General features: G+C 37.1%; 4 protein-coding genes across 9 annotated transcripts; 2 read left to right on the top strand and 2 right to left on the bottom strand.

Moving 5' to 3' along the window:
- Nucleotides 1-4,297: 4,297 nt before the first annotated feature.
- LOC130961458 (metallothionein-like protein 2) lies at nt 4,298-6,329 on the bottom strand. Of its 3 annotated transcripts, none has more exons than XM_057887361.1 (2): nt 6,167-6,329; nt 4,298-4,708 (listed from the first exon to the last, which is right to left on the bottom strand). In XM_057887361.1, exons 1-2 carry the CDS (start codon nt 6,229-6,231, stop codon nt 4,534-4,536), a joined length of 240 nt encoding a protein of 79 aa, XP_057743344.1. In that variant the 5' UTR covers nt 6,232-6,329; the 3' UTR covers nt 4,298-4,533. The 3 variants fall into 3 exon arrangements, with proteins under 3 accessions (XP_057743344.1, XP_057743343.1, XP_057743342.1); XM_057887360.1 differs by having other exon boundaries at nt 4,298-4,711; nt 6,167-6,328; XM_057887359.1 differs by having other exon boundaries at nt 4,298-4,717; nt 6,167-6,325.
- A 2,354-nt stretch (nt 6,330-8,683) lies between these two features.
- LOC130963157 (uncharacterized) lies at nt 8,684-9,642 on the top strand. Its single transcript, XM_057889307.1, has 3 exons — nt 8,684-8,885; nt 9,202-9,286; nt 9,468-9,642. Exons 1-3 carry the CDS (start codon nt 8,684-8,686, stop codon nt 9,640-9,642), a joined length of 462 nt encoding a protein of 153 aa, XP_057745290.1.
- A 27,533-nt stretch (nt 9,643-37,175) lies between these two features.
- Nucleotides 37,176-39,704, top strand: LOC130960245 (mitochondrial import inner membrane translocase subunit TIM14-3-like). Of its 3 annotated transcripts, none has more exons than XM_057885596.1 (5): nt 37,176-37,435; nt 37,517-37,588; nt 37,839-37,915; nt 38,434-38,606; nt 39,250-39,704. In XM_057885596.1, exons 3-5 carry the CDS (start codon nt 37,913-37,915, stop codon nt 39,404-39,406), a joined length of 333 nt encoding a protein of 110 aa, XP_057741579.1. In that variant the 5' UTR covers nt 37,176-37,435; nt 37,517-37,588; nt 37,839-37,912; the 3' UTR covers nt 39,407-39,704. The 3 variants fall into 3 exon arrangements, with proteins under 3 accessions (XP_057741579.1, XP_057741578.1, XP_057741580.1); XM_057885595.1 differs by having other exon boundaries at nt 37,510-37,588; XM_057885597.1 differs by lacking the exon at nt 37,517-37,588.
- A 679-nt stretch (nt 39,705-40,383) lies between these two features.
- On the bottom strand, nt 40,384-45,657 carry LOC130960375 (dol-P-Glc:Glc(2)Man(9)GlcNAc(2)-PP-Dol alpha-1,2-glucosyltransferase). 2 transcript variants are annotated; one of them, XM_057885754.1, is made up of 9 exons: nt 45,450-45,657; nt 45,154-45,249; nt 44,954-45,042; nt 43,529-43,859; nt 42,463-42,733; nt 42,192-42,329; nt 41,903-42,110; nt 41,191-41,333; nt 40,387-41,079 (listed from the first exon to the last, which is right to left on the bottom strand). In XM_057885754.1, exons 2-9 carry the CDS (start codon nt 45,241-45,243, stop codon nt 40,820-40,822), a joined length of 1,530 nt encoding a protein of 509 aa, XP_057741737.1. In that variant the 5' UTR covers nt 45,244-45,249; nt 45,450-45,657; the 3' UTR covers nt 40,387-40,819. The 2 variants fall into 2 exon arrangements, with proteins under 2 accessions (XP_057741738.1, XP_057741737.1); XM_057885755.1 differs by lacking the exon at nt 45,450-45,657 and having other exon boundaries at nt 40,384-41,079; nt 44,322-45,042.
- Between the last annotated feature and the right edge of the window lie 26,432 nt (nt 45,658-72,089).

Raw genomic sequence — 72,089 nt, 5'->3', positions numbered from 1 at the left:
TGTTGAAACTGTAACCGTTCTGGGTACCTCTTCTTCGACTGTCCTTCTGTTGAATGTCGCACATGCCACAAGAAAGGTCATATTAGCTACCATTGTTCATAGTTGTTCTGCCGTTACTGCAAGCTCTCAGGACATTTAATTACTGCCTGCCCTACTCGCCCATCACGTCCTGATCCACTCAACCCGTCTCCTGTCTCTCTATCAGATATTGCATCTCTTCTTCAGCGTCTTCTCTCTATTTCTGGTAATACCCCTGTTGCTTTTTCGACCCCTCCAGGTAACTCTAAATGGTACTTTGACTCAGGTTGCTTTAATCACATGTCTCCGTTGCGTAATATTTTCTCGTCCCTGTCGACCACTACAAATGGACCTTCTATCAATACTGCAAATGGCTCCCTCTTACACGCAACACACAAGGGTTCTATATCGCAGTCAACTCTTAATCTTCCTGATACTTATTATATTCCCAAATTAAACTTTAATCTTATTTCTGTTGGTCAACTTATTGATCTGGGTTTTGAAGTCACTTTTTTCGTTTCTGGTTGTCGTGTACAGGATCCTCGGACGGGACAAACCATCGAGACTAGACGTAAGGTCGGAAGGTTGTTTGAACTCGAGAATCTTCATATTCCTCATGTACCAAATCTCTATGCTGCTTCTTCTCCCTCTACCCTTCACTTATGGCATCAACGTCTTGCCCACACCTACTTAGGAAAACTGCGTCCTCTTGTGTCTCAGGGTGTTTTAGGTCAGGTTCTAAATGAATCTTTTGATTGTATTTCTTGCCAAACTGTCAAACAACCTGTTTTATCTTTTCACAATAATTCATCTCTTGCTTGCTCTCCTTTTGATCTCATTCACTCTGATGTTTGGGGCCCCGCTCCCACTGCCTCTATGGGCGAAGCTCGATACTTTGTCATTTTCATTGATGATTATTCCCGTTTTACTTGGGTTTATTTGATGACTGATCGCCATGAGTTATCTCAGATCTATATCAACTTTGCTACTATGGTTAAAACTCAGTTTTCCAAGGTCATTAAGATTTTCTGACGTGATAATGCTATGGAATACCGTGATTCCAAACTCTTAACTTTTCTTGCAGAACATGGTACTTTGTCTGAGTTTTCTTGTCCTGGTACGTCTCAACAAAATGGTAGAGCTGAACGCAAACACCGTCACATTCTTGACTCCGTCCGTGCAATGCTTCTTTTTTCTTTATTTCCTGAGTGTACTTGGGGTGAAGCTGTTCTTACTGCTGTTCATGTTATCAATAGACTCCCTTCTTCTGTTCTTGGTAATGTTACTCCCTTTGAGCGTCTTTATCATACCCCCCCAGATTATAGTTCTCTTCGAATTTTCGGTTGTGTATGTTTTGTTCTTCTTCAGCCTCATGAACATAGTAAACTTGAACCTCGGGCTCGTATGTGTTGTTTCCTTGGTTATGGCACTGAACACAAGGGTTATCGTTGTTGGGATCCTCTCTCTAAAAGTATTCGTATATCTTGTCATGTTGTCTTCTGGAAGCATCACATATTTTCTCGGTTCTCATCCTTTGAGTCCATTCCTACTACTCAGTCACCTTTGTTTACTAACCCCAATGTTGATCTTTTTCCTAGTGATGATTCTACAGATTCTATCTCGAGTGACCCTCCACAGCCTTCTGTTCTTCCGCCTTCTCCATCTCCCGATGATCCTGCTCCTACCGCCATGCCTCCTCATCCCGCTCATTCTTCTAGGGTAAGGAATCCACCTCCTCATCTTCTTGATTATCATTGTTTTCTACTATCCTTCATCAACATGAACCTAAGTCATTCAGAGAAGTCTCCACAAATCCAAATTGGCAACAAGCAATGTAGGAAGAAATACAGGCACTTGAAGAAACACACACTTGGAATTTGGTTGATCCTCCTTCTGATCAGGAAGTTGTGGGCAGTAGATGGATATACAAGATCAAGACTCGCTCTGATGGCTCTATTGACCGTTATAAGGCCTTCTTGGTTGCTCAAGGTTGTACGCAAGAGTATGGTATTGATTATGAAGAGACTTTTGCTTCTATCGCTCGTCTTACGTCTGTTAGAGCTCTTCTTGCCATTGCCACGATTAAAAAATGGTCTCTCAGTCAGATGGATGTGAAGAATGCATTTATTAATGGGAATTTGAAAAAGAAAGTCTGTATGAAACCCCCTCTGGGATCTCCTTGTCCTTCTAGTAAGGTTTGTCTCCTTCGCAAGGCACTTTATAGACTTAAGCAAGCTCCTCGTGAATGGTTTGACAAATTCAGCACTACCATATGCAGTTTTGGTTTTACTTCTAGCCCTCATGAGAATGCCCTCTTCATTCGTAAAAGAGAACGTGGAGTTGTTCTTCTACTTTTGTATGTTGATGACATGATCATTACTGTAGATGATGTTGATGGTATCTCTGATCTCAAGGCCTCACTTCACCATACCTTTGAGATGAAAGATCTTGGTTCTCTCAGCTATTTTCTTGGTCTCGAGGTCATCTCCACTGATGATGGCATCTATCTCTCTCAAGCTAAGTATGCTTCAGATCTTCTTGCTCGCGCTGGGATTACAGATAGTCACACTGAGTCTACTCCTCTTGAGCCTAATGTTCGATTTACCCCTATGGATGGCACTGTTTTGGATAATCCGACTCTCTATCGACAGTTAGTTGGAGGTCTCGTCTACTTGATTGTCACCCGACCAGACATCGCCTATCCGGTTCATGTACTTAGCCAGTTTTTATCAGCTCCTCGTACTACTCACTATGCGACAGTTCTTTGCTTTCTTCGCTACATCAAAAGCACTCTATTGCATGGCCTTTATTTTTCTGCCCATTCTTCTTTGTCTCTTCAGGCTTACTCCGATGCTGATTGGGCTGGTGATCCCACTGATCGTCGTTCTACTAATGGTTACTGTTTGTTTCTTGGCGACGCTCTTATTTCTTGGCATGCTAAGAAGCAAACGTTCACTGCTCGCTCAAGCACAGAAGTTGAATACCGTGTCCTCGCTGACACTACTGCTGAGATTATCTCGGTTCGTTGGCTTCTCGAAGATCTAGGTGCGCCTCAGTCGTCTCCTACTGATGTTTTTTGTGATAACCACAGTGCTATTCAGATTGCACATAATGATGTGTTTCATGAACACACCAAACATATTGAAATTGATTGTCACTTTGTTCACCAACGTATCCTTATTGATGTTGTTCGTCTCATTACTGTTGGAACACTGGATCAGACTGCTGATATCTTCACGAAAGCTCATCAACTGACTCGTTTCTAGACTTTGTTATCCAAACTCAAGCTGGTATCCTTAGCTCCCACTTGAGTTTGAGGGGGGATGTTAGAGAATCATTAGAATCAATTTAGATCAATTAGTATAATTTATATTTATATAGCATATCTGTTTATTAATTGTAGGATTCTATGTCTTTAGTACTTTAATTCATTTAGCACCTATAAATACCTTTTATATATTGTACGTTTTATCAGATTGAATATATACAAAAGACTTTCTTTAGTTTGTTCTCTTTTTTCTAACAAGAAGCATACTAATAACACAACGAACTACTCTCAACCAAATTATTTCCACAGTCCAACCCCCTACAACTCAAACACCTTGTTTATACCGTTACTTTTACAAGTTGGCTCAATGAACATTAGCCGACTCAGCCAAAACTTTCTCTTCCTCTACTCCCACAGGCAACTCATAACTCCGAGACAGTCAGAGACACATGTCTTCAGTGCACGCTTCTGCACATAATCTCACACTTCTATATCAATTTACTTTTGTACACTGTAATTATCCTATTTTGATTCATTGAAAGATTATAGTATAAAATTTTAAAATCTTAAGAGACTGATTTGTTACATGCAACTTTTAGTTAAAAATATAAAATAAAATAAACCACAGGAGTTTATGATGTGTATATGTATTAGAATCCTAAAATAAAATTCTATAATTTGTGCTTGAAAAAATAAGTCATAGCATTATGACAAAGATTGGTCTTAACTTCATTATTTAAGAGTTATTGTCGCGTTAAACTGTTGTTTTATATAACAATTGAAATTTAAATTCTTAATATTTATTTAAATGGACGAATAAAATGATTTTACCACGATTTCAGATTAGTTATTCTGCAAATGTCTCGATCTCAATAAAATCAAGTATGTTTGTGTTGTATTGCATGGTCGTTATGTATTTGACTATTTTCAACCTAATTTATTTACTTTTCTTTTAATTGCAACACTGTATGCCCGAAATTATGAAGTTAAACAGCGAAACTCTTATTCTCATACCATAAAACAGTGTTTCCATTAATAAGCAGAGATTTATGATACAAATATATAAGCGAAGTACAAGATCAAACAAACACACAACAAAGCATTTATTTTAAAACGATTTTGAACCAAACACAAAAACAAAAACAAGCAAACATTTATTATGTATGTATTTATGACGTTATCTCTGCTTAGAATTTCCAACAGGTGAAGGTAGCAAGATAGGAAAGCTCGTCATCATTCATTCATTATTACTTGCAGCTGCATGGGTCGCAGGTGCAGGAGGACCCACACTTGCAGCCACCGTTCTCGGCGGCCATTTCAGTAGCGCCACCTTCAAATTGAGGCTTGGCCGGTGCAACGCCCATAACAAGGGTTGCTGCGGTAGTTGTGTTCTCTGCGTAGCTCAAGTCTGGGTACATTTTGCTGCTGCAGCTTCAATTATTCACGTATAAAAACCCCACGGTTAAAGACCAAAAGATACTTTTTAATATATATTATGAAAAAGTATACAAACCAATACTTATATTAAAATTTAGTCGGTATTTAATTAATAAAAAAAATAAATAAATTTTACATGCTAATATAAGTCAATTTTTTATTTAAGATTTATTATTTAAAATTAAAAATTTAAAAATTTATAATTTAAAATTTAAAATTTAATATAAATTAAATAATTAAAAATAAAAAAATAACTTTTGAATGTTATTCTAAATAAGAAAATAATTAATAATATGTCTAAAAAATATTATTAGAGAATCAATATTTTTAGTGAAGAAAATAAGGAATTAGTTAGTGTTGTTTCAAATAAGAAAAATATTAATTAATTAATATTTCTCAACATGTATAGAAAATATTAAGATTCAAATTTTGTTAATGTAAAATATCATATATATTTTTAGTTTTGATGATTCTATTTTTTTATCACGGAATAAACTAACGACAAATGTAAACTAGAAATGCTAAAACAAAACTAAAAATTGAAAACAAGAAAACTTTTATATATAATTTTTATGAAACTGATCTTGAGTCGCCATCTATGCATGAATATCTTTGTGTAAAAAATATTCTTTGTGAATTAATAATTATTAATTTTATATTTTTTAAAAAATAAAATTTAAATAATTATTAATTAATAATAATTAATTAGTATAAAATATAATTTAAAAATTTTTGTTAATTTATTATTGGTTAGACTTATTGATTATCTAATAAAATTGTTATAAAAATAATAAAAAGGACAAAATAATTCTTTAATAACAGAAAATATCATATATAATGAATTCTATATTGTTGAAACTCTGAAAATGTAAGGAAAAAATTAAATAATGAAACTTTAATTACATGAATGAATTTGTGGATAAAGAATTTGAAAAAAATTATAATAAAAAATTTTTAATTAATATACTATTAGTATATATACATATATATATTCGATTACGTATTGTCAAAAAAAATAATTATTTTTATATTAATTAATAAATAATTATCTAAAATTAACTAAATATAATTAAACAGTCACATAAAAATATATTTTGTACTACTAATACATTAATTTATAATAAATTTATTGAACAAATGACCATTTGTATCTATAAAATATAAAAACACTGACATATGTACCCATACTAAATTGAAACTAAACTTGTATCCATGCAAGATGTTCTTTATGTGACAAAAATACCTTACGTGACACTCCAATCCTCCAAAAACAGGGTACTTTTGTCACACGGAAGACATCTTACATGAATACAAATTTAGTTTCGATCTAATGTGAATACATATATCAGCGTTTTCATCTTTTATGGGTACAAATGGTCATTTATTCTAAATTTATTTAAACTCATCATTAAAGATTTAAACATGAAAGATTTTTTCATGTACCTGCAGCCGCTGCCGCACTTGCAGCTGCTGCCGCAGCTACAGCTTCCACTGCCACAGCCAGACATATTTCTCACAAACAAAGAAATGAGTGAATTAAAGAAACAACAATGGCTTCACACACACACACAAATAGAACGTTAATCTGATGATTCTCCATGGAGATTCATGGCCCTCTATTTATAGTGGACGAGGTGAGTGTGTATGTGTGTTATCCACCGTACACGTGGCAACATCTTGTTCACTATAAGAAAATGACGTGTTCTAGAACAACTTCCTCGTCCACGTCGTTTTTCTTACTCGTCTTTGTATGCTGCACGCTATTTCTCGTGTAATTTATAGTAGATAAATAAAAGAGAAGGAAGAAAAAAATTTAAAATTTTGAAGTGTAATTTATAAAAAAAAATTAATTTTTCTCTTTTTTTATTTACCCCTTACTTCACTTTAAACAAATAAAGTCTTACATGCATTTCAGATTTTTTTTCTTTTCATTTTTTTATTTCTACTTATTTCTCAAATAACTATGTAATTAAAAATAAAAAATATTATGTGCATATTAAAGTTAATAACTAAAATTATTCATTATATATTATTATATAAATATATACATCATTTAAATTATTTTTTATATATATTTTATATGTTAATATATATTCTATATATATAATTTAATTTTTTGAGAAAATAAAATTTTTGATTTTTTAGTCTATAAATATTTAAGTCTTTGATTTTTTTTAAAATATAAATACATCGATCTATTATGTTTATTTAAGTCTGTTAAAATAAAAAAAATTAAATATGATTCTTATTATATTAATTTGATTGATATAGATGTATACGTAAATTTTTTTTTAAAATAAGATAAAATGTCAGAAATTAATTTGTTTTTTTTTTCTAATTTTTTTTAGTATACAACTAGTATGATTATTATAATTACTCACATGAATTAAAAATCAATTTGAAACCATTTGTTTTATGTAATGCTCTTTCAAACTTTTATCTATGATCTATGAAGTTTTGTCTTGGAATAAACGGTATCTAGAGGAAGATAACTACTTATTTTGTTCTAATGCAAAATCCAAAATTTGATAAATTAAAATAGAAACCTCTATATAGTTCTATATCAATATATCATCGTTATTATCGATGCGAAATAAACAAAATTATCCTCATCGTTTTTTATGATATGTTTTCATAGATGAACGCCGTCCTTGCAATTTTAATCTTTCTTTAATTGCAATAATTAATTAAACATTCATGGATGCTTCATGCATGTTTTTTTTTTTTTTTTTCGGAAGGGGACGCTAAAAATGAATGATATATATAATTTATTATTATGGAACTATCTTTAGACGCACGACATTCACTATTATCTTTTCCTGTAAAATATCAACCAAAAATAAAACCAATTTTAGCATTTTATTATAGCTAGGTTAGGAAAATTTCTCAAATACAATATTCATCTTAAGCAATTATTCCGGTACATTTCGAAAATTACGTAGTAAATTATTATATTCTTTCTTATACAAGTTTAATAATATGTGCCATATACGGGACAAAATTAAAAATATATATCTTTTTTAATTTGTTAAATTAAATATGTTATTAATTAGGGGTAAGTACGATTTTGGTCCCTTAAGTTTAGTGGCAGAATCGAATTCGTCCCTCTTGTTATTTTGCCATTAAAGTCGTCCTTAATGTTTTTTTTCGTATTAAAATCGTCCTTTTCAATATAATTTTTTGTTTTATTCCTAAACTACCCCTATCCTATTTTAATAATAAAAATTATAAAATAAAAAAAAAAAAAGAAAACGCGTAAAAACGCGTTGGGGGTGGGGAAAGAAAAGGGTATACGAAGGGGGAGGGGAGGAGAGGGGAGGGGAAGGGAAGAGGGGGAGGGGGAGGGGGAAGGGGGAAGGGGGGGAGGGGGACGGCGCCAGGGAGCCTCCGTCGTCGCCGCCGTGACCTCATCGTCGCTGCCTCCTCCTCCAGAACTCTGATGATGATGACGATGAAGGGAGAAGAGAAGCCGTCGTCCCGCCGCCGCAGTCTCGCCGTCCCGCCGCTGCAGCCGCTGCCTCTCTTCGAACCAGATCTCTTCTTTGTGCTTTGAATTTCTGTTTCTCTGTGTTTGTCTGTTTCTGTTTCTCTGGCTTTGTGTTTCTCTGTTTCTGTTTGGGGGGGGGGGGAAGGGGAGACGGGGAGGGAGAGGGGACGCGGGGTGGGGGGAAGGGAAGACGCGCGGGGTGGGGTGGGGGGAAGGGGAGGCGGGGAGGGGGAGGGACGCGGGGTGGGGTGGGGGAAGGGGAGGCGGGGAGGGGGAGGGGACGTCGGGTGGGGGAAGGGGAAAGGGAAGGGGAGGCGAGGAGGGGGAAGGGGAAAGGGGGGAGGGGGATGACGGCGGCGTTGGTGGTGGTGTTGGGGAGGGGGAGGGGACGTCGGGGGGGGGGAAGGGGAAGGGGAAGGGGAGGCGGGGAAGGGGAAGGGGAAGGGGAAAGGGGAAAGGGGAAGGGGAGGGGGATGGCGGCGGCGTTGGTGGTGGTGTTGCGGAGGGGGAGGGGATGTCGGGGTGGGGGGAAGGGGAAAGGGAGGCGGGGGCGGGGATGGGGAGGTTGTGGTGGTGCCGTTGGTGGTGCCGTTGGTGGTGGTCATGGTGCTGGTGGTGGTGTTGGTGGTGCTGTTGGTGGAGGTGTTAGTGTTGGTGGTGGTGGTGGTAGAGGAGGTAATTGTGTTGGTAGTGGTGAGGGTATTTTTGTCCAAAAAAAGTAAAAAGGACGATTTTAATACGAAAAAAAACATTAAGGACGATTTTAATGGCAAAATAACAAGAGGGACGAATTCGATTCTGGCACTAAACTTAAGGGACCAAAATCGTACTTACCCCTATTAATTATATGAATTATAACTTTTTAAATATAAAAATAAATATATAAATACTGATATATATATATATATATATATATGATTGTTGGAATATAATATTTGTCCTAATAATCTATTATTAAAATTATTAAGTTATATATGATTATGTGTACAAGATGTCATTGGTACGAATTATAGGACGGATCAAGGATCCGTCGGTCAAGGTAGTGACGTTGTTGGATCCTGGAATGGCGAGAGGTGGTACCTATAAAAATATTCTGATGTTCAAGTTAACATAGATCTAAGAGATATATATGAGAGTAGGAATGTGTAATATACCTGATGAGGGAGTCTTTAGCCCTTTTATATAGTTAGAATTTGTTATGTTATCTTATCTTATTAGTTAAGATAAGAGGGATATTTGATTTTGAATGTTGGTTAGGGATTACAGGATCGGTTTTGGCCATGATGGAGGCCCAGACCCAGGTAACCCGGTTGGAGGCTGCTCCGATGAGGGACCTCGGGATCGGATCCAGAATAGTTACTCCCAGAATGAGAGAGTGATTGGGCTCGATCTCATCGCTGAAGGAGCTTTTGATCTTGCCATGCGGCCATGAGCCTGGCAGGGAGAGCATTGTCTGGGTTCTCTGGTCGAGGTTGGAAATCCGAAAAATGCTTGGCCATCCCGTCACTTGTCCGCTACTTTTCTCGAAAGGGGATTTTCTAATTGCAGTTCCTTAAGCGTCATAATGGCGTTTTAATATGAAAAGAAGTTTTGGGTTTTCTTTCCAATTTCGCCCTTCGCCCCTTCCTGTTTTCTTTGAAACGTTAGGATTTTACTTTTGTAACCGCTTCTCTCTCTTTTTATATATCTCTGATTTATAACTTCTTTTTCTTCTGTCACTTCTCCTATTTCTCTATTTCTCCATTCACTGCTTGCTTTCCTGCCTAGTCCTTTGTTGATTGCGCATTCATTCGTCCTTTGTTTCACACTGCGTCATTTTCTCTACTCGCTTCGAGAATTAGGTTGGTGTTTACTTAATTTCTGCTTTATTTATGCCGTGTTTTTCTTTCGATTTGTCTGCTTCTACATTTGTCTACCCAGGGGCCATTTTTCTAGGTAAAAGTGGTAGGAATTAGGAGGTGTCACTAGTTTTGTGATTGTGGTAATGATAGAGAAACGGAGAAGATGCCGCTGTTTTTTGGGATTTCTTTAGGTGTGCTTAGTGAAAGTCTTTTGCATGGTTCTCCTTTTTCGGAGAGTGGGCTGACGGTGGTGCCCCCTTTCTTAGGTATGGTCCGGTGGAGGAATGAGGGTGCTAGGGCTCCCGTTGTTCCGACCGGTAGCATCCCCAATGCTTACTATTGAATGACTTCTTATGTGTGAGAGATGCCGTCCCAGGTTACGGAGGAGGTCTTCCAGAGACTCCACGACGAAGGCGCGATTTGCGGAGATGGTGAGGCAGAGCGTTAGTACGAGCTTGCGCTCGATAGGATGGACGAGACAGTTCGTTATATAAATCCCAATTCTCCCTGAGTTGCTGACTCGATGTGAATTTACGTATCCATGTTCACACGACTGGGGATGCGGCTCCGGTTTTTGGAGTTTGTTCAAGAACTTTTTAATCGTTGTTCGGTGGTGTTGTCTCAGTTGCATCCCAATAGTTGGACAGCCATCTGGACCTTCAAGTTGGTTTGTAACTACCTGGAGCTTCCAGCTTGGGTGGATGTTTTTCTCTTCTTCTTCTTGTGCACCCTTCCGACCAAGGAAGGGAAGCATAAAAAAGGTTACGTGACGTTTCAGGCCCAGTTAAATCGGCAGATCTTCGAGTTGTTTGAGGATTCCTTTCATGGTTTTAAGGGGGGATATTTTAAGGTGCGCCCTGCTCAGGGGAATCATCCAAACTGGCGGACCTAGGAAGAGGAGCGTCGATTCGTGACGTACTAAAATTTTGGGGCCGGTGCGTCGTACTTGACGTGGGTTACTTATGAGGGTTTGTCTTCTAAGAACAAAGATATTGTTGATGTCTTGTGGTCAATTTTCGGAGATCATCCATTGAATCTCCGGGACGTTATGGGTGATCTGGTGGCGTGTCGGACTTACATTGGTGGGTTTTTTTAAGTTTCCTTTGTTTTTACTTAATTTTTATCTTTGTTTCCCGAGTTTGACTCTTGATGCTATTTCTTTTCTCACTACAAGAAAAATATATTTTAGTGACAAATTTTTAGTGGCAATATAGACTTTCATGTTTCTGCCGATTTGATTGGCAAATACCTTGTCCATAAGGCACTGATATGTTACACCTGTATTCTTAATTCCAAAACGCATAACCTTATAGTAATAGTTATCGTATTCAATAATAAAGGCAGTTTTAGTTTGATCGGAAGGATGCATTAAAATCTGATTGTAACCAGAATATGCATTCATAAAACTTAATGTTTGATAACTTGAAGCATTGTCAACTAATGAATTAATAGACGGTAAGGGATACGCATCTTTTGGGCATGCTTTGTTGAGATCAGTAAAATCAACACACATGCGTCATTTATTGTTGTGTTTTCTTATCATTACCACATTGGCCAACCATATTGTGAATCTGATTTTCTGTATAAAACCAACACTGATGTGCTTTTTGGTCTATTCTAAGGACGCTTGCTTTTTCTCCAGACCGAGTTTTTGCTTTTTCTGGACTACAGGTCGGGCAGATGGGTTGAGTGCCAACTTGTGAGAAATGATCAAAGGACCAATCCTGGGAATATCTGCTGGTGTCCATGCGAATAAATCTGCATGTTGTTGTACCTACATAATTAAACTTGTCAAGGTCATTATTGAAATATACTTTTTGTAGTTCCTCCGTTGGTGTTGGTTGCTCAAGGAACTCAGCTCTAGGGTTGAGGTCTGCGAGTGCTAGGAGCTTGTCAGAATTGTGGACATTGTTCACTTGAGCTCCTATAGCTCGGTTTGGTAGTTTGAGACTAATGTTGTAGCACTGATGAGCTTTACGATGGTCATTGTGAATAGTTGCGATAAGGTCGTCCTACACAAGAAAATTAACACAGAAATGAATTGTAGAAACTATAGCGTCGAACTTATTTAAAAAGATCGGCCAAGTATTAAATTGTAAGGACTGAAACAATCGACAACCAAATATTGAATGTTAGAGGTTTTAGATAGGGGACGCTCACCCAGTGTGGTTTGTAACTACACAGAACTCAATATTAGGACACGTTCACCTGAGAATCCTACCAGGTCTCCAATAGAGGGCTGGAGCATGTTATTGTCGAGCTTCATTTTTTTGAATGTAGAATAGAATAGAACATTTGCATTGCTTCCAGGATCTAGCAATACTTTGCGCACCAAAAGGTCTCCCAACTAGACAGATATAACAAATTAACAACTGTGTCATCGAGATTTATGGTGTTTGCATTGAAATCAGATGTCTAAAATGTTTTCTGTGGGAAATGGGAAGCGATTGGGCCTCATTGGAGGTTCCTTCTACCGAGAGCATAGCTCGGTACGTGCGCTTCCAGGCAGAGCTTGTTGCTCCTCCACCTGTAAAACCTCCAGAAATACATTTAATAACTCCTCATGGTTAGTCAGGATGATGATTAGTTGTTTTCTCTTTGTCCCAGAAATATTGCCCTGCAGAGATGTGGTCGGCAGAGGATGTGGCATGTTTTTGTATATGGCCGCTGATGCATTTGTCTAGGAGTCCTTGCCGAGTTAACCACTCTAATAGATCTTTGACGATCATACACTCATCAGTAGCGTGCCCATGCTTTTGGTGAAAGGTGCAATATTTGGATTTATCTGCGTTCTTTGTGTCTTAATAATTGCCGACCTTCCGGGGAGGCTTGATGAGATTTGAATTTAGGATCTCCTTGATTATGCCATCCCTTTTGGTATTAAACTGTGTATATGAGTCAGAGTGAGGAGTTAACTGGAAGGCCTTTTGTTGTCCCGAGCTTTATCCTCGTCTTTGCTACTGTGAGTTTTCTCTGATTTCGGAACTTGGCGGAGTTCCTCAATCTCCATTTGACCTTTAGCCTTCTCACATAACTCGACCAGTATTTTTGGCTTTGCAACCGTGATTATTTCTTGAAATTTTCCTGGTCGGAGTCCTCTTTTGATGGCATGTAGATGCACCTCAGGGTGAAGGTCTGGTATAGTAATTGCTACCTTTGTAAAACGAGTAATATAATCTTTCAGGCTTTTATTCTGTCCTTGCTTGATTGTGTTTAAATAATCAGAATCATGTAAATAGATAGAAGAGGCAGACAACTGATACTCGAAAAGTTTTTCTAAGTCTTGAAAACGAGAAATAGAATCTGCAAGCAAAGAACAAAACCAATTAAGTGCAGGACCGTCTAAATAAGTAGAAAAACAACAATAGAAAACAGGGTCAGAAGCACCGTTTACTATCATTACAGATCAGAATTTCTTGACGTGCTTTCTTGGATCATCCAACCCATCATAAAGGGGTTAAGATGGTAGGCAGAATAAACCTCTTGGGCATTTGAAAGTTCACAACATCCGTGGTGAATGGGCCAATAGCATTGTCCGGTTGATTCTCCTCATCGGCTCACCGACCTTCTTCATGTTGCTGGGTTTCAAAGCCATGTGTTGGATTAGATTTGTATTTCTCATCTTCAACTCATTCATTATGATTGTCATTATTTTCAATTTGGGTATGGGTTAACTTGGCTATTTGGTTTGCCATTCTTTGATTCACTTCACTATGCGCTAATTAGCTTGCTGTAACTCAGTCACCATCCAAAGTAGTTCAAAGGGTGTGGGAGGCTATTGATCAGCCATAGGTGCATGAGAAAATTTTGAGGCTTCGGAAAGAATGAAGGAAAGGCTTTATTTCTTAGACCCCACATTGGGCGCCAATTGTTCTTGTGTGGATGAGCTTGGTACAATTTGTCTCTTTGTTGATTAACTCTAAACTTCTTGTCTTCACTCCGAGCTTATTGCTTGGGTGTCCGAGCTTTTCATCCAGAGAATACGCCCTGGTATAGGAAGAACAAAAAGGGGGGAGAGTACCTGCAAATGCATTCCGATGCTTAAGTCAGTTCAATGTGTATTCATGTATATCCAAGATAAAACATCTTACCTTTTTATATGAGATCGGGTATTAGCAGTTATACTTTTAGCAACCATTTTTATTGATAGATAATGATGGCGTATTAGAACGTTATGATATTTGTTTGTGGTATGCAAATCTGAGTTATAACGTTTGAAAGAGTTATAACACACAAAGTCGGGATATAACGTAAGGAGCTGATTTATGACTTTTTAGTTGAGTTGTAATGGTCATATCAATATTTATTTGATTTTAAAAAAAAATAACTATTTAAAACTATTAAATTTAAATCTAAATTTTTTAAATAAGTATATTCGTATTATTTTAAAAATGGGACAAGCCTAATAAGTCGGCAAATTACATCGTTACTGGTTTGTCCCGGTAAGGATCGCCGAGTTATAGCGTTTCCTGAGTAATGTACTGTCTCTGCTGGAGAGCTATACGTCGGTCCTGACCAAAACACCTCAGCAAGAATACCTACAAAAGATACTCCGACGCTCAAGTCAATAGAAGGCTTAATAAGTGTGATCAAAGTAATATAAAACTCAAAGCAGAACCTGATCCTTTTTTGAGGCTGTATGCTCAGTTTTATAGTTGAATGTTTTACTCGTTGTATGGTTAAGTCCGAGATTCCCGGTCGGTTACTTGAGTGCCACTTGTGGCGAGTTTAATTTGCTGATCTTGTTTGAATATTCAAACTTTGAGTCCGACCTTATCATCGTATTCTGAGATATTTGGGATTGCCTAGGTGGCAGAGGTATAGGGTACGCATTATAGCCTCCAAACTTGCCTTGGTTTGGACAGAAAGAAGGTGAGCTTTTCGTGAATGTCTCGTATACCTTGGCCCTCGACTTTCGTGTTGGTATTCTCTAGCCTCCAAGCTCGGCTGAGTTCTATATGGGATTTGAAAAGGTTCTTGCATTTAATTCATTTCTTGTCCTTCGCACCTTATTGATTGATTGATTTGAAAACGTGTTGCGAATTTCTAGGTACCCCTGACCATTTGATTGTAATGAGAGTGAATGATGTTTTTCTAACGGTTTAGATTAAAACCTTTCGTTTGTAACCGTTTACCCATGTCTTGTATTAACTGTGTTTGTAACTCTTGGTTTTTCTCTTTAACATTTTTGCTTTTCTGGGGATTTTGTGTGTCTTATCACGGAATGACTAAAAAAGGTAAGTGTTAACTTTTAATTCCTTCTGTTACTTCTTACTTTGTTTTTCTTCATTTCTTCTGTTTGATGGGAAAAGAAAAGGTTATGGTTGACACAAACAATCCTTGTAGTTGGGTTGACGCAAGAGTTAGGAGTTATGCTTCTCAGTTCAATGATGATGAGTCTGTTAAACTTCTTGGCTTGGGTATTCGGGTTAGGGAGGGTAGTGGTATTAATATAGAAATATTACCTTGTGGGGAGGGTGATCGTGTTTGTGACTGCTTGTGTAACTGGTCGTTCTTCTATATGTATAGTTATTTGTTTACTGAGTTAGGTGTTAGGCTTCCTTTTACTGAATTTGAGTGTGGTGTCTTGTACTGGTTAAACTGCGCCCCCACCCAACTTCATCCGAATTCATGGGGATTCGTTAGGGCTTTTCAGGTGTTAATGGAATTGTTAGAGCAGCATCCTTCTCTTAGGCTTTTCTTCCCTCTTTTTCAAGCTAAAGGGGTCAGACGCAGGTTGTGGGTTAACTTAAGTAGTCACCCTCGTAGTGCGATTTTTGGCTTGTATAAATCGTTCTTCAAAGATTTCGAAACCATGTTTGTTAAGGTTAGGAGCGTTCCCGAGGAGTTTTCCTTTTATCTAAATGAGCATCTTGTAGAAAGGTTCCCTTTGTCTTGGTGTCCCGAGCCCTACCAGGTGTTAGATGTTGATGATAGGCTTTCCGATGATGACATTGTTATGGAATTTCTTTTTGAAACGTTGGGCTTGAAGGGATTACTATTGATTGCTGAATTGTTGAAGTGGGACACTAATAGACAAGCTGTATTGGATTATATAGGTAATTTGGGTTGTTCTGTTTTATTGCTTAGCTTGGTATTGGTCTGATTCTGTTTTTGTATCTTTTACGCAGCTGAGAAAGCCCCCACCATCATTACTACTGGGTTGAAGTCTTTCTTCAACCAATGAAAAAAGAATGAGAAGGAGGGTTTGACGACAAACGCGAAGAAGGGGGTAGGGGCTGCCATAGTGCAGCCTGAGCCAAAAACAAAACGAAAAAGGGGCTAGATAAAATAAAAAATTGGTGAGGGTTTTGAGGGTAAATAGGATGCTTCCGAAAACCTTGAGATGGTCGAATCTGCCTATGAGTCCCAAAAGAGGTTGCATGGCTATGTTGAGGACGAGCATGCTAGGTCATTGTGGGGGAAGCTCTTCCCATTTACGACTTTGGCAGATGAGCTCTATCGGTTTCTTGATGATATAAAGATGATAAATAAAGTTGATCGTGCTGGAACGAGCCGATTTCTTCAGGTTTGTGCAATTGTTTTTAAGATTTTGGTTTTGCTTCTGGTACTCCTTTTGATGATGCTCTTTCTTTAGGTAATTGGTGCCCGTATTGTGGCTATTAAGAGGGCTCAAGAGCTTGCTCTTGAGAAGGAGCAGAAGGAAACTCTGGACATAGCCGAGCTGTCTTCCGCTGTGTAGGAGAAAGAGAAAGCGATCGTTGAGCTTTCTTCTTTCCTGAGACAAAAAGAATCAGAGCTTGCCGAAGAGAGGCGTTTGCAGCTTTCCTCTGTCGAGCAAACAAAGACTGTAAAAGCCGAGAATGAGCAGCTAGAGTCTAGGATACAAGAGTTGGAGTCTGAGGTCTATGAGGCCTTTGCGCAAGGCTTTGATTGGGCTGTTTCTCAAATCAGGGTGTTATTCCCTGAATCTGATGTTTTAAAGCTTGATGCGACTAAGGTTGTTGTGAACAATGAACTTATAGATGACGAAGGAATGGCAGACAAGGAGAGCAAGGGCTCGAGTATTGGCAATAAAGAGGAATAAATTACTTTGCTTTCATGACTTTTCCTTGTTTTGTTTATTCGTGTATGGATTTTTGTTTTGGATACACATTTGCTTGACTGTTTATTTGTTGTATGGTCTTTTGAATATTTTCGAGTATGAAGCTCGAATTATGTTGACTGATTTCCGAGTATGAAGCTCGGATTATTTTGAGTGGTAGTATTTGACTGTTTGCTTTTGAAATGTAAAATATATTGCATTATGCTACGTTCGTGGTTGTTTGATATCAAAATTAAGATAAAGTAGAGATTGGATTGATAGAAATGGTAACGGCTTTTGTGCAATAAATTGTGGCGTCTGGCCTTGTTAAAACCCTCTTCGAGTAAAACCCAATTTTCTGGGAGAAAACCTTCGAAGCGGAAAAAAGAGTACCATCATTCGTTACTTATATTACATGTCATGATTGGTACTTCCTTAAGGAAGACACATTCCATGTCCCTGGAATTAGAGCTCCTTTAAGTGTTTCTAATTTGTAAGCCTGTCCGAGGACTTGTGCAACTCGGAGTGGCCCCTCCCAGTTTGCTGATAGCTTTCCATAGGCTTGTGGTCTTTTTGCTTCTTTTGTTTTTCGAAGGACGAGTTCTCCTTCTTCAAATGCTCTGAGGATGACTTTCTTATCATGTCTCTTCTTTATGAGTTGTTTCTTTGCTCGTTGTCTTATTGTTGCCATGTCTCGTTCCTCCTCTACTAGGTCTAAGTCGGTTATTCTCATGCTGGAATTTTGGTATTGGTCATATAGCTCGGTCCTTAGGGTGGGTGTACCGACCTCTACTGGTATGAGTGCCTCTGCTCCATATACCAGTTTGAAGGGGTTTTCCCTGTAGCTAATTGAATTGTTGTGTTGTAGCTTGATGAATCCACATTTTATGATATTTATTTGTTCTATTTGGGTGGATTTCATCAACTTTTCTTGCATTTATCCATTGAAATAGTATAGTTTCATGAATTCTTTCCTAATTGTTCTTAATTGTGAAAAACATGCTTTTCATGCTTAAATTGCTAATTTTAATTCACTTTTCTCCTATTCGATGTCTTGATATATTTGTTTGAGTGATTTAAGGTTTTGAAGGCAAGAATGGCTTGAGAAAGTGGAAGGAAAGCATACAAAGTGGAAGAATTCAAGAAAGGAATGATTTGGAAAGCTGTCCATCCTGACCTCTCGATACTAAATTGGTCATAGCTTGAGTTATAGAGGTCCAAATGAGGCGGTTCCAGCGGCATTGGAAAGCTAATGCCCGGGGCTTCAAAATGATATGCAATTTGCTATAGTGGACATAAGTTTAAGTGTGCGTACACACAAGTAAGGATTCAGCATGTGTGCGGACGCACACATCTGTGCGTCTGCACAGATCCCTGCACGTGACCTCATTAATTGCAACTCACTGGCAGCGAATTTTGGGCCTCCAAAACCCAATTCAACTCATTTCTGAAGCTATTTTAAGCCAAATTAAAGCTTAGAGAATGGAGAAACACTTAGATTTAGGTTTTTACATGTTTTTGCTTACTTTTTCTAGAGAGAGAAGCTCTCCCTTCTCTCTAGAAATAGGGTTTTATTAGTTAGTTTCCTTTTAATTTCATCATTTAATTATTGTTTTAGTGTAGATTTCTTTATGTTTTCATGTTCCTTCATCTTGATCTTCTTCATTTCTCTTGTTATTTCCTTTATTTTGTCACTTTTATGTTATGAACACACTTTGTTAATTTTACTTTCAATTAATGTAATTTATGTTTTTATGTTGATTATTGCTTTCTTTAGTTGCTATTATCATTTTCTTGCTTTTGGTAGTTAGACTTTTTTTTATGCAATTTAATATTATTTTATTTTCATGCACACCAAGTGTTTGATAAAATGTCTGGCTTAGTCTTCACTTAGTTTTTTTTCACTCTTGGCTTGAAATTGATGATTTTGTTGATCCTTGAGTCATTGATGTCCATTATTGTTTGATATATTAGAGTAGTTAGTTGATTTGGTCTCCATTGACTCTATGTGACCCGTAGTGTTGAAATAAGACTTATGGATTGAAATCAACTATGCCTATTTGACTTATCTTTGATGTAAAGTTGACTAAGTAGGATTAACTACTCTTCATAATCATCATATGTTTGTGGTCAATGTCTAGGATAGGTAATCTTAGCTCTCAATTACTTGCCAAGAGGTTTCTTGCATTTTAAGTTTCCTTTCCTTGCTTTTATTTGCTTTGACTTTTATTGTTTTGATGTTTATTTTCTTGCATGTTTAGTTTTCACACTCTTGGTTGAGAAATTGGGTGTTTGGGTGGAATTGAGTTGTGGATGTCTATTCCGCATTGTGTGAGAATAGTCAATTGGTTTGGTTTCCATTGATGCTAGTCTTTCACTAAGTAATTAGTGAGTTGACTAGGACTTATGGATTGAGATCAATTACGCTCTTTTGACTAATTCTTAAAAAGGATTGACTAGTTTGTATTGATTCCATATAATTGCCATGTTTGTGGTCCATAACTAGGATAGGAATCCTAAATTCCCCAATTCTCACCAAGAGCCCTTTTTACTCGCTTTCCTTTAATTTCTTGCATGATCAATTACTCTCTTGCTATTTATATTTTTTTGCCTCTCTTGCCATCTAATCCCCATTTCCTCCCATAGCTAGTAATTTTACACTTAATTGCAATTCCTAGGGAAGACGACCCCGGATTTAAAACTCCCGGTTATTGTGTTTTGATTGTGACTATCTTTTGGATTAACATTTGATTTGGGAGTTAGTTGTTGATCTAGACTATACTTGCAACGAATGAATTCTATTTTGAAAAAATTCTAGATCAACGATAAATTCTCTTATCATAGATCCATAGGATTTCTGGAATGAGCTCGGCCCATTCACCTTTGGTGTCATCGAGCTTTTTCCTTAAAGCATGTAAAATAACTCGGTTAGCTGATTTGACCTGTCCATTTATTTGTGGATGCTCGACTGAGCTAAAGTGATGTATAATATTAAAATTTTGTAGAAACAAGACGAGGTTATGATCAGTAAATTGTCTTCCATTATCAGAGATTATTTCTCTTGGTATGTCATACGTACATATGATGTTTTTCCATAAGAAAGATCTCACCTTTTCAGCTGTTATTCGTGTCAATGGTTGTGCTTCTATCCATTTTAAGAAGTAATCAACAGATACTAAAAAGAATTTTACCTGCCTTGGTGCTTTCGGGAAGGGTCTGAGGATGTCTAGTCCCCACCTGTCGAAAGGCTAGCTTACCTCTTGGTAGACGAAATTGTGATCCATATTCTTTGTATTTGTATGAAATCATTATTATGGCACCGGTTGAATTCACAACTCCGTTCAACTAACCAGCAAGTGTACTGGGTCGTCCAAGTAATAAACCTTACGTGAGTAAGGGTCGATCCCACAGAGATTGTTGGTATGAAGCAAGCTATGGTCACCTTGTAAATCTCAGTTAGGCAGATTAAATTTGTTTATGGTTTCGAAAATAGAAATAAGAAAATAGAAATAATAAAAGGGATAGAATACTTATGCAGATTCATTGGTGGGAATTTCAGATAAGCGAATGGAGATACTGTATGGCTCAAGAACGCCTACTTTCCTACTGCTTCAACTCAATCCTTCTTACTCCTTTCCATGGCAAGCTGTGTATAGGGGTTCACCGTTCGACGATGGCTACTTTGTATCCTCTCTGGAAAATGGTCCTCTGCGCTGTCACTCGCATGGCTAATCGTCTGGAGGCATCACACTGGCCGAAGGCTACATCCCATCCTCGCAGTGAAAACTACGCTCACGCGCTCTGTCACAGCACGGCTAATCACTGGTTGGTTCCCGCTCCTACTGGAATAGAATCCCTTGATTCTTTTGCGTCTGTCACTAACGCCCAACACTTGCGAGTCTAAAGCACGTCACAGTCATTCATTACTGGAATCCTACTCGGAATACCACAGACAAGGTTAGACTTTCCGGATTCCCAGGATCCTACTCGGAATACCACAGACAAGGTGAGACTTTCTGGATCCTCATAAATGCCGCCATCTATCTAGCTTATACCACGAAGATTCTGTTGGAGAATCTAAGAGATACACATTCAAGCTCGGTTGCATGTAGAACGGAGGTGGTTATCAATCACGCGCGTTCATAGGTGAGAATGATGATGAGCGTCACATAATCATCACCTTCATCATGTTCTTGGGTGCGAATGAATATCTTGGAATAAGAACAAGAGAGAATTGAATAAAAGAAAATAGAATTGCATTAATACTTGAGGTACAGTAGAGCTCCACACCCTTAATCTATGGTGTGCAGAAACTCCACCGTTGAAAATACATAAGTAAAAGGTTCAGGCATGGCCGAATGGCCAGCCCCCAAAACGTGATCAATAGCCTCTTAAGATGAAGAATAAAACAAAACTGAGACCAAAGATGAAACGTGGTCAAAAGACGTCTAATACAATAGTTAAATGTTCTATTTATAATAAACTAGCTCCTAGGGTTTACATGAGTAAGTAATTGATGCATAAATCCACTTCCGGGGCCTACTTGGTGTATGCTTGGGCTGAGCTTGATCAATCCACGAGCTGAGGCTCCTCTTGGAGTTGAACTCTGAGTTATGACGTATTTTGGGCGTTCAACTCCGGATCATGACGTTTTTCTGGCGTTTAACTCCAGACAGCAGCATGTACTTGGCGTTCAACGCCAAGTTACGTCGTCAATTTCCGAACAAAGTATGGACTATTATATATTGCTGGAAAGTTTTGGATGTGTACTTTCCAACGCCGTTGAGAGCGTGCCATTTGGAGTTCTGTAGCTCCAGAAAATCCATTTCGAGTGCAGGGAGGTCAGATTCCAACAGCATCAGCAGTCCTTTTGTCAGCCTTTTTCAGAGTTTTGCTCAAGTCCCTCAATTTCAGCCAGAAATTACCTGAAATCACAGAAAAACACACAAACTCATAGTAAAGTCCAGAAATGTGAATTTAACATAAAAACTAATGAAAACATCCCTAAAAGTAGCTTGATCTTACTAAAAACTACCTAAAAATAATGCCAAAAAGCGTATAAATTATCCGCTCATCACAACACCAAACTTAAATTGTTGCTTGTCCCCAAGCAACTGAAAATCAAATAGGATAAAAAGAAGAGAATATACTATAAATTCCAGAATATCAATGAATATTAATTATAATTAGATGAGCGGGACTTGTAGCTTTTTGCTTCTGAACAGTTTTGGCATATCACTTTTTCCTTTGAAGTTTAGAATGATTGGCTTCTCTAGGAACTTAGAATTTCGGATGGTGTTATTGACTTTCCTAGTTAAGCATGTTGATTCTTGAACACAACTACTTATGAGTCTTGGCTGTGGCCCTAAGCACTTTGTTTTTCAGTTTTACCACCGGATACATAAATGCCACAGACACATAACTGGGTGAACCTTTTCAGATTGTGACTCAGTTTTGCTAGAGTCCCCAGTTAGTGGTGTCCAGAGCTCTTAAACACACTCTTTTGCTTTGGATCACGACTTTAACCACTCAGTCTCAAGCTTTTCACTTGGACCTTCATGACACAAGCACATGGTTAGGGACAGCTTGATTTAGCTGCTTAGGCCTGGATTTAATTTCCTTGGGCCCTCCTATCCATTGATGCTCAAAGCCTTGGATCATTTTTACCCTTGCCTTTTGGTTTTAAGGGCTATTGGCTTTTTCTACTGCTCCTTCTTTTTTTTTTTCGCAAGCTTCTTCTTTTTCACTGCTTTTTCTTGCTTCAAGAATCAATTTTATGATTTTTCAGATCATCAATAACATTTCTCTTTGTTCATCATTCTTTCAAGAGCCAACAATTTTAACATTCATAAACAACAAGATCAAAAATATGTACTGTTCAAGCATTCATTCAGAAAACAAAAAGTATTGTCACCACATCAATATAATTAAATTAAATTCAAGGATAAATTCGAAATTCATGTACTTCTTGTTCTTTTGAATTAAAACATTTTTCATTTAAGAGAGGTGAAGGATTCATGGAATTTATTCATAGCTTTAAGGCATGGTTACATACTAATGATCATGAAATAAAGACACAAAACATAGATAAACACAATATTTAAAATCGAAAAACAGAAAGAAATAAAGAACAAGGAATGAATCCACCTCTAGTGGCGTCTTCTTCTTGAAGGTCCAACAATGTCCTTAAGCTCTTCTATGTCCCTTCCTTGCCTTTGTTGCTCCTCCCTCATTGCTCTTTGATCTTCTCTTATTTCTTGGAGAATGATGGAGTGCTCATGATGTTCCACCCTTAATTGTTTCACATTGTGGCTCAAACCTTCTAAAGAAGTGTTGAGTTGCTCCCAATAGTTGTTTGGAGAAAAGTGCATCCCTTGAGGCATCTCAGGGATTTCTTGATGATGAGCTTCCTCATGCATCTCTTGAGAACCGTGAGGGGTCTCTCTTGCTTGCTCCATCCTCTTCTTGGTGATGGGCTTATCCTCTTCAATGAAGATGTCTCCTTCTATGATGACTCCAGCTGAGTAACATAGATGGCAAATAAGGTGAGGAAAAGCTAGCCGTGCCATAGGTGAAGGCTTGTCGGCTATTTTGTAGATTTCATTGGAGATGACCTCATGAACTTCTACTTCCTCTCCAATCATGATGCCATGAATCATGATGGCCCGATCCACAGTAACTTCAGATCGGTTGCTAGTAGGAATGATGGAGCGTTGAATGAACTCCAACCATCCTCTAGCTATAGGCTTGAGGTCCAGTCTTCTTAGTTGGACTGGCTTGCCTTTGGAGTCTCTCTTCCATTGAGCTCCTTCCACACAAATGTCCATAAGGACTTGGTCCAACCTTTGATCAAAGTTGACCCTTCTAGTGTAGGGGCGTTCATCACCTTGCATCATGGGCAAGTGGAATGCCAACCTTACATTTTCCGGACTGAAATCCAAGTATTTCCCCCGAACCATTGTGAGATAATTCTTTGGACTCGGGTTCATACCTTGATCATGGTTCCTAGTGATCCATGCATTGGCATAGAACTCTTGAACCATTAAGATTCTAACTTGTTGCATGGGGTTGGTTAAGACTTCCCAACCTCTTCTTCGGACTTTATGTCGGATCTCTGGATACTCATTTTTCTTGAGCTTGAAAGGGACCTCAGGGATCACCTTCTTCTTTGCCACAACATCATAGAAGTGGTCTTGATGGCTCTTGGAGATGAATCTTTCCATCTCCCATGACTCGGAGGTGGAAGCTTTTGTCTTTCCTTTTCCTTTTCTAGAGGATACTCCGGCCTTAGGTGCCATTGATGGTAATGGAAAAACAAAAAGCTTATGCTTTTACCACACCAAACTTAAAATATTGCTCGCCCTCGAGCAAGAGAAGAAAGAAGAGAAGAAGAAGAAGAAGAAAATATGGGAGAGAAGGGGGAGTGATGGTTCGGCCAAGGGTGAGAAGAAGGGGTTGTGTTGTGTGAAAATGAAGTAGAATGGAAGGGTATTTATAGGGAGAGGGGGTAGTGTGTATTTGGCCATTTAGGGTGGGAATGGGTGGGAAATTGGTTTTGAATTTTTGAAGGTAGGTGGGGTTTATGGGGAAGAGTGGATGGATGTGAGTGGTGAATGGGGTAATTGGGAAGAGGAATTGAGGTGATTGGTGAAGAGTGTTGGGAACAAGGTTGTCAAACTCGCGAGTCTAAGTAAACTCGTGGAGCGGATCTAAACTCGACTCGCGAGTTAACTCGTAGACTCGTATGAGTTCACCTATATATATATATATATATATATATATATATATATATATATACTCAATTCTAACCCTTTAAAATTAATAATATCAATCTTAAAGCACATAATAAATTAAAATAATAGCATACATTATAACAAATACTTTAAAATACACATTCAAATCCTCTATAATTATTCTTATACAAATACAACATAGAACACACAAAATTAAAAATTTTAAATTTGTAATAATAAATCTTTAATTGAACATTGAATAATATCAAATAATCAAATTAATTCTAATCAAAATAATTAATTACTAATCAGCCATGAATAGATGAACCATCTGGCCATCTAACATAAACGATAAGCAATAGGCTAAAATTAGAAGCAATAAAATTTAAAAAGCAAAAAAAAAAAACTAAATCAAAAAGCAAAGGCTTAAAGAAAGGGCAAAAGACATACAAAAAATAGAGGATACAGAAGAAAAGAAGGGACAAAGTCCCAGCAACAGCAGATCAAAGACAAGGGTGCAGCAGGCAGCAGTAGTGAGGGTGCAGCAGTAGCACAAAACGACAGCGACAAATAGTCATGGATTTCACGATGGTGCAAACCAGAGCAGAAATAAGACTGTAGGAGAAGTAGTCGAACTCGTGAACGGTGATAGCACAATGGAGTTGCAAATAGTGGAGATGTGAAGAAATACAAAGCAGAGGGCAACATAGGTAAAATTCACAAAGACAATTGTGCAAATCAGAGCAGAGGTAGCAGACGCAGGCGAACAACGGCAGCTCGACGGGGAACGACGACTGCAGCAGAATATGGAGAAAGTGAGACTTGAGAGAAACAACGCAGATGAGTGAGTCGTGAGTGAGTTTTCTTTCATTCTTTGGGAGTGTTATCGTAACCGTAATAAAAAAATTACTTTTTTGGTTTCAAAATGATGCTTTTTTGAGCAAAACTGAAGAAAAACACAAACTCGCTAACTCGGTCCTAGACTAACGAGTTTGTCCGAGTTTGACCGAGTCTAGCCGAGTTTACTCAAGATAGAGTCTATGTCCGAGTTAACTCGATTCCATATCTAAACTCATAAACTCGTACGAATTTATGAGTTAACTCGAGAGTTTGACAACAATGGTTGGGAAGTGTGGCATGGGGAATAGGAGAGTGTGATTAGGATTAAAAGGTAAGGTGGGAATATGTTAGGTGGGGATCCTGTGGGGTCCACAGATCCTGAGGTGATCCTGTGGGGTCCACAGATCCTGAGGTGTCAAGGAATTCCATCCCTGCACCAAATAGGCATGTAAAATGCCTTCGTGCATCATTCTGGCGTTTAAACGCCCATTGGTGCACATTCTGGGCGTTCAACGCCCATGTAAAGCATGTTTCTGGCGTTGAACGCCAGTTTCATGCTTGTTACTGGCGTTCAGCGCCAGCTTTTCTTCTCTGGGCACATTCCTGGCGTTCAGCGCCAGAATGATGCTCTGTTCTGGCGTTGAACGCCAGCCAGATGCATCTTACTGGCGTTGAACGCCAGCCTGTGCGTCCTCCAGGGTGTGAATTTTTTTCTTCTGCTGTTTTTGATTCTGTTTTTAATTTTTATGATTTTTTCGTGACTCCTCATGATCATGTACCTAATAAAACACAAACTAACAATAAAATAGATTAAAATAAAATTAGATAAATAAAATTGGGTTGCCTCCCAACAAGCGCTTCTTTAATGTCAATAGCTTGACAGTGGCTCTCATGGAGCCACAAGGTGATCAGGTCAATGTTGTATAGTTGCCAACACCAAACTTAGAGTTTGGATATGGGGTCTTAACACCAAACTTAGAGTTTGGTTGTGGCCTCACAACACCAAACTTAGAGTTTGACTGTGTGGGCTCTTCTTGACTCTGAACTGAAAGAAGCTCTTCATGCTTACTCTCTTTTGTCACAGAGGGATGGCCATGTGCCTTAAACACAAGGTAGTCCCCATTCAATTGAAGGACTAATTCACCTCTGTTGACATCTATCACAGCTCCTGCTGTCTAGGAAAGGTCTTCCAAGGATGATGCAATCATCTTCTTCCTTCCTAGTGTCTAAGATTATGAAATCAGCAGGGATGTAAAGGCCTTCAACCTTTACTAGCACGTCCTCTACTAATCCATAAGCTTGTCTCAATGACTTGTCTGCCAATTATAATGAGAACAAGGCAGGTTGTACCTCAATGATCCCCAGCTTCTCCATTACAGAGAGTGGCATAAGATTTATCCCTGACCCCAGATCACACAGAGCTTTTTCAAAGATCATGGTGCCTATGGTACAAGGTATTAAGAACTTGCCAGGATCTTGTTTCTTTTGAGGTAGAATTTTCTGAATCCAAGTATCCAGTTCATTAATGAGCAAGGGAGGTTCACTTTCCCAAGTTTCATTACCAAACAACTTGGTATTCAGCTTCATGATAGCTCCTAAATATTGAGCAACTTGCTCTCCAGTTACATCTTCATCCTCTTCAGAGGATGAATAGTCTTCAGAGCTCATGAATGGCAGAAGGAGATTCAGTGGAATCTCTATGGTCTCTGTATGAGCCTCAGATTCCTTTGGATCCTTAATAGGAAACTCCTTCTTGCTTGAGGAACGTCTCAGGAGGTCTTCCTCACTAGGATTTTCGTCCTCCTCCTCCCTTGTGCATTTGGCCATATTGACTATGTCAATGGCTTTGCATTCTCCTTTTGGATTCTCTTCTGTATTGCTTGGGAGAGTACTGGGAGGAGTTTCAATGATTTTCTTACTCAGCTGGCCCACTTGTGCCTCCAGATTTCTGATGGAGGATCTTGTTTCACTCATGAAACTGAAAGCGGCTTTTGACAGATCAGAGACTACATTGGCTAAATTAGAAGTGTTTTGTTCAGAATTCTCTGTCTGTTGCTGAGAAGATGATGGATATGGCTTGCTATTGCTTAGCCTATTGCGTCCACCATTGTTAAAGCCTTGTTGAGGCTTTTGTTGATCCTTCCATGAGAAATTTGGATGATTTCTCCATGATGGGTTATAGGTGTTTCCATAAGGTTCACCCATGTAATTAACCTCTGCCATGGCAGGGTTCTCAGGATCATAAGCTTCTTCAGAAGCTGCCTCTCTAGTACTATTGGATGCATGTTGCCATCCATTCAGATTTTGAGAGATCATGTTGACTTGTTGAGTCAACACTTTGTTCTGAGCCAATATGGCATTCAGAGTATCAATTTCAAGAACTCCTTTCTTCTGAGGTATCCCATTGTTCACGGAATTCCTCTCAGAAGTGTACATGAACTGGTTATTTGCAACCATGTCAATGAGTTCTTGAGCCTCTTCAGGCGTCTTCTTCAGGTGAATAGATCCACCTGCAGAATGGTCCAATGACATTTTCGAAAATTCAGAGAGACCATAATAGAATATATCTAATATGGTCCATTCTGAAAACATGTCAGATGGACATCTCTTGGTCAGCTGCTTGTATCTTTCCCAAGCTTCATAGAGGGATTCACCATCTTTTTGTTTGAAGGTTTGAACATCCACTCTCAGCTTGCTCAGCTTTTGAGGAGGAAAGAATTTATCCAAGAAGGCAGTGACCAGCTTATCCCATGAGTCCAGGCTATCCTTGGGTTGTGAATCCAACCATATTCTAGCTCTGTCTCTTACAGCAAAAGGGAAAAGCATGAGTCTGTAGACTTCAGGATCAACTCCATTCGTCTTTACAGTCTCACAGATCTGCAAGAACTCAGTTAAAAACTGATAAGGATCTTCAAATGGAAGTCCATAAAACTTGCAATTTTGTTGCATTAAGGTAACTAGTTGAGGTTTCAGCTCAAAGTTATTGGCTCCAATGGCAGGAATGGAGATGCTTCTTCCATCAAACTTGGACGTTGGCTTTGTGAAGTCACCAAGCATTCTCCTTGCATTATTATTATTTTCGGCTGCCATCTCCTTCTCTTGTTCGAAAATTTCTGAAAGGTTGTTTCTGGATTGTTGTAATTTAGCTTCTCTTAATTTTCTCTTCAAAGTCCTTTCAGGTTCTGGATCAATTTCAACAAGAGTGCCTTTATCCCTGTTCCTGCTCATATGAAAGAGAAGAAAACAAGAAAAGAAAGAGGAATCCTCTATGTCACAGTATAGAGATTCCTTTATGTTAGTAGAAAAAGAAGGGGTAGAAGAATGAAGAAGGATGGATTCGGATTTATGGATGAAGAGAGGTGGAGAGAAGTGTTAGTAATTAAATAATTAAATAGAAGAAGAAAAAAAAAAGAGAATTTCAAAAATAATTTTAAAAAGGGGTTAGTGATTTTCGAAAATTAGAGATAAATTGTAATTAAAATTAAAACATGAAACAATTAGTTAATTAAAAAGAGTTTTTGAAAAAGAGAGAGATATTTTCGAAAATTGAAGAGGGAAAAGTAGTTAGGTGGTTTTGAAAAAGATAAGAGACAAACAAAAAGTTAGTTAGTTGATTGAAAAAGATTTGAAATCAAAATTTAAAAAGATAAGAAGATAATAAGATATTTTGAAATCAAATTTTGAAAAAGATAAAATTTTGAGAAGGATAAGATAAAAAGATAAGATAAAAGTTTTTAAGAAAAAGATATTTTGAAAAAGATTTAATTTTTAAAATGACTTAACTAACAAGAAACTACAAGATAAGATTCTAGAACTTAAAGATTGAACCTTTCTTAACAAGAAAGTAACAAACTTCAAATTTTTGAACCAATCACATTAATTGTTAGCTAATTTTCGAAAATTAGATATAAAAGCTAAGAAAAAGATTTTTGAAAAATAATTTTTTAAAATTTTCGAAAATGATAAAAAAAATGAAAAAGATATGATTTTTGAAAAAGATTTTGAAAAGATAAGATTTTTAAAATTGAAATTTTGACTTGACTTGTAAGAAACAACTAATTTTTAAAAATTTTTGACCAAGTCAACCCAAAATTTTGAAAATTTGGAGGGAAATAAGGAAAAGATATTTTTTTGAATTTTTGAATTTTTTATTATGAGAGAGAAAAACAACAAAAATACTTAATGCATGAAATTTTTAGATCAAAACCATGAATGCATGCAAGAATGCTATGAATGTCAAGATGAACACCAAGAACACTTTGAAGATCATGATGAACATCAAGAACATAATTTTGAAAAATTTTTAATGCAAAGAAAACATGCAAGACACCAAACTTAGAAATCTTTAATGCATGGAAAATATGAATGCCAAGATGCACATGAAAAACAACAAACAACACAAAGCAAGAAAACATCAAGATCAAACAAGAAGACTTGTCAAGAACAACTTGAAGATCATGAAGAACACCATGAATGCATGAATTTTTGAAAAATGCAAGAAAAAATTTTAAAGCATGCAATTGACACCAAACTTAAAAATTGACTCAAGACTCAAACAAGAAACAAAATATTTTTATTTTTATGATTTTTTAAATTTTTTGGATTTTTATTAATTTTTTTTCGAAAATAAAGGTTGGAAAAACGAAAAATAAAAGAAAAATTTGAAACAGATTTTTGAAAAGAAAATTACCTAATCTGAGCAACAAGATGAACTGTCAGTTGTCCATACTCGAACAATCCCCGGCAACGGCGCCAAAAACTTGGTGGACGAAATTGTGATCCATATTCTTTGTATTTGTATGAAATCATTATTATGGCACCGGTTGAATTCACAACTCCGTTCAACTAACCAGCAAGTGTACTGGGTCGTCCAAGTAATAAACCTTACGTGAGTAAGGGTCGATCCCACAGAGATTGTTGGTATGAAGCAAGCTATGGTCACCTTGTAAATCTCAGTTAGGCAGATTAAATTTGTTTATGGTTTCGAAAATAGAAATAAGAAAATAGAAATAATAAAAGGGATAGAATACTTATGCAGATTCATTGGTGGGAATTTCAGATAAGCGAATGGAGATACTGTATGGCTCAAGAACGCCTACTTTCCTACTGCTTCAACTCAATCCTTCTTACTCCTTTTCATGGCAAGCTGTGTATAGGGGTTCACCGTTCGACGATGGCTACTTTGTATCCTCTCTGGAAAATGGTCCTCTGCGCTGTCACTCGCATGGCTAATCGTCTGGAGGCATCACACTGGCCGAAGGCTACATCCCATCCTCGCAGTGAAAACTACGCTCACGCGCTCTGTCACAGCACGGCTAATCACTGGTTGGTTCCCGCTCCTACTGGAATAGAATCCCTTGATTCTTTTGCGTCTGTCACTAACGCCCAACACTTGCGAGTCTAAAGCACGTCACAGTCATTCATTACTGGAATCCTACTCGGAATACCACAGACAAGGTTAGACTTTCCGGATTCCCAGGATCCTACTCGGAATACCACAGACAAGGTGAGACTTTCTGGATCCTCATAAATGCCGCCATCTATCTAGCTTATACCACGAAGATTCTGTTGGAGAATCTAAGAGATACACATTCAAGCTCGGTTGCATGTAGAACGGAGGTGGTTATCAATCACGCGCGTTCATAGGTGAGAATGATGATGAGCGTCACATAATCATCACCTTCATCATGTTCTTGGGTGCGAATGAATATCTTGGAATAAGAACAAGAGAGAATTGAATAAAAGAAAATAGAATTGCATTAATACTTGAGGTACAGTAGAGCTCCACACCCTTAATCTATGGTGTGCAGAAACTCCACCGTTGAAAATACATAAGTAAAAGGTTCAGGCATGGCCGAATGGCCAGCCCCCAAAACGTGATCAATAGCCTCTTAAGATGAAGAATAAAACAAAACTGAGACCAAAGATGAAACGTGGTCAAAAGACGTCTAATACAATAGTTAAATGTTCTATTTATAATAAACTAGCTCCTAGGGTTTACATGAGTAAGTAATTGATGCATAAATCCACTTCCGGGGCCCACTTGGTGTATGCTTGGGCTGAGCTTGATCAATCCACGAGCTGAGGCTCCTCTTGGAGTTGAACTCCGAGTTATGACGTATTTTGGGCGTTCAACTCCGGATCATGACGTTTTTCTGGCGTTTAACTCCAGACAGCAGCATGTACTTGGCGTTCAATGCCAAGTTACGTCGTCAATTTCCGAACAAAGTATGGACTATTATATATTGCTGGAAAGCTTTGGATGTCTACTTTCCAACGCCGTTGAGAGAGTGCCATTTGGAGTTCTGTTGCTCCAGAAAATCCATTTCGAGTGCAGGGAGGTCAGATTCCAACAGCATCAGCAGTCCTTTTGTCAGCCTTTTTCAGAGTTTTGCTCAAGTCCCTCAATTTCAGCCAGAAATTACCTGAAATCACAGAAAAACACACAAACTCATAGTAAAGTCCAGAAATGTAAATTTAACATAAAAACTAATGAAAACATCCCTAAAAGTAGCTTGATCTTACTAAAAACTACCTAAAAACAATGCCAAAAAGCGTATAAATTATCCGCTCATCACCTCTAAAGTGTGTAAGTTCTCGGCTGGACTTGTTAAGAGTGTGGCGTGCTTTTGACAATTGTCACATTTCTTAACTTTAGCAATGCAGTCTCTTTTCATTGTCGGCCAATAGTAGCCTGTTCGTAAGATCTTAGCAGCTAGAGCTCGGCCTCTGATATGGTTTCTGCATACCCCTTCATGTGTTTCTGCCATTACTACGTCGGCATCATCTTTGTTAATGCATTTCAGGAGTGGTTGTGAGTATCCTCGTCTGTATAAGGTGTTTCCTATTACTGTGTAGAAACTTGCCTTTCTTCGAAAGAGATTTGGATTTGGTTCTTCCTCTGATATGGTGCCTGCATTGATATATTCGAGAAAATGTGTCCTCCAGTCTTTTATCTGTGTGATACTCAATATACAAGTTAGTTCAAAGCTCGGCTTCTTAAGTGTTAATTGTGACAATGCCAGTGTGTATGTTGTTGTTCTAGTAGTAGCTAATTTAGATAATACATCTGCTCTAATATTCTGTTCTCGGTTTACATGAATAATTTCAAATTTATCAAATTTTGAATTGAGATTCTTTCTTATGAGCCAGTACTTCTCTAACAAAGGATCTCTTACCTGGAATTCACCTTTGATTTGTTGTACTACCAGTAAAGAGTCACAGTAGGCTGTGATCCGAGGTATCCGAAGTTGCAGGGGGAGTTTTAATCCTGCCAGTAGAGCCTCATACTCTGCCTGGTTGTTGCTTGCAGTAAAATAAAATTGTAATGATTGCTCGACTATTACTTTGTCTCCCTCTTTTAGTAGTATGCCTACTCCACTTCCTTCTCGGTTTGATGCTCCATTTATGTGTAGATTCTAACTTGTCTCTACAGATTATATCTCGACAGTCATTTTTTAGACGAAGTCGGCTAGTATTTGAGAGTTCAATATTTTTCTTGATTGTTATTGAATATCGAACTCGGAGAGCTCGATAGACCACTTTATTAATCATCTAACAAGCTCGGGTCTAGTTAATATTTGACTCAAAGATTGGTCAGTTCATACTACTATTTTTTGGCTCTGAAAATAGTGCCTTAGTCTCCTTGCTGTGGTGACTAGTGCTAGTGCCAGCTATTCTATCTTCGGGTATCTCGTTTCTGTTGGCTGTAGTACTTTGCTAACAAAGTACACTGGCCTTTGTGTTTTCCCTGTTTCAACAACTAGAACAAAACTTATAGCATGGTTAGATATTGATAAGTATAAATGTAATGGTTTACTTGTTTCTGGCCTCTGGAGTATTGGAGGTGATGTTCAGAGCTGTTTTAGGTCGACAAAAGATTTCTCACATTCCTTGGTCCATGCGAATTTCTTATTTTTAGAGATTGTTTGGAAAAAGTGATACGATCGGTTGGCTACTGCAGGTAGGAAACGTGACAAAGCAGCCACCCTCCCTGCAAGTTGCTGGACTTTCTTTTTTGTTTTCGGGCTTGCCATGTTCAATATTGCATCACACTTCTCTGGATTTACTTTAATTCCTCGTAAAGTCAGCATGAAGCCAAGGAATTTTCCTCCTTATACTCCGTTGGATTGAGCCTCATGTTGTATGCTTGGACTTGGTTGAAGACTTCCAACAGGTCGTCACAATGTGAACCTTGTGCTAGTGTTTTTGCTACCATATCATCAACATAAATTTCTATATTCCGACCTATTTGTTGTTGGAATACCTTGTCCATTAGTCTTTGATATGTTGCATCTGCATTCTTTAGACCAAAGGGCATTACCTTATAACAAAAATTTCCATGTTCCGTAATAAAAGCCGTTTAGCTTTGGTCTTTTGGATGCATCAGGATCAAGTTATAACCAGAGTATGCATCCATAAAACTTAAGCTATTGAAACCGGAAGCATTATCTACTAATTTATCAATGCAAGATAACGGATAAGCATCTTTAGGACAAGCTTTATTTAAATTTGTAAAGTCGACACACAGGGCCATTTACCTGAGCCTTTTCTTACCATTACCACATTGGAGTGCCATGTGGTGAAACGGATCTCTTTGATGAAACCCACGTTGAGGAGCTTCTTGGTTTCCTCTAGTGCTGCTTGCTTTTTCTCTTCCCCGAGGTTTCTTTTCTTCTGAGCAACAGGTCGGATTGCCTTGTCGATAGCTAGCTTGTGGCAGATGATCTCTGGATCTATTCCAGGCATGTCGGCAGGTGTCCACGCGAATAGATCGGCGTTGCTTCGGAGTACTGAAATTAGTTTTGATCGTTCTTCCCCCTCCAGAGCTTCTCCGATGTATGTGAACTGCTCCTCATTTTCGATCAATATTACTTGCTGGAGGTTGTCCATTGGTCGAGGTCTCTCCCTGAAATCCTCCCTTGGATCAAGTTTGGATAGTGTCAAGACCTCACCAGTATTATGAGTGACTTGCACCTGTGACCGAGGTGTTTACTTTGCCGAGTCTTGCTTTAGGCTAGCATTATAGCACTGGCGAGCTTCTTAGTGATCCCCATGTACTGTTGTGATCCTATTTTCTTGCATAGGAAACTTAACACAATAACACACAAATGTAAAATAGACACTACTACTCTGAATTCATTCAGAGCAAGTCTTCCAATGATAATATTCTAAGGGCTATAATAATCTACTTTCAGATATTAGATATCAAGTGATTTTGGCAAAGGGTCCTCTCCCATTGTCGTTTTTAACCATATATGTCCCATTATGAGGACCCTTTCTTCGGAGAAACCGACAAGTTCTCCAGAGGATGGTTGTATTGCTTTTTCTGATAATTTCATTTTCTTGAAAGTAGAATAAAATAAGACGTCGGCACTGCTACTTAGATCTAGTAATATTTTTCTTACCAACAGTTCTCCAGCTTGGATGGAGATTACCACTGGATCATCGAGGTTAGGGCTTGCCGATTTGAGGTTGGATTGAGTGAATGTTATTGTGATGTCTGGATCTTTTTCCTTTCTGGAGTGTGTTGTTCCTTCGATTGCTAGCATCGCCCGATAACTTTGTTTTCTGGCCAAGGTTGTTTCACCTCCACCCGCATAGCCTCCTGATATGTAGTTGATGATGCCTCTTGGTGGGTTAGGAGATACCCATTTTCCTTTGTCCTTTTCAGTTGATGTTTTTGGATTTTCATCTCGGTCAGAACTGGCCTCTCTGGTCTTACGTCCTTCGATATACTTGTCCAGGAGACCTTGTCGGGCCAGTCTCTCCAATAGGTCTTTGGCCACTACGCACTCGTCCGTGGTGTGTCCGTATTTCTGGTGAAAGGAGCAATGCTTGCTTCTGTCCACGAACCTTTGGTCTTGATAATTTCCTGCTCGGGTAGGCGACTTGATTAGTTTGGCGTGGAGAATTTCCTTTATTTTGTTTTCTCTCTTTGTGTTGAATTTGGTTTAAGTGTTGAACTTTGGGTTAAGCTTAAACGGCCTTTTGAAGTGTTTGTCCCGTGTGCTTTTGGGGGATTTTTCTTCATCGCGCCTAGGCGTTTGCTTGTCCACTCTTCTAGCTTTTCGGAGCTCTTCTATCTCCATTTGACCGGCCACCCTTTCACGGAACTCTTCTAGTGTTTTGGGTTTTGTTACGGCTATCATCTCTTGGAACTTGCCTGGCCTGAGGCCGCTCTTTAGTGCGTGGAGATGCACCTTGGGGTTGAGGTCTGGAATTTTCATAGTTGCCTTGACAAATCTCGTCATGTAGTCCTTCAGACTTTCTTGAGGACCTTGTTTAATGGTGTTGAGGTAGTCCGACCCATGCACATATACTCTAGAAGCTGCAAAATAGTCAATAAAGGATCTTGCCAACTCCTCGAAGCAAGTGATAAAACCTGCAGGAACCTTAGAAAACTAGAGTAAAGCAGCACCATCTAAATAAGTTGGAAAAGATCGACAGAGAACAGGGTCAGAGGTACCGTTGAAAAACATCATAGATTGAAACTTTTTTATATGGACTCGGGGGTCACCGAATCCTTCGTATGGTTTGAGTCCGGCTGGCAGCACGAAATTCTTCGACATTTGGAAACTCATTACGCCTTCAGAGAAAGGATTGTCGAGTGTGAGGTTCTCCTTTGGTGGAATAGTCTTGTGTGGCTCCGTGGAGTTTTGTTGTGTGTTTGAAGAGTTCGACCCCTTGGGATCTCCTTCGACGTTTTTTTCATTTTGATTTTTGGAAGACAGATCGGCCAGTCTACGGACTTCGGCCTGGAGTTCAGCGATCTGCATCGAGAGTTCGGCCTGCATGGACTGTTGGACCCCGTTATCTGCCATGCTTGAGGATTAATAATCCTGCAAAAAAAAGTAAAAACTAGGCAAAGAAAATAGTGGGGTTAGATAAATTCCGGCCCCACGGTAGGCGCCAAGTGGTTCGTCCCGGTAAGGATCGCCGAGTTATAGCGTTTTCGGGTACTGTACTGTCTCTGCTGGAGAGTTATACGTCGGTCTTGACCAAAACACCGTGGCGAAAATACCTGTAAAAGATACTCCGACGCTCAAGTCAATAGAAGGCTTAATAAGTATGATCAAAGTAATATAAAACTCAAAGCAGAACCTGATCTTTTTTCGAGGCTGTATGCTCGGTTTTATAGATGAGTGTTTTACCCGTTGTGTGGCTAAGTCCAAGGTTTCTGGTCGGTTATTTGAGTGCCATTCATGGCAAGTTTAATTTGCTGATTTTGTTTGAATATTTAAACTTTGAATCCGACTTTATCATTGTATTTTGAGATATTTGAGATTGCTTCGGTGGCCAAGGTATAAGATACGTATCGATTCCAATTTGCTTAAATACTGGACAAATTAGTACAATTAGTTATTTATTGGACTAACTACATGCAATCTCCAATAAAAATCGTATTTATAAATACTGTTCTTATATTTTTTTTTTGAAAATAATGATTTTTTTAATTTATATAAAAAATCGAAAGAAAACATTCATAATGAGAAGAAAGAACACTCTAGAAAAATCAAGTGTCTTATTATTTTCGTATTAAGCTGCGCAAGTACGCAACTAGAGAAACGAATGGATTTATAGAAAATTAGATATAAAAAAGGAGAGATCGTACGTAAACCCATGAAAGAAAAATATTTACAATAAAAACCCTAACTCTGCCTTGTTCGATCACAATCTGCACAAAAAACCCGAGAAAATCACAGCCTCCAATCAGCCACCGTCGGCCACTCGATTTCAGCTCCACGCCGCCGCGTCTCCACCACAGTAATGCCTCTTACTATTTTGATTTTCTGAAATTTTCCCCTCCTATCTGTTGAAATAGTTATTATCCTTGGAAGTTCATAGGTGGACCGCAAAGGGAATTCGGGGTATTGTAGAGAAGTTGATGCCGCTGAATCAAGTTGTTTCAAACTGAAGGTCCGGTGTTGTGAAAATCTGCTTGCTGTGTTTTGAAATATATTTTTTTTTATTTATTTTTTATAGGGGGAAAAATTTAGGTTAGATGGAAGGAAATTATTGAATTGGGTGAGTAGATATAAGATATAACTGCTGTGTTGTTGTTCTTGTTGTTGTATTGTGAGTAATTAATCATGCTGAGAAGGCTATTAGAAATATATTAAAACTTAAAAGTTCCACAAAGATCTTATTTTCATTTTATTCTCCGCAGGCTTCCTGAAGACTTAATTTTGGCACGGAGTTCACGCTTTTTAGACATCTTGATTGAAGGGTACAACCACTATTATGGTATGCCCTCATTCGTTATTTGTCAAATTTATTATTTTTGTAACCTAATCTTCGAGCTTGTTCTAAATAAAACTAGGTTTCCATGAGGAAGCACTGTTTTTTATTTTTGGTGTTAGATAGTGATGAGATGACTTTGCAAGATTGCATTCTTGAAACTTTAGATATTTCAAGCTCTAATTCAGTTAACATGTGGGAGTATGGATGATATCGTGTTGTTGGTTTGGAAGCATAGGGTTTCAAATTCATGTTTTGAGAATCACAAGCTGAAATTTATTTGTAATTTGAAGTTTAGGGTTTTCTAGCATAGAAAGTTAGTTCCGGAGTGGAGATTGTGGAAATTTTTATTTTGTTTTTCCCCAAATTGTTTTTGGAAGGACAAAGTTGCTCTGAATGATTCATGCATTCAATCTAGTGGGGTTGGGAGTGGTAGTGGCGGCACCGGTGGTTGTTAATTGTTCTGTGGTTTATTTACAACATTTGTTTCTTTGCTCTGGAACTGAAACTTAAACTTGGAACAGGCCACACCTTTTTTTGCAGGGCTTGCTGTAGCTGCTGCTGCCTATGCTGGCAGATATAGTATTCAGGCTTGGCAAGCGTTCAAGGCGAGACCACCTAGGATGCGTAAATTTTATGAAGGTGGTTTCCACGCTGCCATGACTAGGAGGGAAGCAGCTCTCATACTTGGTGTAAGGTACTACCTTTTTTTTATATATATTTTTAAAGATTATGTTATGATGCTCATGGTCAGATGGTGTCTCGATTACTTAGAGGAGGAAAAACAAACTGTATGTGGCTATGTGCCTGAGGAGTTGTCCTTCTAGGGGTTGTTTTCAATAAATTTTGATGTTTCTTTATTGGATAAAAATTAAAATTGAGGTTTCCCATCATATCTTTGGAATCCTGTAGTTATGCATGCCTAATGCATAATAAATCAAATGTGTTAAATCTTTCAGTGTTGAAATTTTGGTTCTTGATGCTGTGAAGGTTGGGATATAAAGAGTAACACTAATCAATCTATCTTCTATTGATTTGTTTAGCCGTTAAATTTGTATGTGATTTGGGTTTTTGAACACATATTCCTTCCTTTCCAAGGACGAGAAAAGTTGTCGGGGATAAATTCGGGAATATCCATATAGAAATTTATGAATACCTTGTATAGACATTTAATTATAAAATGTCAATAATTTCTTGAATGTGCATATGGCTAATTAATCAGAAAGCTCGGAAGGCTTTATCTCTACCTTGACGCTTTGTTTTTTGTTTTCCATATTTTTTTATGGTTGCCTCCTCAAGCTCTTCTTTCCATTGTTGATTTTCAATTATCACTATGGCAGAGAACACACTCCCACGGATAAGGTTAAAGAAGCACATAGGAGGGTGATGATTGCGAATCATCCAGATGCGGGTGGCAGCCATTACCTGGCATCCAAAATCAATGAAGCAAAGGATGTGTTGCTTGGAAAGACAAAGGGTGGTGGTTCAGCATTTTGATGATAATTAGTCTCATAATATAGTTTCAACGTGGTTCTTGCTGATCATTCAACTATGAACCCTTCAGTCTGCGGCCAATTCTTTTATAGACTATAGTGAGAAAGTTGTGTAGGACAGTGCTATGATGCACCAAAATTATTTAAAGGTATAGATCTTAGCATTAGTGTTCTTCATTATATCTCTTTTATTGCATCTACGCCATGGGAATATCGTTGTCCATCATGTAACCTGGTAAATGTTCATGTTCGAATTGTAATAATATTGAATATTAGATTGGTTGGGGTCATTAATCTTTAAATGATTCGGATTTGTCATCTTCATAAACTTGGAGATCATTTATAGCTGTGAATTTTATGTTTGTTCCTATTCCTTTTCTTGCCATCTACTCCAATTAAAATGCCAAAGACATCCATTCGTTTAGTCACACTTTTAAAAATAAGACATATATAGAAAAAGTAACGAGTTAAAGGGATTGTAACTTCTTTAGATAAATGTAACATCTTTATAACATTAAAATTAAACTTTACAAAAGAATTCACTATTTAATGGTAAAAAGAAGGATTTTCACATGAAAATAATTAGTCTCTTTATTGGAGTATTTTCATTCTTAGTATTTGGCAATGGATGTCATGATACGACATGAAAGGGAGTCTCAGGTGTTTCGGGTTGAAAATTGAGAATTTTAATGTTTGAAACAATCTAATGCAGTGTAACAAAATAATTTATCTTAAATTGCTAAGATGAGATATATAAAAAGTTATGTATTGTACAAGTATTGAAACAAAAATTGACATTTTTTTATTCGATTGTAGAGAGCTAATTGCATATATTGAGTCTCACATGCAGCAACTTATTAATAAACTTTTAAATAGAACTCGATTCATAACGAATTAGTCTTTAAGCAGTCGGATCAAAAGATACTATGTTAAAAGGTTTTTGTGGTTTTTTTTGGGGGGGGGGGGGGGGGTTTGGGTTTGGAAAGAATCTACTGTTTCTAGAGAAAATTAAGAAGTAACACCCTTGAAACAATGACTATTCATTGCTGTAATTGTTTCGCTTCTTCGAGTCAAGGAATTAAATTGCTGGAAACTCTGGCAGTAAGGAGAAGAGCCTGAAATTGAACCTAGCGCCACCACGAAACAAGTTACGAGAAAACAAAGCCACCAAAAATTGAACATAGAATGGACCTATATATGACCAATTCAACTGAATCTAATTTTGTTTTCCTATCTACCAAAATATGAGATCTACAGAAATCAATACACTCATATTTACAATGATGTATAAAGAAAGCTGATTGGTAAAACCTATCAAAGAAAATCAGTATGTTTTCCTTTCTATTGAAATCAAAGGCAAGATACATGCCAAAAGAGAAATACGTATACATGACTCATTTGAAAAACGCCGCTTGCTTCACCATATAAACCTTTGAGTTCCAGGTTCATGATCCCAATGAAATGGCCGAAACAGAAACATCATCATAGTAAAGATATTGACACCAATGTAAAGAATTCCTGTGAGAAACCATTTCCCACTATCCTGAAAATTGCTGTGAAGCACCAGAAAATAGAATGGTATGGTGTAATATCTAAATTCTATCAATGGAGCTGGTACAAGAACAGCAGCAGTGGCCAAGAAGTATGCTAATACCCATATTTTCCTTTGAAATCTCCCTGTTTTGCAAAATAGTAATGGTTATAACCTGGGTTAACCGAAAAAAAGAGAAAAGGAGAATGAAAAAGAAAAAAAGAAAAGAAGAATGCTTGCGAAGACTTTGTACTAACCCAGCATATGAATTATGGAAAGCCATGAACATAAGTAAATTGGAACCAATAAATATTTAATTGACCAGTGAGCCATGATGATTTTCCTCCAGAGATAGAAAGGGTAATGCCGATTATCAGCAAGAAGATATGGATGCGCCACACTGCAATGAAAATTTAATAGGGATTACCAAGCCATTAACAGTAATAGAAGCAGAGTTCATGTTCTTGTATTAGAGAAAATGGGTTAAGCTCCAAATGAGTAAATAATGTAACATTCACACAATAAATAAAGGAAAACAAAGCACTAGCACAGCATCTTATGATGTATAGATTAATGCTTGATAGAAGAGTGAACACCCCTTTTTCTTTGTTCAACAAATGAGTTTTTATTGGGTCTGGTCTTCTAATAACAAATATAGAAATATACAATATTTGAAAAGCCTTTCGATGTAAAACCTTTTACATCAAATCGATTGTTTTAATTTCAGTTTTTGAGGACCAATTTAAAGAGAATTAAATGTTTCATTTTTTTTTTCTTTCTAAATTTCGGTACAGTGAATATAATGAAGTCATCAGAAGACTACTAATTGTTTATGCTAGATTTAACTGCTAGACACAATGTATTATGTGACAATAACTAATTGAAGACATCAACAAAATAAGTTTCAGTTTATGAACATGATCAGTTCATGAACAATAAAATCACTGGTGCTGTTATTCTAAATCAAACCTGAAAAAGTGTACCGATAGGAAGCCAGCAATAAGGGCCACAAACCCCTGAAAGAAACAACAGAGGGGTCCAATTCTCCGTAACAAATGCAATAGATCCAGAGAATGAGCAATGGAAAAATACATTGGAGCCAGAGCCAATATAGAAACCAAACCAAAATAAAGTATCTGAGCAAAATGAGGGGTAACGGTGTGAGCTTCTTTTGCACCTGCATTTCCATTAAGATATGTAAGAAAAAGACAGTTTAGCGGCACAAAAGGTCCCAAAAGATGATGCGAGAGAATATTACCCAGAACGACACCCCCATTCCAACGTACGAATAAAATAAAGGCTACAAACACCAGAAGATAGGGACTAAACAATACTAAAATCTCCCACTTCTTATGCCATAACATTAAGAGGATTGTCTGAACTTCATTAACCAAACCTGCAAAATAATATCAATATAAGAAAAAAGAGTATCGCATGAAGAAATGGGAGTGACATATATGTAATTAGCCCTTTACTTTCTTTTACTCAACACTAGAGCTTTAGTTTTCATCAAGGAAATCAAAATGAACCTGAAGAAGCGAAAGTAGGCACAGGTGTCCTAGGCAGAGAGCTTTCAACAGTATCCACAGATTTAACAGACTTTCGCTTTTTCACATATAATCCCACATTACTCTTGCCTGTAGAATTTTCTGAACTAGGATTATTAATACATACATCTGATTTGGCCTTCCCCACAATACCCTTTCTATGACTCGGAGAATAATCTAGGATCCCAGTGCATGCTACAAAAAGTACCCATATAATGTTTGTTTGTCGAATAACAACTGAAAAGGCTCCAATCTATCACAATAAATTGTATATGTTATTATCACAACTCAAATGAAAGAAGTTACAATCATAACTTTGTAGACAGTGTAAAGGATAGTTAATAAATGATATCACAGGCAAGAAATAAAACAATGAAACAGTAATAGAAAAATGGAGAAAATGGAGTGAACCGGAGAGGTTTCACCCTTCTCCAATGAATGTATTGAAAACTGTATGAAAACAGAAATGGAAGTAAACAGTGGTAATATGATTTCGAGAGTTGTATACACTAGCCAGAAAACCATCCCAGCAAAACGGAAAAAGACAAGCATAAACGATAAAGAAAAGCAATAAAAATATTCATTTGAACCATGCTCAGGCACAAAAAAACAATGAGGAATGATTAGGAAATATCTTGAAGTTAATGTTCCTTCAACTTCAAAAGAATAAAGATACATGATTGAGTTCAATGGCATTGTTTGATCCATGTAGCTGACTACACCTAATGGGATAAGGCTTTGTTGTTGTTTGTTTGTTTACTTATTCTTATTGAAGATTGTAATTAGAAACTCCTAAGATCATTGAAAAAATATGTTCAACAAGAATGCAAGAAGTACCACACTTTGTTATTGAAACTTCAAAGTGTTATTATCTATGATGTTTCAAAATCCCTAATCTCTCAAGGACCACAGGCTCAAGGAATGCCATATGATATCAAAAAAGAACTTGGATGAAGAGATTCCTCCTACATCAAACCAAAACTCACATAGCAATCTACTTTCACTATGTATTGATAGCTCAGAATATAAAAGTTTAAATATACCTTACCAATGCACTAAACCAGTAATTCCTCTTCAAACTTGCAAGATACATAGCCATCACTGCAGTGAGAGATGCAACATCTGTATAATAGAGAAAAGTGAAGAACCAGTGAAGTGGGTACAGGGATAGGACCACTGCCTGAAGCATTTTCTTTCTATCATCAAGGGTGGGTTTCAAGTGAGTGATTACATCATATAATATTATGCAGCATATGACAGCTAAGACACCATTAACTGATCGAAGAATTGCAGAAGAGCACAAATCAGAAAAAGATGATGTGTCTTTAATAGAATAAAACCCGAACAAAGAAGCAACCTGGGCAAGTGAAAGATAGTACCTGCAAAAAGGTTTTACAATTATCAACTGTAGGCTTTATATTCGATGCTAATCTACATTGTACTGCTGATTCTATTGATCTAATTAGATTGTTAGCATCATTAATCCCACAATCTCTAAATCCTGATTTTTGGGCAGCACTTGATATTATCTTACTACAGAACATGATCAATGCAAGACGGTTAAGTAAACAAGCAATCATTATCCCAATAGAAGGAATCAGCCATATTGGTCAACTAATGTAGTTGGTCTCTATCAGTAACCAAAGTCTCTAGAGGTTTGGAACATGAAATTTTTTAATTTTCAGCTACAGCTCTGGTTTTATCACGCATGTGTATTTAACTCAATCTTCCAAATCAATACATTCTAACATTTTTATTCATGAATAAAATTCTCATATAAAAATATTTTTGGGAAATAGGACACTATATCACTTGAATACTTCACGAGTGATAGTGCATACATTTCATGAGTGCCGAATGGTACAAGCTTAAGAACAACTGACGATCATTCTCTTACTGTGTCACCAACTCCAACACTTTCATCTTTCCCAGGAAACAGCCATATCACATTCAAACAACTGCTGACGGAGGCGTGAGTTGAATACTTAAATTCTCATTTCTCAAGTTAGAGGAGCATATAAAATGCTCGTGCAAAGTGCAGATGAATACAGTTAGATTGAAGTTACATGATAACCTCTTATTTCATTCCTCACAATAACAACAACAACGAAGCTGCTACTCAATAAGTGAGATCAATTATATAGATTAAACAAAACTATATACAATATCTACAGATAAACCACTAGTACCTTCATTTCGTTTATCATATTTTACAGGTTGTCTAATAACGCAATGTTCACTTAGATCACTATTTATCCATCATTTCCCTCCAAAACCTCCTCATCAAAACATGGCCTTGTAGTAATTAAAATTAAATTGTATCCCATAGGATTTACAGGGTCCTATGTTATTGTCTTGTGTCATTCTCTTTTCACATGACCTTGTAGCCCAGAAACCTTTTACATGAGAAGATTCATTCTACTATTATTTGTTTTCACAAATCATTTCAGAAGGACAAGAGAGAACTACATACAAGCCCGGAGGAGTGGTTATCATGGGATCCCAACTCCTAAAATTTCCCTTGCAGTACTGTTGAGCCTGTGGTATATGAAATATCTCATCCTGCAATAATAACAACAACAACAATAAAATCAAATAAATCATGGGAATGAATACTCTAATTGTAAACAAAAACATCCCATCTTTAATATTAACTTAGATTATTCCAATTACCATATAGGGATCAGGAACTACACGATTAACGAGTACGGTGACAAGAATAACCCATGAACTCACAATTGCGGCAAGTGCTACTCTTCCCATTCTCTTCTGCAAGATATAACAATCAAACAAAGCAACGAGGACGCCATTAACGTTACAAATACGAAACAAGAAGCATACGTAGATGAAAAAGAAAAAAAATGAAGAAAAGCGGGAATTTTTTATCAACGTGTTTTCTTTAGCACTATTCAGTGAGGATTTTCACCAAACAAGTTGTATGCAACAAATAAATAAGGAAAGAAAAATACGGAGTAGGAGGTTGAAAGCAATGTTGCAATCAATTGGGAAGCAGCGGCGGCGGATGTAGTGACGGAAGCTGCGGCGGCGAAGGGATATTGGGGCTATTGGATGTATTCGCTGCCTAGCCCTGTGTTTCCTTCCCCACTCTCAACTCTCAAGTTCGGGAAAGGAACTTCGGTGAATCAATGGTCCCTGCAAGTTGAAGTTATTAGATTGAGTTAAAATGGTAATTAGATCTCAATAATTTTGGCTTTAGATTAATTATTTTTTTAAATATCAATTAAGCTGCATTAAATTTTGAGAATACATAAAATATTTAAAACAACATATAAGAAATTAAGATACAAAAAGTTAATATTTTTATATTTTATTTAATAATAAATTAAAATAAATTATAAAAGTTTAATTTATTTTTTTATTTAAAAAATTTGAAAAAAAATATAATAAAAATTAATAAAAATAACAAAAAAATAAAAAATAAGTGGTGTCTTTTGTTAATATTTTTGTATTTTTTCTATCAGAATAAACATAAAATATACTAATTTAATTTTCTGGACATAATATTTCTATTTGTATCTTATTTGTCAAATACAATTATGTGTCTTTATGTCATTGTCTAAGTATTTCGTACCTATAAATAAACAAAGTGTAAAATTCACAAAATTAGTAAATAATTAGTTAATAAAATAAATTGAAAAAAAATTAATTTTATAGTTTAATGAGATAGAGCTAATTAAAATAAGAATTTTGACACCAATTTTAAAGAATTTTATCCAAGATTGAATCGAATGGGCCAATCGAACCGAGTCCAAAATGGATCCAAGGTCCAACCCAAGCCCATAATTAATAAGAGCTGGCAGCTCTTCTTCCCTTGTTTCATAATGAAACATGCTGGGAAATTGATGAAGGGGAGCAAGGGACATGCAAAACCCTTGGCTAGATTTCAATCATAACTTTTAATCAGTAGCTTCGATTGACAAACCGTCAGCGGTCATACATTCGTTTCGAAATCCTCTTCAAGACCCACTAAACAATTTGGTAAGAAACTTGAGTTTTCTTACCCAGATCTTCTCATCTCAGTTTCAAAAAATTGAGAATTTATTTTGAAGAATTATGTGATTTTGGTGCCTTAAGATTAAATTAATCTTGTGAACTTGCCGGATCTTGTCTCAAACTTCTGTCGATAATGTGAGAAATGTTTAATCCTTGTCAAGTTATCTAATTAGTGAAATCTATGGTAATTTTAGTGTTGTTTTGTAAAATTAGATTGAATTGTGTATTTTTGGAAATAAATTGGTGGTATTGGAGACTTGAAGTTGGCTTTTGAGACTGAAAAATCTGTTTGGTAAGGTCTTGGAGCCTTGGACTATTGAGAAACAGTGATAATTGTGACGTTTCGAGCTTTAAGAGAAATCAGCCAAGGTATGATTTTAGTTTCTCATAACTAAAATATAATGTGTTGTGAAAATATAGGTTAGTTGACTGTAGAATAGGATGAATATGTGAATTGTTCTGATTAGTAAATAATGAGGATAATTGTCAAATTTGATGTATATGGATGTTGAATTGGTTGGTTGGATTGACTAGTTATTGTAAGAGCATGAGATGTGAATTTTTTATGCTTGACATTGAAATTAATGAATTGTTGATAATGATGAACCATGATGATGATAGCTTGATGAATAATGAAGTATGTTATATAGATTATGGTGTTGGTTAGTAATGGAGATTGTGGTTAAGGTTATGATGTTGTGATGTGTAATATTGTACGTGGAGGTTGGTAAATAATAATGATTATGTTTATTGATATGTTGTTTTGAACTTGAATTATTGGATTAATAACTTGGTGAAGATGGATTGAGACATAATGAGTTGGAAAATGAGAAGTGTAGAAATATGATATGTATATGATGAATTTGGCCTTAATGAATAATTTTGAATGATTATGAATGGATATGCATGAATGTTTTATAATGAATTTGAAAGTGAAATTGTTTTGAGCTTGACCTGACAAGGTTTGTGGTGATTTACCGCTTGCCCAGTGTCGAGATGTATGTGGGATTCGCGGTGGTGTATCGCTCACACGTTTTTAAAAGAGAATGTTATGTGGGGTTCGTGGTGATTTACCGTCCACATGAGTGTATTGCTTTTCAATTGAAGATCTTACGAGGTTCGTGGTGGTGTACCGCTCACAATGGTGGGGTTCATGGTGGTGTACCGCCCGTCAGGTGGGGTTCGTAGTGGTGTACCGCCCACCGGTTTTCAAGAGGACGATATCCGGGTTAGCTACCGGATGTGTCGAGTTCTGGCAAAGTAACCGACACGTGAGCTTATGGCCAGTAGGGAAGGCATGCATCATATGCATTTGAGTGACTTGTTTGGTTTTGCATTCTTGGGTTTGTGTAATTGATATTCATGCTTAACTGTTATATGTTCTGTTTGCTGTAACCGTAAACTACTTGTGTTTTCTTTGTATGCATTGTTTGTCTGTGCACTGGAGTTTTAGAGGATTGGAGGAAAGGCAATGAACTTAGGGGTTAAGTTAGAAATTGAGATAGAATATAGAATCCTTAGATACCTTACCCTGTTTATGATTTTCAACGTTAGTTTTAAGTTTGAATCTAAGTGTTGGAGTTCTAGGATCGCCTTCGACTTTTCCGGGACCTTATATGTTAGTTATGTGGGTATCGTTACCATGCTCAGAACTTCCGGTTCTCATCCCATACATATTTTGTGGTTTTCAGATGCAAAACGTGAGACACATCGCTGAGACATACTGAGAGCTTCTGAAAGCGAAGATCTTTGTGCTTAGGATTTTTATTTTAGTTTTGATGTATATATAGATACTTGTATATCTCCACTTATATATATATATATATATATATATATATATTGCTTTATCCCTCCTAGAGGTTGATTTGGAGAGATAGGTTTTGTAAACTGTATTCTTGGTCTCTTTTGGAATTTTCATGTGTGTATATATGTATAGATGTTCTTGCCGGTTTTACTTCGCGAGCTGGATCAAAAGTTTTGTTATTTGTATCTTTGGAATTCTTTTTCTATATATTAACGCTTTCATCCTAGCTCTTCTTCAACAGGCTCCTAGATATAAACCCTTTTCAACTATATATATATATATATATATATATATATATTTTACTTTTATAGGTCGTAGCAACAACCTCTGTTTTACATCCTAGGTGTAAAGTTCTGTGTGATAGGGTGTTACACAAAGCTTTAGATCCTCAATAATAATAAACGGTAGACATGTGTGTACTTCTATCAATAGATAGTGTCGAAACAAAATGAAGTTGTCCATGTATTTTTATTATCTACGTTCTATTGTTGTCACATGAATATGAAAACGATATAGTGTTAAACTATGAAACATTTATTATCATTTGAGTTTTTATATAATTTTTTTTAATTAATTTGTATTTACCATAAATTCTACCAAATCAGATAAATTTTTATTTCAAAAATTATTATCTACAAATGATCTTTTATAAATAGATATATCATAGTAGTTAACGTACATATAAATATCACTGTTAAGTCTTACATGATAAATTAATAAAAAGACATGCTCAAATTTACTATTATAGAAAATTAAATTAGTACTTTTTGTTTCTTCTGAAATTTATTAGTCTAAAATCAAAATTTACAGGATCTAATTATTAATTTACTTTATTAAATATTAGTTTTGAGAATAAAATACCTATTATATTCCTACAGAGAATTATATTATTACAAATGTAAACCAAAATTCTAAACCAAAAATTTTACTACTTTCATCTCTAACGACCTCTATCTATTGTTATCTCATTACACCATTCTCATCATTGTACTTTACTATCAAGAAAGTATCATATATAACTTAATTCGTGCGTTTTATGCAGATTACCGTTGAGGTTGGAATAGAATTGTAGAAATTTTTTATTTGAGTCATAAGATAAACTCTATTTTTATTCATGTGGAATTTTATTTGATATCCATCTTCTGAATTCATCCATTTTAACTTTCTCTCTTATCATCACATTTGTTAGCGTGATAAAGGAGATGGAATCAAGTACGATAAAGAAAAGTCTGAGGAGAGAAAATAAAATGGCGATGGGTGCAATGTAGGCGGAACTTGAAATAAAATTTTGGGAGGTCAGATAGAGAATAATTGTCAAAATATTTTTGATATAACCCTATTTAAGATAAGTTTGTCTAACCTCATCTCTCTGGTTTGGGTGATATTGCCAAATTTAAAGCCGTTTTTTAGGATCTTGTTCCAAAAAATTAAGGTCAAACTTATCATATGTAATTTTTTGAATTTTTAAAAGTTGTATTTCACTTTTTTCGTGATTCATTAAAGCAAAAGAACTATCTACAAATGTTGATATTGTAAAAGTTATATATTCTCTTTCTTAAATATTAGCATTCCTCTTAAAAAATGTATCACTTCTTTGATTTTTCATTATTATTTTATATAAAAATTTGAATATATATTCTATAGAATATGTAAAAAAAAGTTAGAAGGACAAATATTAAAATTTATAATATTTATTAAATTTTTTATCAATTTATACAAATATAATAATATTAATACTTATTGAATATTTTATTATTTTTTATCATATAAAAAATTAAATTAAATAAATAATAAAATATAAAATAATAATAAATTAAATAACTAAAAAATATTAAATTTTTTATATTTAAACTTAAAGGTAAAGAGAGTGTTACTTATTGAATTTATTGGGTATTTTAAATTATAGTAAAGTATTTAAACTAATTGCACTAACTACGAATTTATTTATAAAAAATTTGGAGACTATGATCCCTTGTTTAAACTAAGCTCGCCACTGATTTAATGGGATAGTGGTAGCAGAGGTAATATAGTGGCTTGTGCGGTGATGATGATGACATGTTGAAATGAGAAGTGATAATGAGGATGATGATGACATGATCGATGGATAAAATTAACCAAAAAAAATATTGGCAGTAAGAAAATAAAGAATTTAATATTAATGTATAATATATTGTATTAAAGTATTTTTATGTATTAGTAGAATTGAATTTTGATATACTGTTAGCGTAATTAATTTTATACATACATCTAATTATATAACATCATATTATCAAAAAGTAACTATTATTTTTATTGATAGTTTGAATTATTATAAAAAATAAATGTGGATTGTACGATTGTATCAATATATTAAAATTAACTATTATGTAAAACTAAATATATCTTAAATTTAATTACTTAAAAATTCATTTAGATATATCATTTGATTAAATAATACTGTAAAATTGTTTACAATGTTAATATATTACAATTAAATTCAAAATTTAAATTACAATGTTATTTTAATTATTGATATAAATTTGAATAAATTAAATATTAGAAATAATTTTAAAAATTTTAAAAATTATTAAATACAAAAATATATTTAATTTTTTTAATATATTTATTATTATTTTTGTTATTATTGTTATTTTACAAATATTTCTTTACTTTATTTTTGAAAAAAAATATCATATAACATCCAACTAATTTGCAGAGAATTAAATTTTTATCCATTCTTAGTCTTCAAACATTGGAATCCAAAGTCTTAAGTCTTTTGTGTTGTGATATGCATCAGTGGATATTCATTAATAATATGGGTGGTTAAAATTTTTAAGAAAAAGACTTAAAATTCTCACAGAAAATCAACCTTTAATAAAATTTAAAAATGATGAATTTATACATGTATAAATAAAACTTTATAGCTTGAAACATAATACACAAAATAAAAAATCATTCCTTTATACAACACTTCTCTCTTTATCTTTATATATTGAAATACATATATTCTATCTCAATTATATTAAAATACTAATATTAAAAAATATTAATACTAAAATTATTTATTTATATTTCTATATTTCTATATTTATTTTTTTTATTTATTTATCTTACAACATTTAAATTTAAAGTGTTTTTTTCTTCATTTTTTTCGCAATGAAATTAGCAATGATTACGGGGATTTGTTTTTAAATATATTTTTGTCTAAATCTTTCATAATGTACGTCCTCTTCGAAAAATATTCGAGAGTTAAATCTATTTAAGTAAATTATGTATATAAATTACTTAAATTATATTTTTTTAAATTTTTGATAATAATTTCAACAATATTTTTTATTTTTGTAAATCATATTTTCTTTCTAATACTTAAATAAATGAAATTCTTATTATATATTAATATTTATTTTTATCAATTCATGTTTAAATAAAAAGATACAAAGGTAGCACAAAAAAAATCACAACATAATATTTGCTTTAATATATATAATAAAAATAAATTTTGATATAATGGGATAACAAAATATAAATAATTAAAATTAAGATATAAAATTTTTAAGATAATTAATTTATAAAATTAAAAAAAAATTATAATTAAATTCATTTTCTTACACGGGATATTTATTTCACGTTAAACAGTATACATATAAATTTAGATTTTAAAATTAAATGTAATTTAGAAATATTTTCAAGTAATTAGTCGCATACAAGCAATTTTTCCCTTCCAATATACCTACACAAACTAAATGGTATTTTGGTATTTTTATTATTTTAATCCTAAATATAATATTTTATAATACTAAATTTTTAATTTTTAATATATTTAAATATATTAATACTAAAAGATATTTTTATTTTTTTAATTAAACTTTAAATAGATATCTTAAAATAATCTTGAGAAGGAATAATTTCATCCTTTTAATTTCAAGGTTTAATTACTCTGTTGGTCTCTATAGTTTCACGAAATTTTTAGTTAGGTCCCTATACTTTTTTTCCTTTTAATTGGGTCCCTGTACCAATTTTTTATTTTAATTAGGTCTCTACCGTAACAAAACCGTTTGATTTAACGGAATATTCCATTCCTAAATTAAATATTCCCTCAATTTTTTCTAAATTCATAAATTGTGTCTCCCTTTTTATTTTGAGAAAGACAAAATTAACCCTTTACTCTTCTTTCACCTTTTCGTCCCCCTCCTCTGCTCCTGCCTCTCTCTCTCTCACCTTCATTCCTCCCACCTCCACCACACCCTTCCTTCCACTCCAATTCCACCCCCCGACCACCTCTTCTTACACCTCCCAAACTCGATTCAATGACCAGAAACACAAGAGGTTGAAGGGAAGAAGGAGTTGGAGAAACTGCGGGCGAAAGAGGACATTCGATGGAAATTCATCGCTTTGAAAAAGTTCATAGATGTCGATGCGGCTATATGGCAGTGATGCTGGCGATGAAGAAGGTCCAAACCCATGCATTTTTCACTGAAGAAAAGCTCTCGGAACTATGCTGAGGTTTCCACCGAATAAAAGTTCCCAGCTCTGTTGCATCGACTTTTGAGACGGCCTCCAACACCGTCACATTCGACTTCTCCACCTTCCCAAATCTGTTGCGTCAATCGAATAGGAGCATCGTCGAATCCTTGTTCCACTACCCTTCACGCTTCAAGAGAGAGAAAGACAATACGACAGATAGACCACAAAAGAGATATCACATTGCGAGGAGTAAGAAAGGGGTTGAGGAAGAGCGAGGCGGCGAAGGGTGACACGGCTGACACGGCTACTGCCATCGTTGTTGGAAGATGTTATCGACGAACTGCTTTCTTCGTGTCCGTTGTCGTTGTTTGCTGTCTCAGATTCAGCCTCCGTTCTGCTTCATTTTGTTTTTACCTTTTCTTCTGCTTCATTTTACTTTTGCTTCATTCTGCTTTACCTTCATTTTGTTTTTGCTTTATTATATTTCTGTTTTTACTTGTATTTTTGAATTGGTTTTACTTTTGTCCAATAATTATGTTAAATAAAATTGATTGTGTTAAAAAAATTCTTATTATGAGTTTTAATTATGTGTTTTATTTGTAATTAAATGATTATGTCATGACAAAAATTCTATTTTTAATCATGCTAAAAATTAATTATGGCAAAATTTTAGTTTTGAATTTGTGTTGTATGATCATTTCTGCCATGAAAGAAGGGAGCTTGTTGGTAGAAGAAGGATAGAGACAGAAAAAGAGGGCAAGAAGATGATGGATCGGAGGTGAGAGTGAAAGAAAGAAGAGAAGGAGTGAGGGTAAATTAGTAAGTTTATATTTTATAAATGTTTTTCTTACTTTTACCGTTAATAAGAATTTAATTAAAAAATTTAATATGGTATAAGGACCCAATTAAAAGAAAAAAAGTATAGGGACCTAATTGAAAATTTTGCGAAACTATAAGGACCAACAGAATAATTAAACCTAAATTCAAATATAAATTTTAAATTTTAAAACAATCAAATAATACTTATCTTAAAAGAATACTTTTGTCTTTTTAAAATTAATTACAAACTTATTTTACCTTTTTTATGATTAAATTAATTTTTTAATTCAAATTAAATAACCTTAATATTAAAAGATATTTTAGGCTCTTAAAATTAATTCCAAAATAATATTATTGTCTTTTCAAGTCTTTTAATTTTTTATTTTTATCATAATTTTATGATAATTTAATATTAATCGAAAAATAAAATAGACTCAAATGAAAACAATAAAAACAAAAAAGTTTTAGTCCAAGCAAAATTGTAATGCTCCTTTTCTTTCTTCTTAATTGCGGTGCACTAAAACTCCATATATGGAAGAATTTACTTAACAAACGCTGTTATTATCTTTTGTTAACAACAAACGCTTCAGGAATTGTACAACACCTGATACAACAGGTTTATTAATACTCAAATTCCTTCTTATGTTCTTTAAATTGGTATTCAAAAGATGGTAGTCATATTAATTTTTAAAAAAATATAATTATAAATTAAATTAATAGTGCCAATTAGATAATTATGTCACATTAAACACTATGTGACAGATTACCATTATTTGTCACAAAATGATTTGTTGCATCTTAAAGTGACATGACATATCAACTAGTTATATGATTAAAACTAAACCATTTGTTTGTACTAAAGTAAAAAAAAAAAATTTTGGAACAATCATATAATTTCTTTTATTAAAAAAACAATTCTGTTATACATTCAAATTTTTTTGTCAATTAAATTCAACAAAATTAATCCAAATACAACAAAAACTAATATAATAATAAGTGCATGTAAACCACTCTCCAACTCACCCACTAACGGAAACGTTTTGCATATCGCACTTTGAATTATGAATACATTTTTAAAAAATCGTTTCTTCTCTCACTCTCAATCAATACTGAAACAACACACAAAAATCTCTCACAATCAAGGCTCGTATCATATACTCAGTCAAAAACAACACCGAAACGCAAAACAACAAAGCATAAAAGTAAGTAAATAATCGATTTCTTGTGTTTTTGGTCTCTCTGTATTTCAAATCGATTGTTTAATCCCGCATTCTCTCTCGTGAAACAATAGATTCTTGTGCTTTTATACATTTGGTAGATTCTGTTTGTGTTCTCACAAAACAATAGCAAATTAGGAACAATACTTGATTGTATTTGTTGATTTTGTGGTAGTGAAGTCATGTATGATAGGATTAGAAATTCATGTGTCCTTTACAACACATTAATACATTTTTTGGATCCAAAAGTTATTTGCATGTATTTTTCTGGTTGAATAAGTCAAGTTTCTGCACTTGTGGCCCTGTGAGCATGTCTTGTGTCATTTGGTGATAGTTCTTTATGTCAATTTCAATGAAATGTCATACTATTGAGATTATTGAACTAACTGTGCGGTAATGAAGTCATATATAATAGGTTTAAGAATTCATGTGTCATTTATAACATATTGATACAATTTTTGGATAAAAAAAATCAATTGGAGGTATTTTCTAGTTGAGTTAGGTTGCTACACTTGTGGCCCCATGAGCATGTCTTGTATCATTTGGTGATATTTTCAGCATCAATTTTAATGAAATGTTATGCTATTGATATCAATGAACCGATTGTGTGGTAATGAAGTCATACTTGATAAGTCTAGGAATTCCTGTACCATTTACAGCATATTGATGCATTTTTTGATCTATAACACATTTGGATGTATTTTTCTGGTTGATTGAATCAAATTCCCATACTTATGGTGTTGTGAGTATGTCTTGTTTCATTTTGTGATAGTTCTGGTGTCAAATTCAATAAAATATTGTGCTATTAAGATTATTGAGCTGACTACGTTAAATGAAGTTGTATATGACAAGTCTAGGAATTCTTGTGTCATTTAAAACATTAAACATATTGATGCAATATTTGGATCCAAAAGTTATTTAGATGTATTTTTTGATTGATTGAATCAAGTTTCTTCACTTGTGGTCCTGTGTGTAACACCCTAATATTCAAATCCTTATGCTCGAGTCATAAGTCAGTGATATTACGGTGGTACGACTCTCTGGTGGATTTTTAATATATAAATATAGTTAATTTCGAAAGGAGTATTAATCGAGAAGCCTGAAAAGAGTAGAAATAAAATCGCAAAGACGTATCACTCACGTTTCGACAACGAAAAGGTAAACTGTGAAGCCGAAAGCGATAAACGGACAAGACATAAAGGAGATTAAGAGACAGATAACAGATAGATATATATAACGTAAGTAAATAGCCACTAGTCGCGACCCGCGAAGTTTAGGCCGGCTAGGGTACAGTACAAAAGTAGTTGAAAACAATATATCCTAATCTCTCCCAAAGGAAACATGAGAGCCTCTATAGGCAAGTTCCAAAGAGTTCAATACATAATATAATCTTTTCAAAACAAAGATGGAGAGATTCTAATCAAAACACAAGGTAGAGGAAATAAACATCTTCGCCGTCTCTCAGACGAACCACAGCTCACTTCTGAGCACCTGGACCTGTATCTGAAAAACAAGAGATATATACGGAATGAGAACCCCGGGCCCATGGGTTCCCAGTACGGTAAAAGTGCCAAATAAAACCAATGCACTGCAATAAAAACTCACTAAGCATCCTAAACTTCTTTTCACCAAATATCCAGCCTAGATTCTCACTAATCCATAAATAGGCATCTGACGTAAGGGGATACTAAATCTAGTTCATATTACACATGTTTTCCCCAATCCACTGATTCTTTCACGAATCGGACTCAGAATCATAAGCAAAACCATTACCAGTTGCTCTGCCTCAGCAGCTCTATATCAATACATCATACCCTCGCCTGGAGCCAGTGAAATCACATCACTACGTCCACCCAGGGGGCTCAAATAGTCTTATTCAAAAATCATCATCATTATGCAAAGCGCATTATCAATTCATCTCATCAAGAATAGCCCCCAACATCCACCAACACCATCATGAGGGATCTCTCAGTTGTACAAACACAAGCAATACAGTCAAGTAATACACAAATAAGGTACAAGTAGAACAAGTAGCATGTAATCAGGTAACATAGCATATATGATATAGAAATCCAAAACAAATAGGCAAACCCAAACAATTCAAACATATGCAAATGATGTATGCCTGCCCTATGGCTGATGATATCATCTGTCGGTTATCAAGCCAACCCGACGTGTCCGGTAGCTAACCCGGGCACAGTCTCTCTGTTGCGTATTAATATCATTAGAGGGAATATGTGCCCTGTCGCCATTAGAGGGTATCTGCGCCCTGTCGCCATTAGAGGGTATCTGCGCCCTGTCGCCATTAGAGGGTATCTGCGCCCTGTCGCCATTAGAGGGTATCGGTGCCCTGTCACCCTTACAACCAGAGAAAACACAAGCATTGACCCGGAGCAAGCGGGACGAACCACAACCCTTGCTACTACCCAGGTAAACTCGTATCTCAGATAGTGGAAGTGAAATTCACAATTATCAATAATTCAGCATAAACATGCATGAATTCTCATCCATGGATCAACATCCATATCAGCCATCCGGCTCACGGTTAAATCCATAACCAGCCAATATTCATAGCATACACAGCTATTCCGGCTCACGGTTCAATCCAGAACCAGCCAATATTCATAGCATACACAGCTATTCCAGCTCACGGTTCAATCCAGAACCAGCCAATATTCATAGCATACACAGCTATTCCGGCTCACGGTTCAATCCAGAACCAGCCAATTCATAAACAATTACGGCCCTTCGGCCAATGGCATAACAAGCACTTCCACCACCATCCTCCACATCTCACATAATCCTCAATGATCCTCATTGATTATTCATTTTTCCCTTGCTTCACTCGCAAGTCACCTCATTCACTAGCCCTTTTCTAATAGCTAGGCATATCATAAAGATTTAAGATATAAGTGGTGAGATCGGAGGCTTAGAAGTATGAGATTTGGCTTTTAAAACTCAAATATCAACTTTGGCATGAAAACAATGCCACGCGTACGCGTATTCCACGCGCACGCGTGGATGTCCTTAAAAACTCATCGACGCGCAAGCGTCATGCACGCCAACGCGTGGATTAAAGATTTGCCAAATCGACGCGCACGCGTCAACCACGCGTACGCGTGGATACTCTCGTGCCCCAGGCACAAAGCTGGCACAGTTCTGGCACAACTCTCTGGAAAATGGCTGGGCATTGGGTGCAGCACTATCGGCGCGCCCGCGCACATCACGCGCACGCGTGGATGGCGTTTTCTGGAAGATCGGCGCGTACGCGCCAAGTGCGCCCACGCGCAAGGGGTTATTCTGCTAAAAATTTTCTAAGTTAAAAACTGTAGATTTCACAGCTTCAACCCCCAATCTTCCGACGGACATAACTTCCTCATTTTAAATCGTTTTTCACCCGTTCTTCGAACGGCATGGACATCCCGGATCCAATTTCATTTCTAAACAGATTTGGCACAAAACAAAGATCCGTAGTCCAAGTTATGTCCCGTCAAAGTATGCCCAAAAACCATGTTTTCATATAAAACCACAAAGTGCCATTTTCAAAACAAGCCATTTTCAACTCTTTTCAAAATCAATCAAAACATGCCAATTTCAACCCTTTTTGAAACCAATCGAAATATACCAAAATCAACATCAAGCCTCCTCAACTCATACATCAACACTTTACCCCGAATCACAAAACCATCATATAACCATCTTTACCCATTTCAAGCAACTGGCTAAATTCCAAGCATATCAACATGTCATACGTCCTTCCTCATCTCAATTTCCAACAATACTATTTCCAATCAACCATCATTATACATAATCAATATCATAATCACTATCACGTGGTTCCACCCACAAATCAACCTTAATCATTCCTCAAACATATATCACAATATATACCTCTCATGCATTATCATACCATCAAGGCATCAATAATCATACTCACATATATGACCACATAATAAATCTCAACCAAAATCAAACATACCTCATCTATACAATTTCACCCAAAATTACCAATTTCCACACTTCAACTCCTCAAACCTCATTACCCAATAACCAACCCAATCATTCATATATTCATTATATGAAATTCATCCAATCACTTGTGTCATCATACAATGCACACATCAACTTACCTTCCTTACCTCTTTCCGGCCTCCGGCCCAAAATATACGGCCTCCGGCCCAATTTCACAATTTAAATGCATAAACCACAATTTAATACTCATTACCCAATACATCAAATTTTCAATACACAAAGCACACAAGGCCACACAATTCTCAACCCAATCATCAGTTCACATTACATACCAACTATGCATATTAGCATCAACCATTTACACAATCCAAACTTAATCCTAGGGGCATCTAGCCTAGGAATTCTCATCACACCACACGGTACTTAAATGGAACTTAAACCGTACCTCTTGTAGCCAAATCAATTGAGCCTCTTCTATGGAAGTCTCCACCAACCCTTAGCTCCAAGCCTTACCAAAGCTCCACAAGCAATACCAACCTCCCAATTGTGCATCAAATCCACCAAATACACTAACATAACCAATATCACATACATACATCAACCTAGGGCTCATAAGGATGATAAATCACAAGAGTTTGAGCACTTCTTACCTCAGCCCATATGAAGTAGGGATAGAACCCACTTAGAATCCATGTTGGAGTATCCCTAAACACCCAAAATCACAAGATTTCAACACTAACTTCCCAAAAACGTGTAACAGTGGGGAAATTCGAAAACTGGGCAGAGATGAATGGAATACTCACCACAAAACTTAGATAGAATTGTAGAGGATGAGAAGAGCGATGCGTGGCCGCAAACGGCTCGTCAATCGGAGCTCCATAGCTCAAGTTATGGTGGTTTGAAGGTCAAAGAGAGTTAGGTTTTCTCTCTTCTCTTCCCTCTTCTCAATTCAGCGCCCCACACTCCTCTTTTAGGGTAAAAATGAGCTGAAATGCTCATAACTAATGTTTATATATGTTGGGTCTTGGGCCCACTTAGGCCCAGTTCACTTATTGTTGTCCGTTGGCCCAATTTTGGACCAAAACCTTTAAGATTAGCGCTTTAAATCGCACTTCAAATATTTCTACCTCCCCTAATCATAATTCCTCATTTCTTAATCTTATTTACTCATAATCAATTTTCTCAGCTGCAGTACCAGACAGGTCTCAGCCGGTACTGCCGGTCAAAATTCTACTGCGTGCTTTTACGCAGAAAACTATGTCTTCCGACTCGGAAAAATTCACTGAATCCAAATATCATATTTAAATCATCAAATTCCAATTGCCAAATCTTCCAACCATATTCGCTCCTACTTAACTCATTATTTAATTAATTTCGGTTAGACCGGGTATTACATTCTACCCCCCTAACAGAAATTTTTGCCCTCGAAAATTCCATCAATCACTACGAGTACGTGCACGTAGTGTGCCTTTATATACAACGCATAACAGTTCCAAGGTCCTTTTACTCTGCGCGCTTCCGTTGCCGCGCTCTGATTTCTCTATCTCTGAGGATCTCGTTTATTCGTTCCTTACTTTTATCGTCTCATCAACTCACACCTTATTAAATCTCAAATCATGTCATCAATAATATTGTCATCATCGTTAATCATAGCCGTCATCCCACATCACTATAATCAATCAAAGCTTCTTTCGTTTTCAGAATCCAATGAGTTTGTACTAACAAGCTGACAAACTCTTATGAATCCGCTTTGCTCTACTAATCTATAAAAGCTTTTGAGACACATCTCTTTTGTTGAAGTTACTCAGATCAAAAATCATTTTCAAAAATATAACCAACACCCCTTCAAATTCCTGGGAGAATTTTCAACAGCACCTCCCTAAAAACTGGAGTTTACCACCCGTCACGGGTTCCCTCAAACCAATCTCAGTACCGCATCAACATTTCAATTTAATGGTTTTCACATTCTTCTTTCAAAACCGATCATTATAAACCTCAATCTAAATCCAAGGTCACCATGACCAAACATCATAGCACTCATCTCTCGAACACAACAACTGGCACTCAATCATCATCTAAATCTAATTGTGCATTAGTGAAAATTTCCTCATCCGCTTTAGAACCATCAAAGCTCGCAGCCGCAATCATTTCCAACTATTTGGGGATCATTACTTTCAGTAACCCTCTTAACCCTTCTAGTATTCAAACATAAGATACTATATTAAACTTTTACAACTCTTATTCGTAGCTATCCTGTGTTACTGCTTCCACAAGTTTCTGTTGCTTTATTCTGACCTCTCGTCTAGTACGAGCTTTATCACTTACTTCCTCAAGTACTCAACCACAACTTAGCATGACTGGCATTCATTAGAGTTCTATCTATGATAGCCAAAATCACATACTAACTTAATCGTGCCTTTAGCACGTTGTTACCAATTCCCAAACTGTCGGATCTAACGGTATCCCCCGTTGTTGTAGTGAACACACGACCTTGTTGTTGGCTCTTGGTAGTATTCCGGTTGACCTTCTTAGGACTTTTCTAGGACACATGTCCAACTCCTCTACAACCATGGCAAAGTCCCAATCTACCTCGACACGGAGTTCCCGAATGATGGCTTTGACATCACCCACTAGTCATTCCATTCTGAGGTTGCTTTCCGTTAAAGGCCTACCTAATCATTTATGCTCACCAAACCTTTTATTAAGATAACTTAGGGTTATCTAGAACAGATCATAATTTTTCATTCGACCATGTATTACGAGTGAATACCAGCCTTCAGCATTATGTAAAGTGGTAAGGAATTAAGTTATCAGTTTTCTTATTACCTCGGGTACGAAAATCGGACCTGGCAGTCTCCCGATCCTTCCGGTGTGGGCAATCTCTGACCAAATGTCCTAGCCTTCCGCAATTGTAACACAAACCCGAACCATAACGACACGGCCTATTTGGGTGATGACCTCCACATTTCTGACAGCTCAAAACATCCGAAGCAGCCACTATTTGTTTTTCCCTACCCTTTCCTTGGGAATTCTTATTCGTCGCAAGGTCATTTCGCCTTTGGGGAAAACGTTGTGGGTATCCTCTTCTCTTAAACTCTTGGCCCCTTGTTGGGTGCTCTTGATTGTGCTCCTTGCGGTGGAATTCCCGATGGTCATTCTTCGCCTCAACAGCCTTCCTCACACATTCTTCAGCAATACGGCTCTTGTTCACAAGTTCGGAGAAGACCCTAATCTCCATCGGTCCAACGGAGCTCAGGATTTCACTTCGAAGTCCTCCTTCATACTTAATACACTTCCATTCCTCGAAGTCTCTCGGGGTTCCTTGACACATATGAGAATACCTGAATAACTCCTCAAATTTATCTGTATACTCAGATACGGACATTGTACCCTGCTTCAGTTGCAGTAATTCAAGTTCCTTGACCGTTCTAGCAGAATTCGGGAAGTACTTCTTATAAAATTCCACTTGGAAGGCATCCCAGGTGATAGGATCATTCCCCTGCTGCAGGAGACGTCGAGCCCCTTGCCACCAATGCGATGCTTCCCCCGTGAGCAGATAGGTAGCAAATTCAACACACTGCTCTTCAGGCACCAACTGCGCTTGCAGTGCTCGCTCCATGGCCTGAAACCAAGTGTCAGCTTCAGTCGGATTAGTGGTTCCCTTGAACTTAGGTGGATTAACCTTTAAGAAGGTTGCCAGTGTCATCGGGCCTTGAGCTCCTCTTCCACCATTGCCATTATTGTTTATCTGTTGCCCAAGAGCCTCTGCAGTGGTCTGCATAGCAGCAGCCATATTCTCCAAAGCCGCCATAAGGCTTACCGGGTTATTCGGGTTGATTTCTGGTTCCTGAGTACTCGTACGATCTCTCTCACGTCCACGACCGGGTCCACGAGGCGCCATCTGGTTCATCTACACACCAAACAATCGATATTAAGTTGATCAGTCTCAATATCGGAAGAATAGTGCTTCAAAGTACCAAAGGTACACTCATGGACTTCATGCTAGATGTATCAGTTAGATACCCTAACTAGCACAGGCACAGACTCAGAGTATGCATTGAAGCATAAGCAGTTCCATCCCTCAGGCTCACGAGGACGAACTGCTCTGATACCATAATGTAACACCCTAATATTCAAATCCTTATGCTCGAGTCATAAGTCAGTGATATTACGGTGGTACGACTCTCTGGTGGATTTTTAATATATAAATATAGTTAATTTCGAAAGGAGTATTAATCGAGAAGCCTGAAAAGAGTAGAAATAAAATCGCAAAGACGTATCACTCACGTTTCGACAACGAAAAGGTAAACTGTGAAGCCGAAAGCGATAAACGGACAAGACATAAAGGAGATTAAGAGACAGATAACAGATAGATATATATAACGTAAGTAAATAGCCACTAGTCGCGACCCGCGAAGTTTAGGCCGGCTAGGGTACAGTACAAAAGTAGTTGACAACAATATATCCTAATCTCTCCCAAAGGAAACATGAGAGCCTCTATAGGCAAGTTCCAAAGAGTTCAATACATAATATAATCTTTTCAAAACAAAGATGGAGAGATTCTAATCAAAACACAAGGTAGAGGAAATAAACATCTTCGCCGTCTCTCAGACGAACCACAGCTCACTTCTGAGCACCTGGACCTGTATCTGAAAAACAAGAGATATATACGGAATGAGAACCCCGGGCCCATGGGTTCCCAGTACGGTAAAAGTGCCAAATAAAACCAATGCACTGCAATAAAAACTCACTAAGCATCCTAAACTCCTTTTCACCAAATATCCAGCCTAGATTCTCACTAATCCATAAATAGGCATCTGACGTAAGGGGATACTAAATCTAGTTCATATTACACATGTTTTCCCCAATCCACTGATTCTTTCACGAATCGGACTCAGAATCATAAGCAAAACCATTACCAGTTGCTCTGCCTCAGCAGCTCTATATCAATACATCATACCCTCGCCTGGAGCCAGTGAAATCACATCACTACGTCCACCCAGGGGGCTCAAATAGTCTTATTCAAAAATCATCATCATTATGCAAAGCGCATTATCAATTCATCTCATCAAGAACAGCCCCCAACATCCACCAACACCATCATGAGGGATCTCTCAGTTGTACAAACACAAGCAATACAGTCAAGTAATACACAATAAGGTACAAGTAGAACAAGTAGCATGTAATCAGGTAACATAGCATATATGATATAGAAATCCAAAACAAATAGGCAAACCCAAACAATTCAAACATATGCAAATGATGTATGCCTGCCCTATGGCTGATGATATCATCTGTCGGTTATCAAGCCAACCCGACGTGTCCGGTAGCTAACCCGGGCACAGTCTCTCTGTTGCGTATTAATATCATTAGAGGAAATATGTGCCCTGTCACCATTAGAGGGTATCTGCGCCCTGTCGCCATTAGAGGGTATCTGCGCCCTGTCGCCATTAGAGGGTATCGGTGCCCTGTCACCCTTACAACCAGAGAGAAAACACAAGCATTGACCCGGAGCAAGCGGGACGAACCACAACCCTTGCTACTACCCAGGTAAACTCGTATCTCAGATAGTGGAAGTGAAATTCACAATTATCAATAATTCAGCATAAACATGCATGAATTCTCATCCATGGATCAACATCCATATCAGCCATCCGGCTCACGGTTAAATCCATAACCAGCCAATATTCATAGCATACACAGCTATTCCGGCTCACGGTTCAATCCAGAACCAGCCAATATTCATAGCATACACAGCTATTCCAGCTCACGGTTCAATCCAGAACCAGCCAATATTCATAGCATACACAGCTATTCCGGCTCACGGTTCAATCCAGAACCAGCCAATTCATAAACAATTACGGCCCTTCGGCCAATGGCATAACAAGCACTTCCACCACCATCCTCCACATCTCACATAATCCTCAATGATCCTCATTGATTATTCATTTTCCCCTTGCTTCACTCGCAAGTTACCTCATTCACTAGCCCTTTTCTAATAGCTAGGCATATCATAAAGATTTAAGATATAAGTGGTGAGATCGGAGGCTTAGAAGTATGAGATTTGGCTTTTAAAACTCAAATATCAACTTTGGCATGAAAACAATGCCACGCGTACGCGTATTCCACGCGCACGCGTGGATGTCCTTAAAAACTCATCGACGCGCAAGCGTCATGCACGCCAACGCGTGGATTAAAGATTTGCCAAATCGACGCGCACGCGTCAACCACGCGTACGCGTGGATACTCTCGTGCCCCAGGCACAAAGCTGGCACAGTTCTGGCACAACTCTCTGGAAAATGGCTGGGCATTGGGTGCAGCACTATCGGCGCGCCCGCGCACATCACGCGCACGCGTGGATGGCGTTTTCTGGAAGATCGGCGCGTACGCGCCAAGTGCGCCCACGCGCAAGGGGTTATTCTGCTAAAAATTTTCTAAGTTAAAAACTGCAGATTTCACAGCTTCAACCCCCAATCTTCCGACGGACATAACTTCCTCATTTTAAATCGTTTTTCACCCGTTCTTCGAACGGCATGGACATCCCGGATCCAATTTCATTTCTAAACAAATTTGGCACAAAACAAAGATCCTTAGTCCAAGTTATGTCCCATCAAAGTATGCCCAAAAACCATATTTTCATATAAAACCACAAAGTGCCATTTTCAAAACAAGCCATTTTCAACTCTTTTCAAAATCAATCAAAACATGCCAATTTCAACCCTTTTTGAAACCAATCGAAATATACCAAAATCAACATCAAGCCTCCTCAACTCATACATTAACACTTTACCCCGAATCACAAAACTATCATATAACCATCTTTACCCATTTCAAGCAACTGGCTAAATTCCAAGCATATCAACATGTCATACGTCCTTCCTCATCTCAATTTCCAACAATACTATTTCCAATCAACCATCATTATACATAATCAATATCATAATCACTATCACGTGGTTCCACCCACAAATCAACCTTAATCATTCCTCAAACATATATCACAATATATACCTCTCATGCATTATCATACCATCAAGGCATCAATAATCATACTCACATATATGACCACATAATAAATCTCAACCAAAATCAAACATACCTCATCTATACAATTTCACCCAAAATTACCAATTTCCACACTTCAACTCCTCAAACCTCATTACCCAATAACCAACCCAATCATTCATATATTCATTATATGAAATTCATCCAATCACTTGTGTCATCATACAATGCACACATCAACTTACCTTCCTTACCTCTTTCCGGCCTCCGGCCCAAAATATACGGCCTCCGGCCCAATTTCACAATTTAAATGCATAAACCACAATTTAATACTCATTACCCAATACATCAAATTTTCAATACACAAAGCACACAAGGCCACACAATTCTCAACCCAATCATCAATTCACATTACATACCAACTATGCATATTAGCATCAATCATTTACACAATCCAAACTTAATCCTAGGGGCATCTAGCCTAGGAATTCTCATCACACCACACGGTACTTAAATGGAACTTAAACCGTACCTCTTGTAGCCAAATCAATTGAGCCTCTTCTATGGAAGTCTCCACCAACCCTTAGCTCCAAGCCTTACCAAAGCTCCACAAGCAATACCAACCTCCCAATTGTGCATCAAATCCACCAAATACACTAACATAACCAATATCACATACATACATCAACCTAGGGCTCATAAGGATGATAAATCACAAGAGTTTGAGCACTTCTTACCTCAGCCCATATGAAGTAGGGATAGAACCCACTTAGAATCCATGTTGGAGTATCCCTAAACACCCAAAATCACAAGATTTCAACACTAACTTCCCAAAACGTGTAACAGTGGGGAAATTCGAAAACTGGGCAGAGATGAATGGAATACTCACCACAAAACTTAGATAGAATTGTAGAGGATGAGAAGAGCGACGCGTGGCCGCAAACGGCTCGTCAATCGGAGCTCCGTAGCTCAAGTTATGGTGGTTTGAAGGTCAATGAGAGTTAGGTTTTCTCTCTTCTCTTCCCTCTTCTCAATTCAGCGCCCCACACTCCTCTTTTAGGGTAAAAATGAGCTGAAATGCTCATAACTAATGTTTATATATGTTGGGTCTTGGGCCCACTTAGGCCCAGTTCACTTATTGTTGTCCGTTGGCCCAATTTTGGACCAAAACCTTTAAGATTAGCGCTTTAAATCGCACTTCAAATATTTCTACCTCCCCTAATCATAATTCCTCATTTCTTAATCTTATTTACTCATAATCAATTTTCTCAGCTGCAGTACCAGACAGGTCTCAGCCGGTACTGCCGGTCAAAATTCTACTGCGCGCTTTTACGCAGAAAACTATGTCTTCCGACTCGGAAAAATTCACTGAATCCAAATATCATATTTAAATCATCAAATTCCAATTGCCAAATCTTCCAACCATATTCGCTCCTACTTAACTCATTATTTAATTAATTTCGGTTAGACCGGGTATTACACTGTGAGCATGTCTTGTATCTTTTGGTGATAGTTCTAGTGTTAATTTTAATAAAATGTTGTATTATTGAAATCATTGAATTGACTGTATTGTAATGGAGTCATAAATGATACGTCTAGAAATTTCTATGTCAAAAATATTGAATACCGTCTGATTTAGCATCGCACATTAGCATCGGCTTTATTGGTGAATTTTTATTTCTGACGGTAAATTCACTGGTAATAATTGGAGGAAAAATGAAAAAAATAGACACAAAATATAGTATGGTATTTACCGACGAATTTTTCTGCCAATAAACCTAATTAAGGTAACGCTGCGTTTGGTGAACTGCAATGCGTTACCGTCGGATTTATTCGACAGTAAATCTGACAGTAACGAGCGCTAAAATTCGAAGTGCAAACTCTCTCCCCTTCATTTCGAATTCTCTTCTCTCACTCTCTCTAACCTCTCTTCTCCCGCTCTCTCTCTAACCCTCTCCTCTCCCCGCCGCTCCATTAGCCCCGCCGTCGCCGGCAACTCCTCTGCAGCCTCCTTTCGCCACCTCCTCTCCCCCTCACCGAAACCAACCCCTTCGCAACCCAGCATTAGTTGCGACTCCTTCTCTCCCTCTATGTTCATTTCGCCGTCCAGCACTGCCGCGGCGCTCCACCAGCAGCGGCTGTCGCTACCACTGCATCTACCTCTCCTGAGTTCTTCTTTCTCTGTTTGAAGCTAAGGTTTCATGATCACTCTTTTTCTCTGTTTAAGTTAATTTAAGATTTAGTTATATGTTAATTTCTATTTAGTAAGTGGAATTGGTTATCATTATTTTCTGCTGGTTAGATGATTTATATTAGGATTAGGATTTTTCTAATTAGAATTGCTATTAGTTTATATATAGTTCAACATGTTGTTATATTTCTTGAATTTGAATTTGAATTTGTTTGTATTGGATTGATTGATTTTCTACTAAATTTTTGCAATGTGCTGCTGATTGTTGTGTCATTGATGCTAATTTGTGTGAATTGATGTTGAAGGAATACTTAGTTGTGCTATTTCTTGTTATTTGATGCTTTTACGTGCCAAGTGTTCGATTATATGCCTCTATGTCTAATTTGTATTTTAGTTGATAATTAGTATTATCCTCGAGTTAGATTTAATTTTTAGTTTTAGCTAGAGGATTTAAGTTGTTAAGATAGGCTAGATTTAAAATATTAGGTTGTACTAATTTACTATGTCAATATAAGTACATTATTTGTAGGATTATTCTAATTCATATGTATAGTTATTGAAGACATCATTTATTTTAAGGTAATAATTAACACTTATTTTTTAAATCTTGGTGAAATTTAACTTAATTCCCTATATTTTCAAATAAATGTAAAATAATTAACATTACATATAATGATATAATGACATTCTTTGAGATTTAAATATCAATATATATAATATCCTTATAAATGTATACAATAGTATAAACAAGTTAATATATTCTATTAGAAATATTGTGAATTTAATTGAGTTTTGCATGACTGGAAGCCGACCTTAAAACAAAAACCATCTAGCCTGATCCCGAAGATAGCTCCCACAAAGATTAAGATCCATTCACTAAAGAGATTATGAAAGCCAAAGTCTGAAAGGACTTCATAGCTCCCGACATGACCCCATACGACGGCACATCGGATCCAAGCCATCACCTCAACAATTTCAGAAGTAAAATGTATCTCACCGACGCCTTAGATTCTATTCGATGCAAAGCCTTCTCAACAACCCTAATAAAGACAGCAATTAAGTGGTTCGTCACTTTGCCCCCCAGATCCATCATAAGTTTCGACGACTTGGCCAAGAAATTTCTTGCCCGATTTTCCATCTAGAAGGACAAAGCCAAACATGCCCCAAGCCTATAAGAGATCAAGCAAAGTGATCGAAAGAGTCTTCGTAACTACATGAAGAGGTTCAACAAAGCATGCCTGGATATACAAAGCCTACCAACAGAAGCAGCCATTATGGGTCTCATCAATGGCCTGCGAGAAGGACCTTTTAGTCACTCCATATCAAAGAAACATCCAACATCTCTGAATGAAGTGCAGGAACGAGCTGAAAAGTACATCAACATGGAGGAAAACTCTCGACTAGGAGAGACCTCAAAATTCGGATTCTCCTACTCCTCCCGGGATAAAGATAAAGAGTCCAAGAAAAAAGCAGATCAATACGGTGAGAAGCCTAAAAAATACAACAACTACACCCCCCTTCGAGTGTCTCTTGTGGACGTTTACCGAGAAGTATGCCATACCGAGAAAATCCCACCACCTCACCCACTCAAAATCAAGAAAGGAGGAGGAAATCAGACAAAATACTATGAATATCACCGAATCTTTGGACATCCTACCGATGAGTGCTTCGACTTAAAAAATGTTATTGAGAAATTGGTAAGAAAAGGACGACTAGATCGGTATTTAGCCAAAAAATCGAATGAGCTCCGAAAAAGAAGAAGGGACGAAGATGTCGAACGAGGAGAACGACCACCTCGCACCCCGAAGAGGCACGTACATATGATAAACGGAGGTTCGCAGGAGGGAGGATCTCAAAATCATCTCGCGAAAGGCACCTTAAAGAAGTATATCATGTCGAGGGAGGAGAAGGATCACCCGACCTTCCTACTATTACTTTCACCCAAGAAAACGCGGCAGGCATCATCCCGAGACACGACGATCCTATGGCCATCACTATCATATTGGCCAATGCTAACCTCCACCGCACACTGGTGGACAAAGGAAGCTCAGCGGATATCTTGTTTAAACCCGCCTTCGATAAACTCGGCCTGTAAGAGAAAGAGCTCAGAGCACATCCAAACAGCTTGTTTGGACTAGGAGACACTCCAATCCAACCGCTTGGATACATCTCACTATACAACCTTCGAAAAAGGAACCTAATCAAGGACACTCAACATAGACTACATTGTAGTCGACGTAAGCTCAGCCGACAACACCCTGATAGGCCGAGCAACATTGAACCAGCTCGCAGCAGTAGTTTCAACTCCACATCTATGCATGAAGTTCCCAACTCCAGAAGGGATCGCTATGATAAAAGGAGATCAGAAAATAGCGCGACGCTGTTACAATGAAAGTCTGAACCTCAGAGGCAAAGGGGAAGAAATCCACACCATCGAACTCGGGGGAGTTCAAGGTCAGGAAGAACTCCGTCCACAACCTGAGGGCGAGATCGAAGAAGTCCAGATCGGAGACGCTGAGGACAAAAAAACAAATATCGGGGCAACCTTAAATGAGGACGTAAAGAAGCCTCTGATTCAGTTCTTAAGAAACAATGTCGACCTCTTCGCATGGAAGGCCGCAGACATGCCAGTCATAGATCCCAAACTAATGTGCCACAAGTTGGCAGTATACCCAAGATCTCGGCCAGTATAACAAAAGCATAGGAAACTCGGACCTGAAAGATCCCAAGCTGTGGAAGAACAGGTACAGGCTCTACTGGAGGCAGGATTCATAAGAGAAGTCAAATACCCACTGTGGTTAGCTAACGTTGTCTTAGTAAACAAGTCAAATGGAAAGTGGCGAATGTGCACCGACTACACTGATCTCAATAAAGCTTGCCCAAAAAATCCCTATCCACTCTCCAGTATCGACACTCTAGTGGATGCCTCCTCCGGATATAAATACCTCTCATTCATGGACGCTTATTCAGGATACAATCAAATCCCAATGTATCCACCCGATCAGGAAAAGACCTCATTCTTAACCCCAAGGGCAAACTATTGTTATGTGGTCATGCCATTTGGACTCAAAAACGCAGGAGCTACCTACCAAAGATTAATGAACAAGATCTTCGCAGACCATATTGGGAAACTCATGGAGGTATATGTGGACGACAACATGTTGGTAAAAACACAAAGTGAAGAATCATTATTGCCCGACCTCGCCCAAGTGTTCGACACCATAAGAAAGCATGGCATACGACTTAACCCTGCAAAGTGCACCTTCGCAGTAGAAGCTGTCAAATTCCTGGGTTTCATGTTAATACAACGAGAAATTGAGGCAAACCCGGATAAATGCCGGACGATACTTGACATGAAGAGTCCGACCTGTGTCAAAGAGGTACAACGACTTAACGGAAGACTGGCAACCTTGTCCAGATTTCTAGCTGGATCGGCGATAAGATCTCTCTCCTTCTACGCCACTTTAAGGAAGGGAAAGAGGTTTGAGGACAACAGAGTGCGAACAAGCTTTCCAGGATTTCAAAAGGTTCCTGGGACAAGCACCTATTCTAAATCGACCACGGGAAGGAGAACCACTTGTATTGTACCTCGCAGTAGGAAATCGGGCAATAGTCTCAGTACTAGTCAGAGAGGACGAAAGTGGACAACAACCCATCTACTTCATCAGCAAAGCCCTACAAGGGTCCGAACTGAACTACCAAAAAATAGAAAAGTTCGCCTATGTTCTCATACTAACCTCTCGACGACTCTGCCAATATTTTCAAGCTCATACCATCAAAGTTCGGAGCAACCAGCCCATAAAAGGCATTCTACATAAGACAAACTTAGTTGGAAGAATTCTACAGTGGCCAGTCGAGCTGTCTGAGTTCGATCTGCAATATGATACTCGGACGACCATTAAGTTACAATATTTGGCCGACTTCATCGCTGAATACACTGACACCCCGGGAACTCCTACAAAATAGAATCTTTATGTAGACGGCTCTTTAAACAAAACCGGGAATGGTGCGGGGGTGATAATAGAAAGTGACCAGGGAACCCAAATCGAACTCTTCCTAAAATTCGAGTTCCCTACTTCAAACAACCAGGCCGAATACGAGGCATTACTAGCTGGTTTGAGGCTGGCTAAGGAGGTGGGAGTTC

Source organism: Arachis stenosperma, chromosome 2, assembly GCF_014773155.1.
Source record: "Arachis stenosperma cultivar V10309 chromosome 2, arast.V10309.gnm1.PFL2, whole genome shotgun sequence".
NCBI lineage: Eukaryota > Viridiplantae > Streptophyta > Magnoliopsida > Fabales > Fabaceae > Arachis > Arachis stenosperma.
This window is presented reverse-complemented; position numbering and strand designations above follow the sequence as displayed.

Bases quoted from the DNA above. Each gene is read 5' to 3' on its own strand.
- LOC130961458 (XM_057887359.1), bottom strand. From the start codon at position 6,231: ATGTCTGGCTGTGGCAGTGGAAGCTGTAGCTGCGGCAGCAGCTGCAAG. The intron at 4,718-6,166 runs GTACATGAAAAA...GAATAATTGAAG, and splicing joins AAGTGCGGCAGCGGCTGCAG to CTGCAGCAGCAAAATGTACC.
- LOC130963157 (XM_057889307.1), top strand. From the start codon at position 8,684: ATGGCGGCGGCGTTGGTGGTGGTGTTGCGGAGGGGGAGGGGATGTCGG. The intron at 8,886-9,201 runs GTAATTGTGTTG...TATGTGTACAAG, and splicing joins TGGTGGTGGTGGTAGAGGAG to ATGTCATTGGTACGAATTAT. The intron at 9,287-9,467 runs GTACCTATAAAA...AATGTTGGTTAG, and splicing joins TCCTGGAATGGCGAGAGGTG to GGATTACAGGATCGGTTTTG.
- LOC130960245 (XM_057885597.1), top strand. The intron at 38,607-39,249 runs GTACTACCTTTT...TCACTATGGCAG, and splicing joins GCTCTCATACTTGGTGTAAG to AGAACACACTCCCACGGATA.
- LOC130960375 (XM_057885754.1), bottom strand. From the start codon at position 45,243: ATGGGAAGAGTAGCACTTGCCGCAATTGTGAGTTCATGGGTTATTCTT. The intron at 42,330-42,462 runs GTTCATTTTGAT...ATTATTTTGCAG, and splicing joins GCCTACTTTCGCTTCTTCAG to GTTTGGTTAATGAAGTTCAG. The intron at 41,080-41,190 runs GTTAGTACAAAG...TTTGCAAAACAG, and splicing joins TTCCATAATTCATATGCTGG to GGAGATTTCAAAGGAAAATA.